The sequence below is a fragment of the Triticum urartu genome, chromosome 3, assembly GCF_003073215.2.
Source record: "Triticum urartu cultivar G1812 chromosome 3, Tu2.1, whole genome shotgun sequence".
Classification (NCBI taxonomy): Eukaryota; Viridiplantae; Streptophyta; class Magnoliopsida; order Poales; family Poaceae; genus Triticum; species Triticum urartu.
In genome coordinates, this window is record NC_053024.1 from 354,504,611 (window position 1) to 354,576,480 (window position 71,870).

Below are 71,870 nucleotides of genomic sequence, written 5' to 3' on the forward strand. Positions count from 1 at the left end.
GCGAAAGGTCAAACGTGAATCATATAGTAGATATGATCAACATTGAGATGTTCACCATAGAAAACTACTCCATCTCACGTGATGATCGGACATGGTTTAGTTGATATGGATCACGTGATCATTTAGATGACTCGAGGGATGTCTATCTAAGTGGGAGTTCTTTAGTACTACGATTAACTGAACTTAAATTTATCATGAACTTAGTCCTTATAGTTTTTTCATATCTATGTTGTAGATCAATGGCCCGTGCTACCGTTTCCTTGAATTTTAATGCGACCCTAGAGAAAGCTAAGTTGAAAGATGATGGTATCAACTACACGGATTGGGTCCGTAATTTGAGGATTATCCTCATTGTTGCACAGAAGAATTATGTCCTTGATGCACCGCTAGGTGCAAGGCCTACTGCAGGAGCAACTCCGGACGTTATGAACGTCTGGCAAGCTAAATCTGATGACTACTCGATAGTTCAGTGTGCCATGCTTTACGGCTTAGAATTGGGACTTCAAAGACGTTTTGAACATCATGGAGCATATGAGATGTTCCAGGAGTTGAAGTTAATATTTCAAGCAAATGCCCAAGTTGAGAGATAAGAAGTCTCCAACAAGTTCTATAGCTGCAAGATGGAGGAGAACAGTTCTGTCAGTGAACACATACTCAGAATGTATGGGTACCATAACCACTTGACTCAGCTGGGAGTTAATCTTCCAGATGATAGTGTCATTGACAGAGTTCTTCAATCACTGCCACCAATATATAAAGGCTTCATGATGAACTATAATATGCAAGGGATGGGGAAGACTATTCCCGAGCTCTTCGCAATGCTCAAAGCTGCGGAGGTAGAAATCAAGAAGGAGCATAAAGTGTTGACGGTTAACAAGACCACTAGTTTCAAGAAAAAGGGCAAAGGAAAGAAGGGGAACTTCAAGACGAATAGCAAGCAAGTTGCTGCTCCCGGGAAGAAGCCCAAGTCTGGACCTAAGCCTGAAACTGAGTGCTTCTACTACAAAGGGACTGGTCACTGGAAGCGGAACTACCCCAAGTATTTGGCGGATAAGAAGGATGGCAAAGTGAAAGGTATATTTGATATACATGTTATTGATGTGTACCTTACTAATGCTCGTAGTAGCGCCTGGGTATTTGATACTGGTTCTGCTGCTCATATTTGCAACTCAAAAAAGGGGCTACGGATTAAACGAAGATTGGCTAAGGATGAGGTGACGATGTGCGTCGAAAATGGTTCCAAGGTCGATGTGATCGCTGTTGGCACGCTACCTCTACATCTACCTCCGGGGTTAGTTTTAGACCTGAATAATTGTTATTTGGTGCTAGCGTTGAGCATGAACATTATATCTGGATCTTGTTTGATGCGAGACGGTTATTCATTTAAATCAGAGAATAATGGTTATTCTATTTATATGGGTAATATCTTTTATGGTCATGCACCCTTGATGAATGGTCTATTTTTGTTGAATCTCGATCGTTGTGATACACATATTCATAATATTGATGCCAAAAGATGCAAAGTTAATAATGACAGTGCAACTTATTTGTGGCACTACCATTTAGGTCACATTGGTGTAAAGCGCATAAAGAAACTCCATGCCGATGGGCTTTTGGAATCACTTGATTATGAATCACTTGATGCTTGCGAACCATGCCTCATGGGCAAGATGACTAAGACTCCGTTCTCCGGAACAATGGAGCGAGCCACTGACTTATTGGAAATAATACATACTGATGTATGCGGTCCGATGAGTGTTGAGGCTCGCGGCGGGTATCGTTATTTTCTGACCTTCACAGATGATTTGAGAAGATATTGGTATATCTACTTGATTAAACATAAGTCTGAAACATTTGAAAAGTTCAAAGAACTTCAGAATGAAGTGGAAAATCATCGTAATAAGAAAATAAAGTTTCTACGATCTGATCGCGGAGGCAAATATTTGAGTTACGAGTTTGGTCTTCATTTTAAACAATGTGGAATAGTTTCGCAACTCACGCCACCTAGAACACCACAGCGTAATGATGTGTCTGAACGTCGTAACCATACTTTATTTGATATGGTGCGATCTGTGATGTCTCTTACCGATTTACCACTATCGTTTTGGGGTTATGCATTAGAGACAGCCGCATTCACGTTAAATAGGGCACCATCTAAATCCATTGGGACGACATTGTATGAAATGTGGTTTGACAAGAAACCTAAGTTGCCGTTTCTTAAAGTTTGGGGTTGCGATGCTTATGTGAAAAAGCTTCAGCCTGATAAGCTCGAACCCAAATCAGAGAAGTGCGTCCTCATAGGATACCCAAAAGAAACTGTTGGGTACACCTTCTATCACAGATCTGAAAGCAAGATATCTGTTGCTAAGAATGGATCCTTTCTAGAGAAGGAGTTTCTCGCGAAAGAAGTGAGTGGGAGGAAAGTAGAACTTGATGAGGTAGTTGTACCTTCTCTCGAATTAGAAAGTAGTTTATCACAGAAATCAGTTCCAGTGATGCCTACACCAATTAGTGAGGAAGCTAATGTTGATGATCATGAAACTTCATATCAAGTTACTACCGAACCTCGTAGGTCAAGCAGAATACATTCCGCACTAGAGTGGTACGGTAATCTTGTTCTGGAAGTCATGTTACTAGACCATGATGAACCTACGAACTATGAGGAAGCGATGATGAGCCCAGATTCCGCGAAATGGCTCTAGGCCATGAAATCTGAGATGAGATACATGTATGAGAACAAAGTATGGACTTTGGTTGACTTGCCTGATGATCGGCAAGCCATAGAGAATAAATGGATCTTCAAGAAGAAGACTGACGTTGATGGTAATGTTACTGTCTACAAAGCTCGGCTTGTTGCGAAAGGTTTTCGACAAGTTCAAGGGGTTGACTACGATGAGACCTTCTCACCTGTAGCAATGCTTAAGTCCGTCTGAATCATGTTAGCAATTGCCACATTTTATGATTATGAAATTTGGCAAATGGATATCAAAACTGCATTCCTTAATAGATTTCTTAAAAAAGAGTTGTATATGATGCAACCAGAAGGTTTTGTCGATCCTAAAGGTGCTAACAAAGTGTGCAAGCTCCAGCGATCCATTTATGGACTGGTGCAAGCATCTCGGAGTTGGAATATACGCTTTGATAGTGTGATCAAAGCATATGGTTTTATACAGACTTTTGGAGAAGCCTGTATTTACAAGAAAGTGAGTGAGATCTCTGTAGCATTTCTAATATTATATGTGGGTGACATTGTTGATTGGAAATAATACAGAATTTCTGGATAGCATAAAAGGATACTTGAATAAGAATTTACCAATGACAGACCTGGGTGAAGCTGCTTATATATTGGGCATCAAGATCTATAGAGATAGATCAAGATGCTTAATTGGACTTTCGCAAAGCACATACCTTGATAAAGTTTTGAAGAAGTTCAAAATGGGTCAGTCAAAGAAAGGGTTCTTGCCTGTGTTATAAGGAGTGAAGTTGAGTCAGACTCCATGCCCGACCACTACAGAAGATAGAGAGAAAATTGAAAGTCATTCCCTATGCCTCAGCCATAGGTTCTATCATGTATGCAATATTGTGTACCAGACCTGATGTGTCCCTTGCTATAAGTTTAGCATGGAGGTACCAAAGTAATCCAGGAGTGGATCACTGGACAACGGTCAAGAACATCCCGAAATACCTGAAAAGGACTAAGGATATGTTTCTCGTTTATGGAGGTGACAAAGAGCTTGTCGTAAATGGGTACGTCGATGCTAGCTTTGACACTGACCCGGATGGCTCTAAGTCGCAAACCGGATATGTATTTATATTGAATGGTGGAGCTGTCAGTTGGTGCAGTTCCAAACTAAGCATCGTGGCGGGATATACGTGTGAAGCGGAGTACATAGCTGCTTCGAAAGCAGCAAATGAAGGAGTCTGGATGAAGGAGTTCATATCCGATCTAGGTGTAATACCTAGTGCATCGGGTCCAATGAAAATCTTTTGTGACAATACTGGAGCAATTACCTTAGCGAAGGAATCTAGATTTCACAAGAGAACCAAACACACCAAGAGACGCTTCAACTCCATCTGCGATCAAGTCAAGGAGGGAGACATAGAGATTTGCAAAATACATATGGATCTGAATGTGGCAGACCCGTTGACTAAGCCTCTTCCACGAGCAAAACATGATCAGCACCAAGACTCCATGGGTGTTAGAATCATTACAATGTAATCTAGGTTATTGACTAGTGCAAGTGGGAGACTAAAGGAAATATGCCCTAGAGGCAATAATAAAGTTGTTATTTATATTTCCTTATATCATGATAAATGTTTATTATTCATGCTAGAATCGTATTAACCGGAAACTTGATACACGTGTGAATACATAGACAAAACAGAGTGTCCCTAGTATGCCTCTACTTGACTAGCTCGTTAATCAAAGATGGTTAAATTTCCTGACCATAGACATGTGTTGTCATTTGATGAACGAGATCACATCATTAGGAGAATGATGTGATGGACAAGACCCATCTGTTAGCTTAGCATAATGATCGATAAGTCTTATTGCTATTATTTTCTTCATGACTTATACATATTCCTTTGACTATGTGATTATGCAACTCCCGAATACCGGAGGAACACCTTGTGTGATATCAAACATCACAACGTAATTGGGTGATTATAAAGATGCTCTACAGGTTTCTCTGAAGGTGTTTGTTGGGTTGGCATAGATCAAGATTAGGATTTGTCACTCCGAGTATCAGAGAGGTACCTCTGGGCCCTCTCGGTAATGCACATCACGATAAGCCTTGCAAGAAATGTGACTAATAAGTTAATTGCAGGATGATGCATTACAGAACGAGTAAAGAGACTTCCCGGTAACGAGATTGAACTAGGTATGAAGATACCGACGATCGAGTCTCGAGCAAGTAACATACCGATGACAAAGGGAATGACGTATGTTGTCATTGCGTTTGACCGATAAAGATCTTCGTAGAATATGTAGGAACCAATATGAGCATCCAGGTTCCGCTGTTGGTTATTGACTGAAGATGTGTCTCGGTCATGTCTACATAGTCTCGAACCCGTAGGGTCCGCACGCTTAACGTTCGATGATGATTTGTATTATGAGTTATGTGTTTTGGTGACAGAAGATTATTCGGAGTCCCGGATGAGATCACGGACATAACGAGGAGTCTCAAAATGGTCGAGAGGTAAATATTGATACATTGGACGATGGTATTCGGACACCGGAATGGTTTTGGAATGTTTCGGGTATTTTTTGGAGTGCCGGGAGGTTACCGGAACCCCCCGAGGAAGTAATGGGCCTACATGGGCCATAGGGGAGAGAGAGGGGAGCCCACAAGGGGTGCCCCCCCATGGGAGTCCGAATTGGGCAAGGGGGAGGGGGCGCGGCCCCCTTTCCTTCTCCCTCTCCTTCCCTTTCCCCCCTCCGAAAGAAAGGAAGGGAGGGGGGGCGACTAGGATTAGGAGTCCTAGTCGGTTTCCCCCCACTTGGGCGCGCCCCTAGGGCCGGCCTCCTCCCCTCCTCCTTTATATACGGGGGCAGGGGGAACCCCAAAGCATAACAATTGTTTCTTAGCCGTATGCGGTGCCCCTTCCACAGTTTACTCCTCCGGTCATATTGTCGTAGTTCTTAGGCAAAGCCCTGCGTAGAACACATCACCATCACCGTCACCACGCCGTCATGCTAACGAAACTCTCCCTCGACACTTTGCTGGATCAAGAGTTCGAGGGACGTCCTCGAGCTGAATGTGTGCTGAACTCGGAGGTGCCGTGCGTTCGGTACTTGATCGGTTGGATCGCGAAGACGTTCGACTACATTAACCACGTTAATCTAACGCTTCCGCTTTCGGTCTACGAGGGTACGTGGACACACTCTCCCCTCTTGTTGCTATGCATCTCCTAGATAGATCTTGTGTGATCGTAGGATTTTTTTGAAATTGCATGCAACGTTCCCCAACAGTTTTCGTCCTTGTTTCTCTGGTAGTGTCATATGGTGTTATTTTACTACAAACTCTAGGGCTGTTTGTGACACTTATAGGAATAGCTCAATGGATTGATCGGAAAGAATAACTTTGAGGTGGTTTCGTACCCTACAAGCAATTTCATCTTATGTTCTTCACGATAGGAACTTTGGAGTGACTTTTGTCGCACGTTGAAGGGATTGCCATATGATTTAATTATGTTATCATTGTTGAGAGAACTTGCACTAGTGAAAGTATGAACCCTAGGCCTTATTTTCAAGCATTGCAATGTCGTTTTCGCTCACTTTTGTTACTAGTTACCTCGCTGTTTTTATATTTTCAGATTACAAAAACCTATATCTACCATCCATATTGCACTTGTATCATCATCTCTTCACCGAGCTAGTGCACCTATACAATTTACCATTGTATTGGGCGTGTTGGGGACACAAGAGACTCTTTGTTATTTGGTTGCAGGGTTGTTTGAGAGAGACCATCTTCATCCTACGCCTCACACGGATTGATAAACCTTAGGTCATCCACTTGAGGGAAATTTGCTACTGTCCTACAAAACTCTACGCTCGGAGGCCCAACACGAGTCTACAAGTAGAAGGTTGCATAGTAGACATCAACTACCACTATTGAAGCAGAGTGGCTTGGTGAGCTTTTGATGGACTTACCTATGGTTGAAAAACCAATACCCCCTATCCCGATGAACTGTGATAATTGAACTGTGATCGTCAAGATAAATAGTTCTAAGGCCAATATGAAGTCCTCAAGGCATGTGAAGAGGAGACCAAAATCAGTCAGAAAATTCAGAAACTCCGGATTTATTATGTTGGATTATATCCAAACGTCGGAAAACTTGGCAGATCCCTTCACAAAGGGTCTATCATGTAATGTGATAGATAATGCATCGATAGAGATGGGTTTGCGACCCACCGCATGAGTTGTCCATAGTGATAACCCACTCTATGTGATCGGAGATCCCGTGAAGTAGAAGTGAGAGACAAGCTATTGGTCAGCTGAGAGGAGAGTATCCCTATTTTTACTATCCCACTCCGTGAAGATGCAATACTCTCCTAATCTGCATGGCAGGTTGATATTTATCTTAATGTGTTCCAAGTGGCTTATTTGGGTAAGCAGAGATGTTGTCCTGCAGATCATCTCCTGAGGAACACACCTATATGAATTTGACTGTTAACGTCGCAGTCTGTGAGAATTGGGTATTCTCTAATAAATTCATGAAAGGCCTTGGAGTATGACGTACACGCTCCACCCGCGGGGAAGCCTTGCGGTAGCCCAGTATCAGTCAAGAATTTGTGTGAAATTAGTCTCGCAGAAAACTTGTAGTTTAAGGCTTAGTCCACTATTCAAGTTGTGATATAGTGTAGCATAAAACTCTAAGTGAAAGTTCAACTTCCAAGTCTTCACTATGCACCGGTATATAAACAATGTTTTGGAACTAAATGATGAGATGTGCCAATGAGACTTTGTGGCGGATTGTTGGAATTTGCTAGTGGTCCTTTGGCCCAAAGCCCAACTAAAATTCTGAAATTCTCTTGTCCCATTCATGCACACATGTGAGTGGTGTGAGTGAGACTAAAGTTTAGTCTCACCTCGGAAGTTGAGTGAGACTTGCACCTCTTTATAAAGTGAGTGATGACCCACAATTATAGAGGATCTATCGTAGTCCTTTCATAAGTAAGAGTGTCGAACCCAACGAGGAGCAGAAGGAAACGACAAGCGGTTTTCAGCAAGGTATTCTCTGTAAACACTGAAATTATTGATAACAAATAGTTTTGTGATAAGATAATTCGTAATGGGTAACAAGTAACAAAAGTAACTAAGGTGCAGCAAGGTGGCCCAATCCTTTTTGTAGCAAAGAACAAGCCTGGACGAACTCTTATATAATGCAAAGCGCTCCCGAGGACACATGTGAATTACTGTCAAGCTAGTTTTCATCATGCTCATATGATTCACATTTGTTACTTTGATAATTTGATATGTGGGTGGACTGGTGCTTGGGTGTTGTCCTTCTTTGAACAAGCCTCCCACTTATGATTAACCCCTCTCACAAGCATCCGCAACTATGAAAGAAGAATTAAGATAAATCTAACCATATCATAAAATATATGGATCCAAATCAGCCCCTTACGAAGCAACACATAAACTAGGGTTTAAACTTCTGTCCCTCTAGCAATCCATCATCGACTTATTACTTCCCAACGCCTTTCCCTAGACCCAAATAATGGTGAAGTGTCATGTAGTAGACATTCACATAACATCACTAGAGAAGAGACAACATACATCTCATTGAAATATCGAACAAATACCAAATTCACATGATTACTTGTAACAAGCCTTCTCTTATGTTCTCAGGAACAAACGTAACTATTAACAAAGCATATTCATGTTCATAAATCAGAGAAGTATTAATTATCATTAAGGATCTGAATATATGATCTTCCACCGAACAAACCAACTAACATCAACTACAAGGAGTAATCAACACTACTAGCAACCCACAGGTACCAATTTGAGGTTTTGAGACGAAGATCAGATACAAGAGATGGACTAGGGTTTGGAGTGGAGATGATGTTTGTGAAGATGTTGACGGAGATTGACCCCCTCTCGATGAGAGGATCGTTGGTGATGATGATGGCTTCAATTTCCCCCTTCCGGAGGGAAGTTTCTCCGACAAAACAGCTCCGCCGGAGCCCTAGGTTGGTTCTGCCCAGGTTCCGCCTCGGGACGGCGGCGCTTCGTCCTGAAAATTTCCATATGATTTTTTTCAAGTCAAAACACATCATATAGCAGAAGATGGACACCAGAGGCCTGCCAGGAGGCCCACAAGGCAAGGGGCGCTCCCAGGGGATGGCTGGTGGGTCCTTTCTGATGCTTTCTTCGTCCAATATTTTTTATATATTCCAAAATAATTCTCTGTGAAGTTTCATGACTTTTAAGATTGTGCAGAATAGTTCTCTAATATTTGCTCATTTTTCAGCCCAGAATTCTAGCTGCCGACATTCTCCCTCTTCATGTAAACCTTGTAAGACATAAGTATTGTGCTATAATGTGTAACAACAACCCATAATACAATAAATATCGATATAAAAGCATAATGCAAAATGGACGTATCAGCGAGCTATTCTACCACTTGTATGAGCATGAGAAGAGGAGACCTACATGCGTGCTCCTCCTCCTCGCTCGCCACGCCTCGTCACGACGCGCCGCAGGTTGCGGGTTTGAGCCAAGCCGAGGACAGAGCTATGCATGTTGTCTATATTTTTGCTACTTGGAAAAATTAATGAGTCATTAATTAATAATTAACGGACACGTTAATTACTGAACCGTTTCTGATTCTTTCGGATCGTGACTCGGACATGGGGTTTACTCCCACGACTTACTCGACCCGTATTATATAGTCAGACAGACCTCTACTCTAGCCGCCGCCGCATCGTATGGTTTCACACCATCGTTCCAGATCATTGCGCCGCCACACAAGTCTTCTCCATCCCTTCTTTCGGCATGCATCACAAGAAGGGACAACAGGCCTTCGGAATCCCGTCTCTCATGATCCTGTACGGGAGAGGGGCGATCAGGTTTTTGGGGAGCGCATCCGCGCGACATCTGGCAGCGACGACTTCGTCAACGACTTCTTCCCCGACCTCGGCGACCTTTTCCTCAACGACATGGGCGACAATATCAACGCCGGCGGTTCTGCCCCCGCTGCACCGTATGTGATCTTGTCCTCTTTGTTCGAGATCGTGCTAGAATTCTTAGTTCTAGTCTATGCCCTAGATATGATATGTTCTTCTACTATGCTAGTCCGCACGATTAGTTTAATCTCTGTCTTCGTCGTCATGATTTATTTACTGTTTACTCAAATTAAATCTCGTAATGATTTGCTCATATATTCAACATAACCCGTACTTTTTCTTTTGAGGAACATGGTCGGAGAAACGCGACAGACACATTCTATCTCAGATACGAGTTGGATATCTGCGTTATGTCCGAGCATCTGGGATGGGTTTGAGCAGGACAAGCCATCCGTCCGGTTGCAGATGCTCTAACCACCGGGCAAAAGTCACACTCTTGAGCCGATGGTCAACGCTAGGATGGAGCACGGGAAGCGCACACACACCCGGGTCCAGGTACCACAAATAGGCAAATAAAAACAGAGAAGAGGAAAAAGAAAATAAACCCACCTAGTAAGATCCCCTCGCCACCCTTCCCTAATCGTCCTAAAATCCTGATCTCTCTCCCCGCGCGCAAGATTCGGTTCGCGAGATGCTGCCGGCATCGGACTAGTTGGACCGAAAGGAGAGGAGCGGCCGCGGCTGCCGTCTCGAGATGGCGTGGCGAACAGGTGGGTGCGCCGGCCGCTGTCTGCTACCGCTGCTCCTCCTGACAGGTGCGGCTCCTCTTCCCCCCTGCCGATCCGAGCCCTTTTGAAATGCGGATTAGCATAAAATTTGATATTGCCACTTCATACGGCGTCTATTGGCCAATCGGGAGAATGGCAAAAGAAGAAACAGTAAAATTCCACTGCAAGATGGATTCGTTCATATTTATGCCACTCGTCTCTTCTTGGGGTCTTGTTATACTTATTGCTTATATACGATAGCTCCTATTTGTAAAGGACAACAAAGTTATGTTCTGGGATCAATCGGTGCCCACACTTTTGGTTTGAAGACTTAGTTGTTGGAATTTGTCATGATAATTTAATCTAGAAACATAAGGCTTGCTTAGGGCATCTGCAATGGTACATGCTTGTGGAGGCGCTAATAGAGAAAATAAATACATTTTATAACATAAAAAATGCCTAAGCGCCTGAGGTTACAACGGCAGGTGCTAATTCTGCGGGCTAAATTAAAATAGCCGGGAGCTTCGCATGGGAAGAGAATCAATCAAGCGCTCGCTGCCAGGTCTTGCGCCGACGCTACGTCCGACGATGGGATTCAGGGCGTAAACTGCCAATTAGCCAGGTTTCTAATCCTGGCGCCGGTGCTAAGCGCCGGGCGTTGGAGATGCCCTTATGGATTGCTAGGTAGCTGAGTGGTTGGTATGCTTTGTTTTGGTTTGAAAACACACCTATTTCTGGATGTTTGGATACAATAACTACTTGAAACCTTTTTGAGCTTTAACATGGATTTTTTGATCTAACCCTTCAATGTGTACCTTTTTTTGCAGCTTCCTTACTTGACTGGAGCTTGATTTCTCTTGTTAATATGGTTATCTTCTTTGCTATCCGCTTTGTTGCTCCAAGGAGAGGTATGCCAGCTTTTTTTTCTACGTTAGCTAAGTATTGTCAATATATCTCTTTGGAGCTAAACTACACTTTGTTTGGATCCATATACTGTTTGAAGAACTAATCTACAGCACCACAACATAAAAGTTAATAATCCTTTTCTTATAACTGCGAACTCTTGTCAATCAAGTTACTATAGACATGTGTGGTTACGAACTTAATATTCATTTCTTAACTTTACATTAGTGTCTTCCTATGCTATTTAATTTGCTGTGGATAGTTTGTATTGTGGTATCTAGGTGTTTCTATAAAAATGCATTTGCAAAGCGTAAGAACAAATTCATTTTTTTCTTATTGACATGAGACTAGTATTTCTCGTACCAAATAAATTCTCTTTCTTATGGCTAGTAATGCGGTGTACCCTGTCCTCGATTTATTCTTTGAAAACTTCAACTTTACACGCCAAAATCTGTTTTCTCCGATCAATTATAAAACCAGACAACACACTAACTATTAGGCGTCCGACGAGGTACTCCGGCGGCAGGGAAGGAGATGTGGCTGCAGGGAAGAGCTGTAGCGCCGGGGAACGAGATGCCGCTGTGGAGGAGGAGCTGCAGCGCCGACCATTGTCGCCATCGATGTGTGTGTTGAAGGGAACATGCTAGAGAAAGAGATAGAGGAGAGCAGATGGACAGTTTAGATTAGAGCAGATAGACGACTTAGACCGGGTTGGCATGCTAGGGTTCCATAATTTGCTGTACCGGATTAGCTATGTCGCGGAAAGAGAGGAGTATGACACACACTGTATTCCTAGACCCCGAATCCTCCACTGTCGCTCCTCCTCCGGTGTGACCTCCTAGCCTTGCTGCTCACCTTTTTCGGGTGACCTCTCACCATTCTGCTCCTCCTCCTCTTGGTTCTATGTCGTCCAACCTCTCACAGCCCTGCTAGCAACTCTTTGTATCAGAATGCCTAAGCGTGCATAGGCAAGCTAGGTGATAGGCAGTGGCAAAACACAATGTGGATTATAGCACTAAAAGACAGTGGCCTGTCCATCAGTTCCACATGCTTCCTCTTCTATCTTGCCATTTTGTTACCTTCCTATCTTCATGGCTGCCATTACCAGAGACTTACCACTGAGCCCTTTACCCATGAAGGATATTTTCACCACAGCCCTCCTACGCTACGAGGACAAATTTGCCGCGTTACTACCCCGCCCTCAAAGGCAGTGGCAAATGTCTTGAGGAGCAACTTAGTTGCATTGCATAGCGCATGTGGCAAATATATAGTGCAGTAGACTTGGGGTACAAGGAAGGAAATCTAGACTAATAGGACTACGTAAACAGACCTAGACCCATACTAATACTCCTTAACACCCCCCCTCAAATGCAAAGTGTATGCAATAGAATAGTGGTTGCAAAAGTATAACACTACAAACAAAAATAATGAAACTCCAAAATCCGCGTCTTGATAGTGTCGTTTTAGCAAGGAATCTTCAAAAACCCGTTGAGTCAATCCAAAGAGGGATAACGAGAAGATGGCTCATCAGAGGAAGACAACACATCAGGAGTGTTAAGCTTCATGCACTAGCCAACACAACCAAAATTCTGAACTGATGGAAAGGGCCATGCAATTCACATATACACTTCAACACCCCCTCTCACATGTGACGCTGGAAGTCAACACGTGAATAGACTTAGGTATGGCTCAAGAGGCCTATATGTGGACATAGAAGGGGACAACCGTAATTTTTAGATAAACTGCAAATGCCAAGACTTGGAACTCAAGACCTTGGGCTTTGATACCATGCTAAGCTTCATGCACTAGCCAACACAACCAAAAGTCCGAACCGATGGAAAGGGCTAGGCGATCCACATATACACCTCAACAAGGAGAATATACAAGATTTGATGGGTTGTCAAAGGAAGATGCACATCAAGAGAATGAAGCGCAAAAGTTTATAGCCCAAGAAACCGGCGGCAAAAGAAGCTCGGAGGCATGGAAATGGGCGTAGACATCAGGCTTATAGAAGACAACAAGGACGGTAAGGCCAACAAAAGTTATGCTGACCAGGATCAGAAAAGAAAAGAAGGCTGGCAAATAACGATTTGACGGAAAATAGAAAACAGATGCAAGACAATGATGCAGGAGCAGTTGTGCCTGTAGGGGAGGCGGCGGAAGAGGCCATGCAGGTGAGATGTTGGCGAGGAGCACCGAAGAACATCAACTAGCGGACGAGCACCCAACACTGATGGAAGGTATACGTGTGAGACAGAGTCGGAGAAACGACCACCGTCAAGAATCACCGACCACCGAGGGAGAGAAACGATGCCCGTCGGCAAGGACATTGTAATTGCTCTTTTTTTAAAGATTGTATTTTGGAATGACTTACACTTGGTCAAAAGAACAGGCAAGGCTAGTGGCCTGTCGACAAGCGTGGAAGAAGCCCACACAGGGAGGTGCTAAGCAGGCCAAGGCATTGCGGGAGTAGGCGACGACTGTGGCGGTAAGGGTGGCCAGTGGAGCTCCGAGACTGGATGGGGAGGCGGCGAAGAGGGTGGATCGCAGTGGCTTGGTGGGAGATGGCAGTGGTGCAAGGGGCGGTAGAGTAACGCGGTCGATACAGGCAGCCCAATCCAAGAGGGAACTCATGGTGCAAGCGTTGGTGGTGTCCTTGAGAAGGCAGGCATGCTAGACGTGTGCGTCGAGCTTAGGGGTGTGCACGATGCCACTTGGAAGCTGTAGTAGCACTAGATGGGGAGGAGTCGGGCAGATCAGCCTGAGGCTATCGTCGGTGGTTGGGACTAAAGGGAGATACTGTGGCGATGTCACGTGTCTGAGTGGCAGTGAGCTCTCGTTTAGGGGTGGTATGAACAACAGTGAGGGAGTGCGCTGTCTCTTAGAGCTGCCTACGCGTGATGCAGTAGACCAACTAGCCTCCGAGACGTGGAGCAGCTGGCTGGGGAAACTTGGTGCCGGGCGGAGCAGCACAAGCGTGCGATGCAGCGAGGAAGTGTTAGAGGTGGTCAGAGATCTCGATGGCGGCGATGTCGCTCGATCTGAGGGGAGCAGGCTTCAACAAAGGCCGGTGAGAGGCGCGTCAATCTAGGAGGTCCGGAGTAGGCAAGAAGATGGCCCAACGTTGGCCCGATCTAGACGGAGTAGGCCCCATGGAGAAGCTAATGGCTGGTACATGCCGACCTCGATCTCTTGGTTGTGCACGATGGAGTCGGGAAGCTGGATCGCCTAGCGGCTCCTGTGATCTGGACGTGGCTTCGATCTGAAGCAGAGGAGGCTCGATTGATGGATGAAAATGAGCCGGGTGAGGAAATCGGGTTGGCGGTGGATGGGTGGCGCATTCAGGAAATGTTCGATGAGAATGACGATGTACAATGGAAGAAGAGTGATGAGATCGATTGAGAGAGGTGGAGACTGGATTTTTTCCAATTAGAGCGTGCGTTGCGGCATGCCGAAAACCCTAAACCTGGGCTCATGGTACCATGTTAGAGGAGGAACCTAGTTGTATTGCATAGCCTGTGGGTCAAATATATAGCACAGTAGACTTGGGGTACAAGGAAGGAAACCTAGACTAATACGACTACTTAAAAGAGACCTAGACCTATACTAATACTCCTTTACCAAGATGAACCTGTGGCACTAGCGCCCAAGCTCAGGCTTGGGGCTCCATCATGAGGCTGCTTCTCAGTGCAAAGCGATGGGTACTCGATTCAGTGCAGGCAAGGTGTTGGCAGCTGCAGGGGTTTGGGACTTTGTCATTACTGATGGTAATTGACTGGTGGTGTTGTGACAGGGAGAGGGAACATGACCCATTGTGTCTCATCTCCATCTACAGGTCGTGGTCTTCATCAACCTTGCCTTCTCTGGGCCATCATGGAGGTCAATCTGTCTGGGCATCTTCATCAAGTGTCACTAACCATTGTTTGCCTTTGCAACTATAAGAGCTCCATGGTGACTTTTGTTGGGCCTGCTACTACTTGGGCTGTTGCTACTTTGTGCCTCTTGTGTGTGGCTATTGCTGGTGGTCTGCTTGTGTTTTGCTTCTGCGATGGTCTTGTTGTGGCAGAGAATTTGGTGAGCTATGCCTGCTGTTTTTGTGAAGGCCGAGGAGCTGATGCATGCTTCACGTCTTTTCTATCTAGAATCGTCCCTTCTGTTGCATCCACTAAGGTCCGTTGCTATACCATGTTCATGTATGGCGCAAGTCCACAACCTTTTTGTCCATCAACCTTTGCTTCTGGTCCTTTTCCCTGATCGTGGGACCTCTTTTGGCATGGTTTGATTGTAGAAGATGTCATGACTCTCCTTGACACCTTTTCTAGATTAATGCTATCAAAACTCAGATTTCGGATATTTATGTGACATATGCTTTCCATTGGGGAGGGGGCGGGGTGTATTAAGGTACTATTAGTTCCTAGTCTCCGGTAAATTGACCTGTGGTCATAATCTCCTTGTGTTTGTACTATATTTTTGCCCCCTTGGGCTACATTGTATAGAGGCTGCGTCAATTAATTTGGATCGGAGGGAGTACTGAATTCAAAGATGATACGTAGTCTGGTTGCAACTTTCACATGAGAAACTGTTTTCTTTGTGTATTATCTATATAATCTACATCTACATTATTTATTTCTGCACATCTTGGATAACTAATGTTCTATCCTTATCTGGAAGGATTTCACAATTGGAGGCTGTACCTATTATACTGGTGTACAGTTATTTACTCAGCAGTTGTCATTTTGGCTCAAGTTACGTTTCATATAATATGGGGAATTGAGGGAAAGGGATGGATTGTGGCTCATTCCTGGTGGGCGAAGCTGGTTGGTTTTGCAAGGTATTTAAATGACTCCGTTATTTGCATTGACTTTTGTTGTGTTCATGTTCATGTATCTGCTCATATCCATGAGTACAACTGTCTCTATATGCCTCCTATGCAGGCAATATCTGGATTGCACTTAATCATGATAGTTGATGCAGGGACCAGCCTTGGGAATCACCATCTGTTATCTATTTTCTTATCATACAGCTATCTGCTGCTGTCCTTTCTTTGGTTGAAGTCTTTGGAAGCAGGATCCATCAAGATTCATGTTGGCTCAACTTCTCCTTTGACATTGAGCAAATAGGTCAGCATGTGGTGCACTGTGCATCGAGTCAGACTAACCTAAATAAATGATAGTTATATTCCTGGACTGTGTAATAGGAGATTTCAAACTGTTTTGTGAAATACATTCATTCATATACTAGGAAATGATGTTACTTCGTTTGCTATTAAAATATGTTTTTCTTGCAATGTTTTAGTCCATATATGCCTGTTTAGAAAGGATGCAGCCGAGCTGTTTATCTTACCATAGGTCTGTACTGAAGAACTGTACAAACTTAAGTTCAATACTTACCATTGTCTACTGCCTAATGGATATATGCATTTTCTGTGTGCAGGTTATCATTTTCGGGTTGCGTGCTGTTTGTTGCTGCCTGCTGTCCAATTAATTGTCAGTATCAGTCACCCTTCTTGGATTTCGTTGCCATTCTTTGTATTTAGCTGCATCGGTCTTGTGGATTGGTCCTTAACGAGTAACTTTCTTGGTCTTTTCCGGTAAGCTCCATCTTTGCTTTTTCTTCTTTGCTGTGAACAATTAGTCTATTATATTGAGATTGCACATTTGTTGATAATTGTTAAATTGTGTTTGCAATGCATTCTGAAGGTGGTGGAGGTTACTTGAGATATATTCAGTCTTCAGCATTCTTCTTCTTTATATTTACCAACTGCGTGTCAAGTTTCCCTATGTTGTGGTAGCATTTGCTGACTTTATTGGTCTATTCAAAGTTTCTTCAAAATCAGAATGGCCTGAGCTGTCCTCCGGTATTTCTCTTCTGGTGTATTACTTCATGGTAAGCAGCTAAGAATCTCAAATATAATATAGTGGGCACACACTGTGTGAGGATATTTTGAATCATATGGTAAAACCATGATATTGGCAGTGATACTGATCATCCTTTGTTTTTTCTTTGCTCGTTCTTGATGCTTCAAGCTTACTTGCTTAGTATCTGTCGTGTATAGAATTCCAGAGAATGAAATTGTACCAAATTCTTGGAGAGGCTGTAAAATGGCAAACTCATGCCATTGTTGCCACTTCATTCAATTCGTGCTTTATTAAAAAAATATGTATGTACAACCAATTTGAAAAACATTTCTTCTCGTCGACTTATTTATTCTAACATCCAGTAGTCTAAATAGTAAAAGGAATAGATAACTGTGAAGTAAGAGCATCTCCAACAGGCGCACAAAAACTGCTCCACGCGCTAAAATTTGGGTTTTTTGGGCGTCGGACAGCTCCAGCCGAAGCTGTAAAATAGTGCACGCGCAAAAAAGGATTGGGCACGCGCTAAAAAGCGCTATCAGAAGCTGCAAATTTGGGGCGCCGGATTGCGCGCGCTTCACAATTTGCACTGCGTGTTTTTTTGGGCGCGCGTTTTCGGGCATCTGCTAAATCAATGTTGGGTCTGGCGCCCTAAAAGTGCTACAGTGGTGCGCTAAAACTATTTTAGCGCGCGAAACTTTTATGCAGCTGTTGGAGATGCTCTAAGAGGGCTAGTGATTTACATACGGGGACATAGCTTCAAGCAATAACGGGAATGCCATCTTCTTTAAATTATTCTAGCACATGTTTAATTTGATTAGAGATGAAGTGTTGTTGCTTGTCAACATGCATTTGTAAGATGGTTGAAACAAGTTTATGAATACTGTACCAGCAAATTGAAGTGGTAACTTCACAGGCTACAAGTAAGGTAGAGCTTAGCCAATGTAGGATCAACCACAACAGTGTAGCAACTAAACTAGTTGGATTATGTAGTGCCTAGTGTTACCCATAATGTGGTATGTGTTCCATCCAGTACAAGTGGTGGTGTTTGTTTGTTTGGATGGACATAATGGATATACACCATGTAAGGTCCTATTTGGATCAAAGGGAAGAAAAAATAGGATTGGGACAAAATGGAGGAATAGGAAAGGAAACAAGGTGTAAAACATAGGGATAGAAATACACCATTTGAACACCGCTGGTGGTGTTTGGAATGCAGGAAAAATAGCCCAGGAAATCTACAGAAGTAGGTCTCACTGGATAATTTTTCTATGTCACATTGTTTGAGTTCAGGTCTAGACATGCCCCAGCATGCATGCATGCTACCTATTTTGAACTCTATGTGGGTCCCAAAGTGCATGGTTGATCAGCCTTTGGAAGTGCGGGGCTAAGAAACTTTCCAAAGGATTGGTACAAGGCTATTCCTGCCTTCCGCATACCATAACTTGTTACAGTTCCTCAGGAATGAACTTTCTTTACTTTTGCTATGCTTTTCCTCCGTCCCGAACAGGGCCTAAATTAGAATGAGCCATGGGTTTTAAGGTGGTAAGGTGAGGTGAGGTGAGGCACCCTTGCCCCTTTTCACCTTTTAAGCGCTTAATGCGCAAGGTGAGGGAATGCCATGCAACTTAAAGATGTCGTCAGTGAAGGCTGCAACAAGAGATATAACAGTGATGGAGTGCTTTAGAGGAATGTAATGACTGTACTTAGTGAATTGTCCATAACAACCAAAATGAGATCTTTATTGTTTGCGAATGGCAGTCCTTCCACAAAGTCCATGTTGACATGGGTCTAGACAGATTTAGGTATAGGGAGTGCTTGGAGGAGGCTTGTGTATTGTGTGTGGTCAGGCTTGTTTGTTTGGCACCTAGTGCATTGCTGAATGAAGGTTTGCACATCTTGTTTCATGCCAGACCAGTGGAAGAGGAGTTTGAGTCTGATAAGTTGCTCCTTGACCTGAGCGGCCTCCTAATTCACTGCTATACGGTGCAGTAATTATATCTTTCCTGAGAGTAGGGCTGTGACCAACCTCTACTTTATTTTTGTACCTGATAGTTCCCTGGTGCAGAGTGTTGAAGTGTATATGTGGATTGCCTAGCCCTTTCCATAAGTTCAGACTTTTGGTTGCGTTGGCTAGTCCACGAAGCTTAACATGGTATCAGAGCCTAAGGTCTTGAGTTCAAGTCTTGGCTTTCGCAATTTGTCCAAAAATTGCTGTTGCCCCCTTTGTGTCCACGTATAGGCCTCTTGAGCCATACCTCTGAGTCTATTCACGTGTTGACTTCCCGCGTCACACGTGAGAGGGGGCTGTTGAAGTGTATATGTGGATTGCCTAGCCCTTTCCATTAGTTCAGACTTCTGGTTGTCAGTTGTTTGGTCAGCATCACTCTCTCTCCGCCTTCTCTTCTTATCCCCGCGCGCAAATCCCCACTTGATCTCTTTTTCATGTTTTCCGCTCGATGCTCTTGTGATGACTTCCCTGGCCTAGGGCGACGCCCTATGGCTACGGCTAACTGACGCTCCAAATCCCTCAAAGCTCCAAGGTGGATGCCTTCAGCTGCAGCCTGAGCGCCTAAGCGATGCCTTAAAAACCATGGAATGAACAAAGGAAAGTGAAGTGACATATGATAGAATATACTACCTCTGTAAATAAAACGTCTTACATTTGTTTACAGAGGGAGTAACATTAGAAATAACTTTGCGTTAGTCCTCTTAATTAAGAATCAGTTACAGTCTACCAGCGCTTAATGAAGAATCAGTTACACTCTACCATCACTTTTCAGGGCCTTTGGCTTTTCACATGTCAGTAGTCAAAAGATCTTTGCCTTCTAATGCTCTTTTTCTCTCATTGTAGCTGTCATCATTCAAGCGAGACATACAAGAAATGGATAGTCTAATGTCTCTAGAAAACGACAGCTTAACAGAGGACCTTCTCCCTTCTAGGAATGCATTTTTGGTTCGTCAATCTCGGTATGGAATTTTTTTGTACATTAAAAAATCATTGAATTATCCACTTTTTATTTCCTGAACTGCGGAACATGCTCGCTATTTTATATTTTGTAATTAGGGAAATTAGCTCAGTAACACCACAGATGATGAAATTAGAGAAACAACACCATAAAGGAGCTCAGTTACTAAATGACACTGCGATCAGAGTTTATTATGGAAAATGACACTGCATAAAGCAAGTACTCTTTTGTAAGTTTCCCAAAAATAAAATAAATACACTTGCCATTTCTTCCCTGACCAACTCCTGTCGCCTCTACTAGCAGCCACTGCTGCTCATTCAGCCAGCATTGCCACTGCTTCGTCTAATTTGTGTCCCTGCAGTCTTCTTCCTCACCACCGTCATAGCTTCTCCAAGATCTCTGAAAGACTAGGAGGACATAAACTTTATTTCAGCTATAACGACGTTATTTTCTGCATTAAACAGTTATTGTGATGATATCTGGTAGTTGAGCCCATCTGCTCCAATATTTCTTTAATTTCATCTGTTTGTGGTGTGCCTGTACTTTTGGTTCCTCTGTTTTGCTTACAGGCTCTACTGCTTGATCTGTCTCCCCTTTAAAGTGATCTTCTCAGATTTGCTCGTTGTGGTTGCTCTGCTGGAACAGAAGTGTGCAGATTGTTCACATAAGATGCTGAGTACCAATAATATATTACAAACTATCGGTTTCGGGTTAAGATATCTGCTTACTAAACTGAAAACCCATGTTATGTAAATCTGCCCAGAAAAAAGTTTCCACTCATTCTGGCAGGTTTGTCGAGCTCGTGAAACAAGTTTTTGGAGCCTCCTGTATTTGAAGTACAATGCGAGAGAAACTGAGAATTGATGGCGAACAAGATCAAGAAAAGCAAGATTAATCAAGTTGGGTTAGACACTAACAATTCCATGCTTATGTGCCCTTCAGTCCTAAACTCTCTTCTCCTACCCTGATTTGCCTTTCTTTTCGAGGAGGTTGAACCCCCTGGCCTCTGCATTATTGTGATGCACACATCTATCTTTGCTGAAGTAGATGCAAGGCAACGAGACTAAAGTCATGAACAAGCAGAACATAACAAAGATAACTATGTCATAACCGTTACAAGGTATGAATCTAACACCTATGATTTAGTCAACTTTGTCCACAACAACACCTTCAAGAAGGGATAAATGCCCCAGAAAAAACACCCCCGCGTCGCCCTCCACTAGCGACATGGGGGGTGACTCCCCTAGAGCGTTGTCGGGCCTCCCCCCCTACTCGTCTCGTCGCCGTTGGAGGCCCTCCGCCGGCGAAACTCGGGCAGGCTCCAGTGAGGGTGGCGGCGGGGCCTCTCCTTGGGTGCCCTCTGTTCTTCTCCTTCCCTCCTCGCTGGGTGTGGCGGCTGCACGCGCCCGATCTGCGAGGTCTGGCGGCGGGGAGCAGCCGTGGTCCACGGTGGGCTGCTGGCTGCGACCGGTGTCGTCATGGTGGCCCAGACACGTGGTGGGGTGGACGCGGTCGGACGGGGCTGGCGGCTAGATCTGAGCGCCGTGCGCGGCAGCGGGGATGGCTGGTGGTGCCGTGGTGGCTGCGTCCTGGCGGCGCGTCTGCTGTTGCTTTGGCGGCAGGGCTGGCGGGCGGAGGTGCGGTCGATGGTTGCTTGCTCTGTCGGACCTAGGCTGGGTCTTGGTGAGCGGCGCGGGTTAGGGCAACGGCCCGGCGTGGTGGCTTCTCTTGTCATGGGCTACGGCGGCGCAGGGAGGTATGGTGGCCTCCCTGCTGCTTGGTGTCTACACGGCAACTCGGCGGTTCCGGCTGCTACGACGGTTAGCTTCTCCGTCGGCGTCGGTTCGTTTGCAGGTGGACTGTTTCAGCCTTCAATCCCTCTCCTCGGCGCCGTGCGCTACTTTCGTCGAAGGGCTGGTCCTCTCCCAGCTGCGGTCCATCGCCCGTCTCACGCATGGTGTTGCAGGACTGAGCTCGTCCCGCGCCCGGCTGCAGGACCGAGTTTGTCTCGCGCGCGGCAGCAGGACTGAGTTTGTCTTGCGCGCGGCAGCAGGACTGAGTTTGTCTCGCGCGTGGCAGCAGGACCATGCTCGTCTCGCGAGCGGCTGCAAGACCGAGCTCATCTCGCGCCCGGCTGAAGGATCGTGCTCGTCCCGTGCCTGGCTGCAGGGTCGTGCTCGTCTCGTGCTCGGTGTGGCCGGACGGGTCGATGGGAGCCAATTTCGGCCGGCCTATTGGGTCTCGGCGTTGGGGGTCGTCTAGGGGTGCGAAAGGCGGGGCCTTTCCGCTCGTCTCTTTGGTTGGGGTAGCGGTGGGTCTCGAGTGTGGTGGTGTCTAGGTCTTGGATGCCGGGGCGGCGGCCTTGGTGGTGGTAGCGCGGTGCTCTTGGGCAGAGCCCGTGGCTCGGTGCTGCCCGGTGGTCATGGCCGTGTGGGTGGCTTGGCAGCCGGGGTGTGGCATTCGGTGACGGTGAGTGTTGGCCGAGGTGAAAACCTGATCTATCTTCGGACAAACCGGCGGCGGTGAAGCTCGCTCCCTTCTTGAAGGCGTTTTCGCGGCTCTCATTGCTCGGCGTGGTGCTCTAGGGGAAACTCTGATCCTTGGATCGGGCGGTGGCGGCACTTAGGTGTCGTAACTTCCTGAAGGTGCCGCCTTGGAGCCCTCGGTTCGTCATATGCGGCTTCTTCTCTTCACGGTGGCGTGTTCATGGTTGGAGTCCTCGGGTGCTCGTGTAGTGCTAGGGGTGGTGTTGCTGCGCCTCAGCGCCTATGTTCCTGCCTTGGGTATGTGCATGTGTTGTAGTGGTGTGCGTTTGTGCCAGGTGGTTGTTGATAATGGCTTTATGTATAAAGCGGGGCTAAAGCCTTTTTTGGTAAATTCTTTTTGGATCATAACCAAATAAAAACTTCTCGAGTTATCAGAATCCATAGTCAAATTCAGTCCTTGGTTATTCAAGTTAGATGAAATAGTAATAGTTTGGCTCTCCCTCGTGCTGTTGTTGACAAGGATTTTCATTCGGGTTCTTGAGACCAACCAATGAAGGCCAGCACATCAGCAAGGAGACAACGCTAACGACGCAAGTTCGTCGCTGTTGAGCCCGACCAATAAAGGCCAGAACAAGAGTTTTCACCCCGGACATGAAGTGCTGCTCCAGTCACCATCTTGATGACATATCTTTGAATAGTTGTGCCAGCCAATACTCCATATCAGGCCTGAGTGGTGCTAGCAGATGGATGGAATGTCTTCCCACCTTAAGACTGTCACCCGACACAGATCCGTCCGCTGTCACTCCACACTAACGTAAACCAACCTGCAACATCCACCACAACCTTGAAGCCGTTTCCCCTGCGTCCTCCATGTGAACTTTGCAAGGTCTCGACGTCCTCCGTGGGAAGCACGTGCAGGGTCTGGCTGGTGGTGAAGAAGAGAGGCGAACGTCGCCGTCCCTGAAGCAGACATCGCCAGTGCGACCCTGCCCCATCAGCGCCGGACACCGCCATTGGCATTGGGAGCCTCCCTGTGCACAGGCCACTGCCTGTGTGCCGAAAGATAAGCGCCCGCCCTCGGCTGATCAACGACGTAGATGCCGACGATGAGCAGCGTGTTCGCGGTGCCACGCGAGTACATGCCATGCTCAGAAATGCTGCGTGAGAACCCAAGGAATGCGAGGCTTGCATCAAACTTAGTGTTCCACGCCCTTGGGGCTTGCCGGAGACCATACAGGGCCTTGTGTAGCCTGTACACGCCCTGCTCACGGTTCTTGGCAACGAACCCTGGAGGCTGGGAGACGTACACCTCCTCGTTAAGGTCGCCGTTGAGAAACACCGACTTGACGTCCATGTGGTGTACCTCCCACCCGTGGTGAGCACCCGCGGCAAGGATGAGCCGCACGGACTCCAGCCTTGCCACTGGAGCAAAGACTTCCTCGAAGTCCACTCCTACACGCTGCACATAGCCCTTTGCGACGAGGCGTGCCTTGTGCTTGACAATGGCGCCGTGCTCGTCCTTCACCTTGAACACCCACTTAAGCCCGATGGCTCGATGCCCAACAGGTAAAGTGGTGAGTGTCCAAGTGGCGTTGTCGTTGATCGACGCCAGCTCGTCGCGCGGCGCCAGCAATCCTCTTGCTCGGCCTCCGCGAACGTGGTTGGCTCCTCGCCGGCCATCAGATGCAGGACGTCGTCGTCATCAATGTCTTCGTCCTTGGGCTGTTGCGGTGTTGCCGCAGCCTCGCCGAGGAGATCCCCCATGCGCCGAAACATGTGGGGGGCGCCAACGCCATCGTCGGCGTCGAACAACCCCAACCTTGCTGTTGGCTGGGTTGCAAACAGCCTCCCGGGAACCACCTTGCTTGACGACAGGGTGTCTGGGGATGCTGTGCCTGGGGACGGTGTTCTTGGGGTTGCAGTTCCCGGATCCACACCTGCCGGGCTTCCCGGGGTCTTGCTTCCCGGGGTTGTAGAGTACATCGGGTACTCCACGGTGAAGGAGCTGCTTGCTGGGGACTCCCCCGACGCCTCCCAAGTCCATCGCGTGTCTTCGTCAAAGATGACGTCACACGAGACATGCACATGCTTCGCGACAGGGTCGTACATCTTGTACGCCTTGGAGCCCATCTCGTAGCCCATGAACACCATCGGGGTGCTCCTGTCGTCGAGCTTCTTCAGCTGAGGGCGCGTCCTCTTGACGTGCCCGACGCAACCAAAGGTGCGGAGGAAGCGTATGTCGAGCTTCCTCCCATACCACGCCTCGTAAGGCGTCTTGTCGTCGACACTCCTTGTGAAAGAGCGGTTGAGGATGAAAACGGCCGTGAGCACGGCCTCCCCCCAGTACGTGCTCGGCACCTGCTTTGCCTTGAGTATGCAGCGTGCCATCCCGAGCACTGTTTTGTTTCTCTACTTGACGACGCCGTTCTGCTGTGGCGAGTAGGGGCCATCAGGTGACGTTGTACCCCTTTGTCGTCGTAGTGCTTGTAGAACGTGGCCGACGTGAACTCGCCGCCACGGTCCGTGCGTAGCACGGGTAGCTTGTGGCCGCACTCGACCTCTGTTACCGCTTGTTGCTTGACGATGGCTTGCCCCGCCTCGTCGTTGGAGGCGAGGAGCAGCACCCACATGAACCTGCTATAGTCGTTGACGAGAAGCGGGATGTAGCGACGCCCTCCTGGCATTGCTGGGATGATTGGGCTGCAGAGGTCCCCGTGAACAAGCTCCAGGGGTTTCTGTGCCCGATAGCGCGCCTTCTCAGGAAAGGGCAGGCGCCGCTGTTTCCCGGCAAGACACGCGTCGCACAGCTCGTCGGCGTGCTCGATGTGAGGTACCCTGCGAACGAGGTTGCCTCGCGCCATATTTCGCAACCCGTCGAAGTGATGGTGTCCTAGCCGGGCATGCCAACGCCACGCGTCGGAGACATGGCCCACGGCAAGACACACAGGATGCACGGATTGAAAGAAGAGCTTGTAGAGGCGGTTTGGCCAGCGGGTTACCTCGATGAGCAGCCTCTTCTGCTGGTCGCGCACGGTGAGAACACCGCGGCGGATGCCTATGTCGAACCAGCCCTCGTCGAGCTGTCCGATACTCACGATGCTGCTCTTGAGCGCCGGGATGAAGTAGACGTTCGTGAACGCCCTGTGATCACCCCCTTTGTCGGCGAAGATGACGGCCATGCGCCCGTGGATCTGCGCCACGGAACCGTCCGCGAACCGCACCTTCCCGGTGATCGAGCGGTCTAGCTCCGCGAACGCGTAGACCGAACCAGTCATGTGGTTCATGGCGCCGGTGTCGAGGAACCAACCCTCACTTTGCTTGTCTCCTACAAGCGTGGTTGTGGTCACAGCTCTCTCCTCGTTGAGGAAGACGTAGCCACACGCACATGCCGTTGTCGGGGAGCCATCTCCCGTCAACAAGGTGGACTCCGAACACTTCGATGTCGGGGTGTGGCTGAGCTGAGTCTCCGTGCGCTCCTGCACGGAGTCGATGGTCGCAAGCATCATGGTCGGAGCATGGTCCGCCATATGCGTCCTTGCCGCGCCAACTTGCCTGACCTCGTCGGGTCCCGAGGTCTTCGGGGACGCCGTCGTCGTGGTGTGGTTCCCCCACACCCGGGCTTTCACCGCCTCCCAGTCGACAGGCCCCGAAAACGTCGTTGTCGGGGTGTGGGCTGTCACTGAAGGGATGGAACCCGTGGACGGGCTCCGTGCCTCCTGCACGGAATGGGTGGTTGTCAGGGCCGTGGTCGCGGGAGACGCTGAGCTCTCCTGCACGGGCTCGACTCTTGCCAACATCATTGCTGGCCCACCGTCCACGTCAGCCTGGACGAGGTTTGCCGTTGCCGCGGCTGCCTCATCGGCTTTCCTCGTGTGGCAATCCCGGATCCAGTGACGCGGCATGTTGCAGTAGCGGCACTTGTTCCGGTCGCCATTGCCGCCAAGTCGCCCAGGTCCACCTTGTTGCTGGGCTGGCCCCGTCTACGACCGCGGTTGGCGCCGCCGCTCTGGGCGTGGCCTCTGCCTCTGCCACGCGCTCTGCCTCCCGTGGCGGTCCCTCCCCTACTGCCAGAGGAGCCATCACGGCTTCGCTGCTGAAGGCGTGCGTCCCACTGCTCCCAGGTGAGCAGTAGTTCGCCGCCGACGCGGTTGTTGGCTTCCTCTCTGCGCTCCTCGACGACCTTGAGCCGCCCTACCAACTCCTCGATCGTCATGGTGTAGAGATCCACCAAGCTCTCGATGGACCAGGCCAGTTGCTTGTACTGCCTGGGGACGACGCGGAGAAACTTGAGAATCACCATCTTGTTGTCGATGGGATCGCCGAGCGTTGCGAGCTCGGTGACAAGACCTTGCAACCGCAAGGCGAAGTCGTCGACTTGTTCACCGGCCTTGAACCGGATCTCCTCATACTGGAGGCGCAAGGTCTGGGTCTTCGACTCCCGTACGCGCTCCACGCCGATGCGCAGAGTCTTTGATGGTGTCCCATGATTCTTTGGCCGTCTTCTTGGCGCCAAAGGTGAGCACCATCTCCTGTCGGACGGAGCGCAAAATCGCCTCCATCGCCAACCGGTCTTGCTCATACTTGACATTGCTGGTTTCCACGGCTTTCCACATATGCCGCGCCTCCATGATGACTTTCATCAGGAGCGACCAAGGGGGGTAGTTGGTCCGCGTGAGGAGAGGGAAGGAGGTACTGGACATGCCCACGTCTCGCATGGAGCGTGGCGCACCCAGCTCGCCTCCCGGCCTGCCTCGCAGCGCGAGCGCGTCCGCATCCGCCGCACGGGCCTCCTCAGCCGAGCTCTGCTCAGCGGTCTTGGAGCCGTCGCCGGCGACGCCTTCTTTCGGCCTATGCTTCGGCATAACCTAAGGCTCTGATGCCAATTGTTAGCCCAACTACAGTCTAGCTAGCTCTCCCGTTGGGATCGAACTACAGACTAGTTAGTACCAGACTAAAGAGCAGAATATCTGGACGAGGATCACTAGCACGAACACTACCAAGCACACACACTCACGTACTAGTGAGGAGACACGGTGGTACTACTAGTGGAAGCTGAATGATTTTGCTTCTGAACTGGCTTGATTACAAGTGAAGGAGCCGGGTCCTTTTATAGGCCGGGCTGGACGTGCACACAGCACACACACACTGAAATTCGTACGTACTTGCATGTCACTTACGGGACTACTACCACGACCATGCAAAGCACCTTCCTAGCAACTACTACGTACTTGCTTGCACAGCTAAAGTCTACTTCTAGTCAAGTTCCTCAACATTAAGGAAAACTACAGGAAATAACTAGGAAACTACCTAGTCCTTGCACGCCAAGGAAGCTGTTGGTGCTGCATGCATGCAACCGAAGACCATGGTTGACTCGACACGGACTTGACTCTCTGCCATCCAGAAGAAGCGCTCTATGACGATAACTCGAGGGCGAGTTCCAAACAACCAGGGGAGAATGATGAGGAACAATAGATGAGAGAAAAAGAAGAAGAGAGAAAAACACATGCCAGATCTGTTTGGGTACTTCTAGATACTTCCACTCTAGTGTAGTATTTCTTTTCTTTTCTTTTCTATCCTACCTATTGTTTTCTAGTCTTTTAGTTGTGAGTAGCTATGAGTAGAATGGTGAAACTTAAATAATGTTTTCTAGAGTATCCCAGCTATAAGTAGAAGTATGTGAAGGCTTCCCAAAGCCCTATAAATAGAGGTCCTCACCTCTACTTTGAACCCAGACTATGTACCCACTACCTATAATAGAACTTGTTGTTCTTATCTAAGATCTTGGAGTAGATCTTGTGCTCTAGGAGTTCTGGATTGAACTCTTGCTGCCATATCAGCCTACATTCGCCTCTAAATCGATATCTAGCGCAGCATGTTGAAGTTGTTCCTTCAACACTTGTGCTGTAAACATTGTAGCAGCAAGGTGGAGTTGCTCCTCCACAACCTTTGTGCTGCTTCAGGTGATGCACTGTGCCCTCGCAGCGTCGTGTGTGCCGTCCTTCATGGTTGCGGATGAGTGAGTGGCTCGACGCGTGGCTCTCTCGCAGTGGGGTGCGCGCACTGGGCACGGATGCTTGCCTTGGCGTCCTCATGGCAGCATGAATGGGTAAATGATAGAATAAGGGGAACGACTATGGCTGGCACTGCCACCATGGCAGTCCTGGGAGAGGAGGGCTTAAAATCGTCTCCGTGATTTTCAGATTGGGCGTTTTTTTCATCCTGTTGCTACCTCTTCTGTTTCGTCCCTTTTCCTCTCCTACCTAGATAGTGCAATCCCATCTATTTGTACTGGTCATGTTTTACCTTATTGGCAGGTTAGCAAGCCGAATGCAATTAGTGCCAAATGCAGTGATGACAATGAAGAAATGTTAATCACCCAAAGGGGAAACTAATGCCCGTGTACTATGTCATACATGTCCAAGTCAGCAGCTTTTGTAGGTGCTAAAACTACTTTCATGTTGGCAGTATAAGTTTGTAACTTACACAATTTTCTCTTTGATTCATCAAACCTTTTAATTGTGCTTCCTTCATTTTTATGGTCAATATACTTAGCCATACACATTTCGAAATGTATTAAATGGTAGTATGTTCTTGCCAAGCTGAATAACTTTTGCGATAGTTCTTTCTAACCACCCCTATTTATCTAGATTTACCATTTTATACTGTATTTTCTTGCTAAAGAACCTTTTCTACTTCAGAACTGGCAGAAGGCATGCTAATGTATTACTAGGGGGTTCAGTTTTCAGAACATTCAGTATCAACTTCTTCACTTATGGCTTTCCGGTATTCTATTTTTTTCCTCGCTCAGTCCATGCTTTTCCTTTCGCATATTAATTGCAGTTCCCACTCTTATATTTGTTGGGGTATGCAATTCCTCACCCCTCACAAATGTGCAGAATAACATTGCCTGTGTTTCTACCAGGGCAAGAGCATGATTCATCCATTCGGCTATTAGCATGAGATAATATCCGTGCACGGTTGCCGCGGATAGTGGTCATGAGCTTTCTCACGCTAAGCACATGCACAGTGCAGCTGCCTGGAGATGACTTAGCAAAATAAACCTTTTTTTGTGCCATTAGTGTCGCATGGCTGGTTGATTAGGCACTGGTGCTTAGCAAGTGCTTATGCATATAACTAGCACCAAATAATAAATAAGAAAATCATGCAAGAACATACAAAGAAGCATTGAACTGATGAAAGCTTACATAAGTGATTGATGATGTGGCTGTATACTTTCTCTTAAGCATCCACATATACGCATCTAGCATTGTACATGCCCTTGGTTTCCGTTCATAAACTTCAAATAAATATTGTTCAACAAGCATGATTCAGTAAATCAACTATAGACTTAGTTGTGGCTTACTAACCACTCTGATACCAGTTGCATGAGACACGTGTAAATTTCTTTTGGGTGGTAGGTCATGCAGGATATGGGCTCAACTTTGCCTACTAAGGCCAAAACAGAATAATGAGCAGTTTATCAAATGATAGTACTCTTGGATGCAGTGATGGATATCCTTTCCAGTTATATTCTAACTTCTGTTTCTGAATTCAAGCAATTGTCTTTTGCTCATTGTGTCTGAGAGAAACCGAAAGAACATCTTATTCGAGATTACAATTGATGACTGTTGCAGGTTTTGCTTCTTGCCCTTTCCTTATGGAGTTTCAACTTCACTAGTATTTGCGCTTTTGGTCTCCTTGCATACGTTGGATACATTTTATATGCTTTCCCTTCCTTGTTCCAAATGCATCGGTTGAATGGGTCACTCCTAGTGTTTATCCTGTTTTGGGCAGTAAGCACATATGTCTTCAATGTGGCATTCACATTCTTCAACAAAAGATTTCAGAAGGTATCAGACTTAGCTATCCAAGTTCTATTGATTATTGAAGTTCGTGAAAATTTATTTTGGTCAATTTTGCAGGATACGATAATATGGGAGACTATTGGCCTATGGCATTATTCTATCCCTGGACTATTTCTACTCGCACAATTCTGCCTTGGTGTTTTTGTAGCACTTTGTAATCTTGTAAACAATTCTGTTTTTCATTACCTTACCTCTGAGGAGGGGCCATCGTCTAGTGATGATCACCTTATTGATGGTAAGTGAATTTGTCACTGTTAACATTTTCAGTTTACTTTTCCTTGCTGCCTGGTTTTCAATTGAGTAAAAAATATATTCTCTGTGAGATAATGCCTTAAATTGATGAAATGATTGGATATGCATGATGCATATTGTTGACATGGGCAATGATGAGCACTCGAAAGTAACTGCCACATCGCACTGAAAAAGAAACCGCGACATCAAACTATGTACATTTCTTCTATTTTTAGTAAATACTAAAGACTAAATGGAATCCTGGCTGATTTTCTGGACTAGCCAAAACTATACTGCTGGTTGAGCCCATGTCTCCTTGGTAAATAATTCTCCAGATGACTATTGGAGTACCCTCTCCCACAGTTAGAACTTTTGGTTGCGTTGGCTAGTGCATGAAGCTTAACATGGTATCAGGGCCTAAGGTCTTGAGTTCAAGTCCTGGCTTTCACAATTTATCCAAAAATTTCTGCTGCCCCCCTCCATGTCCACGTATAGGCCTCTTGAGCCATACCTCTTGAGTCTATTTTCATGTGTTGACTTCCCGCTAAACACATGAGAGGGGGTGTTGAGGTGTATATGTGTATTGCCTAGCCCTTTCCATCAGTTCGGACTTTTGATTGCGTTTGCTACTGCACGAAGCTTAACATGCTATCCATCTCCCATAGTTAGGACTTTTGGTTGCGTTGGCTAGCGCATGAAGCTTAACAAACACAAATACTGGTTAAAAGGAAATCGTCTAACCAAAATGAGGTGTCTAATATGGGAGCTACTTATGCTAAATTAATGCTGCTGACATATCATTGATTTATTGCTGTTGCGCCCCCTACGGTCTACATGCAAATGGCAGACATTTCAGCTGTGGCTATGTGCTATCTCGCAGCAGCGCCATGGCTGGGGAAGGAAAGGGAACCTCTTAGGATTGTTAGGAATTGAGGAGGGGAAGTGATAAAGTTTTGGACATGTAGGAAGAGAGGGTGTGCTTATTTGCAGTATTCGTAAGCATATATGGTGTTTTTGAGGGAAACAGCAGGACTCTGCTGCGTATTTTTTATTAATTTTGGGTAAAGGAATACAAAATAGGTGTGAACAAGAAAGGAAAAGAAAACTATACAAAAAGTTATACAGGAAGAGAACAAAAAAGCTATACAGGAAAGCATATATGGTGTTAGTTGTGTGATTAGATGTTTGCCCCTTGGTAACAGATTATGATATCTGGTATTGTTTGTAGCTTTACTAGCGAGCTGTTAACACTTGTATCTATGCTGTAGTTAATGACCAAGGGCCTGTTTGGTTGGTGGCTAACTTTGCCATAGTTTGCCACACTATTTTAGCCAAACTTGCATTAGCTTTGGTGCTCGAATTGTTAGCCGCACTTCAGCTTGCTCAAGTGAATCTTGCTACACTTTTGTGTGTATGACATGTGGGGCTTATTTCTCACAAAAAGAATCTTGCCTTAGGTGTGGCTAGAACCAAACACCCATCTAACTTGGTCAAACTTGCCTAACTTGAGGTATGGCAAGGTGTGGTTAGGAACCAAACAGCCCCTAAATATACTAAAACATAATAGTGTAAACGTTATGTATGGCAGATGAGTTCTCATATAGGTTTATATGTTATCGCAAATTGTTACACTGGAACCAGAGATCAATTCTCGAAGATGCTTGTTCGTATTTAAATCCAATTTGGAAACTTAACTGTTCACTGTCTGACAACCAGTGAAAACAATTAGGTACAAAAAGCTCCCTGCATGACTGTTCTGGCATGGTTCCCTTTTGCAGTTGCTGTTTTGTTAAACAAGTGTTGTCTGGAGGTGCATGGGCACATAGTAATGAGTAAATGACCATACTTGTGGTTGTTAGAAGGCTACAGATTTTTTTTTAAGTTCGTAAATGGTACATAGTGTTAATGTTTTTCATAATTTAATAACTTTATCATGTTTTTCACAATTTTATTCTTGATTTTTTGTTCGAAATAGATTACATCACAGTTCTGCTGTCTTATGTTTAATATTGCAATTAATTCTGATCTGTTCGAGGCCTATTTTTGCAGACAAGGAAGATGCAATGGTTTTGATTGTAGCAACGCTAGCATGGGGTCTACGCAAACTTTCACGTGCAATTACTTTAATGTTACTGTTTCTTCTTGTGATGAAACCTGGATTTATTCATGCTGTTTACAGTACGGTGCAATATCCTTCTCTGTGTTATCTTATTTAATTCCGAAGTTACTGTTATTTGTCCCATTGATTTCTGGATTTCAGTTTACCATCTTCTTCTCTAGTACCCGTTGCCCCACAGTCATTTGATGGATCTTATAAATCATTTTGTAGCATCTACATTTTATGTTTTTGCCTCAAGCTGAGCCATACCTAATGAGCATTACTCTTGTCTCAGTGTGCTTTTTCCTGGTGTTTCTGGTGAATCATTCAATCAATAAAAGACTACGCCAATTCTTAGTGTTATTTTGCGAGGTGCATTTTTCAATACTGTACATTCTTCAGCTTGATCTAGTCTCCAATGCTCTTGAGTGCAGTGGTCCACTTATGATGGAGGTATTCTCACAGTTAGGTGCGCACTCTGTTTCATGTCTTTGCTTTTCTGTAAAGTTAACCTTGTTTCTTTGTTAAATCAATGACAACCCAGTGCTGAAGGTGTATTCTTAGGTGTTCAGGTTCTGCATAGCAAGGCAATGGACATTGTTATGGATGCACCTTATCTCTATTGCATAGCTCATGGGGTGTATATATATCACGTAAGACTTGGGGTACAAGGAAAGGAAACATAGCCTGATAGGACTCCTACACCTAATACACCTATTACTAATACTCCTTAACACCCCCCCCCCCCCCCCCCGGTAGAACCAGGGGTCCTACCGGACCTGCTCCGAAGGTTGTAGGGGAAGGATGGAGCGGGACGGGGCGATGAGCGGGCGCGCCGGCGCCTGGGCGCCGTCGTGTCGGAGGGAGATGGCGGCGGCTAGGGTTAGAGGCGTCAGAGGGAGATGGCGGCGGCGGCTAGGGTTAGAGGCAGCTAGGGTTTCGGCTCCTCTGGGAGCCAGGCAATAGGGATAATAATATTCTTATTGCTTAATCTGGGCAACAGGGATAATAATATTCTTATTGCTTAATCTGAAAAAGAGTCTTACAGCATATATTTATAACCTAGATAACTTGCACGTGAATTAACCTAAGATAACTTGTGGGCTAAGATTGCCCGGCGAGCCTTCTACGGCCATAAGCCAGGCCGGTCATAACATCTATCCCTGCCTGCGCAAACAGCTCGTCCTCGAGCTGAAAGTCTGGATAGTGTTGGCGGAACTCATCACGCTGCTCCCAAGTGGCCTCGTCCTCCGAAAGTCCAGCCCACTGAATCAGCACGTACCACACCCCGCGACGGAGCTGAGCCTTCAAGACCTTCTCCGGCCCCGGAAGGATGCGTCCATCGAAGGTCGGAGGGAGCGCTGGAGGGGCCGCAGGTGGCTCCCCACGGTAAGGCTTCAGCAGCCCCACATGGAAGACGTCGTGGATGCGGGCTCCGGCAGGAAGCTGAAGGCGGTAGGCCACCTTCCCGATGCGCTCCAAAACAGCAAAGGGCCCCGCGTAACGAGGGCCCAGCTTGCGCTTCGCGCGTGGGTCCAGTGGCTGCGTAGAGCGGTGAAGAAGACGCAGCCACACCCAATCACCCACCGCGTACTCCATCTCGCGATGGTGGCCGTCGTAGTAGTGTTTGGCCAGCTGTTGGGCTTGAAGAAGACGTTGCCGAACTTCGGCCAACATGTCGTCACGACGCCACAGAAGCTCACCGGCCACCTCCGTCCGAGCTGTTGTAGGATCCACCGGAAGGATGGGCGGTGGCGGCCGGCCATAGACCACCTCAAAAGGAGTGGCGCGCAGGGCGGGGTGGTAGGAGGTGTTGTAGCAGTACTCCGCCCAGGAGAGCCAATCGACCCAAGCGCGAGGACGATCGCCTGTGACACAACGCAAATACATGGCAATCACCTTGTTGACGACCTCGGACTGGCCGTCCGTTTGAGGATGGAATGCTGTGCTCAGGCGGAGTTTCACGCCCGCCAACCGGAAGAGATCGCGCCAAACATGACCGGTGAACACCGGGTCCCGATCACTAACGATCGAAGAGGGAAACCCGTCGAGACGAATGATCCTGTCGAAGAAGGCGCGGGCCACTGAGGCAGCAGTGTGACCGAGCGCGATGAAGTGAGCATACTTGGAGAAGCGGTCGACCACCGTGAGAATGACCGATTTGCCGCCCACCTTGGGAAGGCCCTCGATGAAGTCCATGGAGATATCCGCCCAGACCTGAGACGGCACCTCCAAGGGCTGGAGCAGACCAGCCGGCCGTAGTGTCTCCGTCTTGTTGCGCTGGCATGTCTCACAAGACCGAACCCAGTCATGGACCAGGGCCCGATCCCCAGGGATGTAGAAGTCGGCGCGGAGACGATGGAGAGTTTTCTGCACACCCTCATGGCCCGCCGAGTGGGCGAGCAGTAGCACCTGGTGACGGAGATCATCATGCGCCGGCACGAATACCCGGTGCCCATGGAGGAGCAGGCCGTCGGTGAAGCGCCACGGCTCCTCCAATTCGCCCACCGCCAGCTGCTGCTGAAGGAGGAGGGCGTCAGCCGCAGTTGCCATAGCCCGGCGAATGTCGGTGAAGATGCCGAAGGTCGGCCCCGAGCGGATGCACAGGACAGCCCCCGCGGAGTCGACAGTGGCGGGGTCGGGGTCGGCGTCACGGCGCGACAAGGCGTCGGCCACGGCATTAAGGCGACCCGGGCGATACTCGACGGAGAAGTCGAAGCCAAAGAGCTTGCTGATCCATTGGTGCTGCGGCACGGTCGAGAGCCTCTGGTCCGGCAAGAACTTGAGACTGTAGTGGTCCGTGCGGATCCGGAAGGACCGGCCCCATAGATAGGGCCGCCAGTGGTGCACCGCCTGCACCAAGCCAATGAGCTCCCGCTCGTACGCCGCAAGCTTAAGATGGCGCGGAGCGAAAGGCCGGCTGAAGAAGGCGAGAGGGCCATCGCCCTGATGAAGCACGGCGCCGAACCCGGCGCCCGAGGCGTCACAGTCCACCACGAATTTGAGGTCAAAGTCCGGCATCTGAAGAACGGGCCCCGTCGTGAGGGCCCCCTTGAGGGCCTCGAATGCCGCCGTCGCCTCGTCGTCCCATGCGAAGGCGTCGCGGCGCAGCAAACGTGTGAGAGGCGCTGCGATGAGGCCGAACTCCCGGATAAACTTCCGGTAGTGGCCCGCGAGGCCGAGAAAACCGCGAAGAGCCCGCGGTGAGTGCGGCGTGGGCCAGGCTGCGACGGCCGCCACCTTGTCGGCATCCATAGCAACCTCGTCAGCCGAAATGACGTGGCCAAGGTAGGTGACCGAAGGCATCCCGAACGAGCACTTCGAGTGCTTAAGATGATGCGCCCGAAGCTCGTTGAAGACGATGGCGACGTGCTGGAGGTGCTCCGCCCACGAGGCGCTGTAGATAAGAATGTCATCAAAGAAAACGAGCACAAACCGACGTAAGTAGGGACGGAGGACGTCGTTCATCAGGGCCTGGAAGGTTGCCGGCGCATTGGCGAGGCCAAAGGGCATCACCAAGAACTTGAAGTGGCCGTGGTGAGTCCGGAACGCCGTCTTGGCGATGTTGTCCGGGTGCATGCGCACCTGGTGGTACCCCGACCGGAGATCGAGCTTGGTGAAGAAGCGCGCCCCATGGAGCTCGTCCAGTAGCTCATCGACCACCGGAATAGGAAACTTATCCTTGAGTGTGAGCGCATTAAGGGTGCCGTAGTCGATGCAGAAACGCCACGTGCCGTCCGACTTGCGGACGAGGAGGACCGGCGCGGTGAAGGGCGACTTGGAGATCCGAATGATGCCCGCGGCGAGCATGAGTGCACACTGCCGCTCCAACTCGTCCTTCTGCAGCTGTGGATAGCGGTAAGGATGAACCGCCACCGGTGCGGAGCCCGACAGGAGATGAATACGGTGATCATACACCCGGGCCGGTGGCAGGCCCTGTGGCTCGTCCAAGAGGTCGCTGTGCTGCTGCAGAAGGTGATCCAGTAGGGGATGCTCGACCTCAGAGGTGGCCGCAGCCAGCTGGAGCTGCGGCGGCGCCGGAGCGGCGCCCCCAATGCCGTCCCACCGGATGCGGCGGCCCAGTCGCCAGAAGGTCATCGTCAGAGCGTCAAAGTCCCAAAGGATGGGACCGAGGGTCCGAAGGAAGTCGACGCCAAGGATGAAGTCGAAGCAGCCCAAGTCGATGCCCGCGCATGTGATAGAGAAGTGTTCGTCGTCGATGGTGATGGGGACGTCCCGGGCGAGTCCATGACACCGGAGACGATCGCCGTTGGTCACCGTGACGCGAAGTTGCTCTCCGCCCGTTGGCTGAAGCGCTAACCGACACATGGTAGCCTCGGGCAGGAAGTTATGGGTGGAGCCTGTATCCACCAAGGCCACCAAGCGCTCGCTGTGGATCATCACCGGCAAGAGCATGGTCCGCTCGTCGCGGATGCCGGCGAGCGCGTGGAGAGAAACCACGAGGGTCGTCGCCGGGGCAGCCGCGGGTGCGCCTTCAGCCATCGGGGGGGGGGGGGGGGGGGGGGTAGTGCATCGGCCCCGTCGGCCAGGGCGTCCTCGGTGAAGTCGACCGTCTCCAAGTAGAAGAGGCGCGGGCAGACATGGCTCGGCGTATAGGGCTCATCATAGTTAAAGCAGAGGCCCTGGCGCCGTCGCTCCATCTACTCCGCCGGAGAGAGACGACGGAAAGGTCGCGTCATGGCCGGGGTAGTAGTCGCCGGTGCGGCCGGAGGTGGCCGGCACGGCGCAGGTAACGGTCGGGCGGCCTGCCGGCCTCCTCGGGCCGGGGTGGCCGGCTGCATGGCCTGGGCGCGAGCCTCGAAGGCGCGGGCGTAGTACATGGCCGTCTGGAGATCCTGAGGGCCGCGAAGCTCCACGTCCACGCGAATGTGATCCGGAAGGCCACTGACAAAGAGGTCGGCTCGCTGCTGCGCCGTCACGCCTGATGTATGGCATGCCAGGGCCTGGAAGCGGTTGGCGAAGTCCTGCACCGTAGAGGTGAAGGGCAGGCGGCCGAGCTCCGCCAGGCGGCTCCCGTGAACCGGAGGCCCAAAGTGAAGGAGGCAGAGCTCGCGGAAGCGCTCCCAAGGGGGCATGGCACCCTCATCCTGCTCGAGAGCGTAATACCACGTCTGTGCCGCGCCGCGGAGGTGGTAAGAGGCAAGCCAGGTACGCTCCGATGCGAGGGTGCGCTGCCCGCGAAAGAACTGGTCGCACTGGTTGAGCCAGTTGAGGGGGTCCTCCGTGCCGTCATATGTGGCGAAGTCGATCTTGGCGAACCGTGGCGGTGCCTGGGTCGGAACGCCGTGTCGAGCTGACTCGGAGGTGTGGAGCAGCGAGGCGGGTGGCGCCTGGTCGGAGTACTCCGGGTAGGGCCCCGCGGAGCCGGACGGCCCGCCGAACTGCAGAGACGGGGTCGGCTGCTCCGGAGCCGTGGTGTAGACCGGCAAGGGCGAAGACCCAGCTGCCCACGCTGGTAGTGGCGACGGGGAGGGCGGGAACCGGACCTGATGGATCGGGAGGCCGGTCGGTGAGGGTGCCCCTGAGCTGGGCAGGGGCGGCGCCGGTGGTGGCAGCGGCATCGGCGGGGGCTGGACCAGGGCGGTGGGTGCCGGGGTCGGCAGCTGCTGTAGGTGCCAGAGGGGCGCCGTCGATGGTGGCGGCGGCAGGTGCCACAGGCCCGCTGGAGTTCCTTGCTTGGAACGGCAACATCGGGGGGCCGCCGCCTGCGGGTGCGCCCGGGAACGGCCACGGCGCTGGGTGGCCGTAGGCGGCGATCGGCGCAGCCGCCGGGGGGCCGTACGCGCCTGCCATGTACTGATGGTGCTGGTTCATGTGGAGCCCTTGGACGGCCGTCATGAGCTGCTGCAGTGTGCTGGTCATCTGTTCCGGCGTGAAGACGGCGGCTGGTGGCGGCGCGGAGGTGACTGGGGTTGGCGGCGTGGGGAGGCCCGCGGTGGTGGCCTAGTCTGACAGCACGGGAGCCCGGCGGAGGTCATCGGGACGGGGGCCATCGGCGCGGTGGTGCCGCCGGGCAGCGTCGGCGTGGATGATGATGATGATGACACGATCGCAACTGAGTCTCTGGATACCAAATTGGTAGAACCAGGGGTCCTACCGGACCTGCTCCGGAGGTTGTAGGGGAAGGATGGAGCGGGACGGGGCGATGATCGGGCGCGCCGGCGGCTGCACGCCGTCGCGTTGGAGGGAGATGGCGGCGGCGGCTAGGGTTAGAGGCGGCTAGGGTTCCGGCTCCTCTGGGAGCCGGGCAATAGGGATAATAATATTCTTATTGCTTAATCTGAAAAAGAGTCTTACAACATATATTTATAACCTAAATAACTTGCACGCGAATTAACCTAAGATAACTTGTGGGCTAAGATTGCCCGGTGAGCCTTCTACGGCCATAAGCCAGGCTGGTCATAACACCCCCCCCCCTTCAAATGCAAAGCGTATGCCATAGCATTGCATTTGAAGAAGTGTAACACTAGGGAAAAAAAGATAATCGAAAGTCCGTGTCTTGAGAATGTCGTCCTAGCATGAGAGTCTTCAAAACCTGCCGAGTAAAGCCAAAGGATATAACGAGAAGATGACGCATCAGAGGAACGTCGCATCAGTAGAAGATACAAGAGAAGATGGATTGTCAAAAGAAGATGGCACATCGAGAGAATGAAGCATTGCACACAAAATCATAGCGCGAGAAAACTCGCAGCAAAAGAAGCTTGGTGACAAGATAATGGGTGTAGATTAACAATGCAAAAAGAGGCCACGAAAATCCTATAGAAAGGACAAGGACCAGAAAAAGGCTGACGGATAAAGGTATGGTGACTCGCATGACATGAGAAAAAGAGAAACGGACTTGGTGGACGCAGCGGAAATATAGAGCTAGAATCTAGGAAGTATACACGAACGAAGATGCAAGAGCCTTCGTGCATACAGAAGAGCCTGTGGCCTGTGGAAAAAGTCGTGCATGTGAGATGCCAACGAGAAGCAGCGGAAAAGAGCAACTAGCAGACGAGCACCAAACACAATAGACGGTGCATGTACGAGACGGGAGAGCCTGGCGGGATGGTGACTTGGGTGGCCTGCTGCTCGGGCGAGGGGGTCGGGGGGTTGCGATGCGATTTGGGAGGGTAGCCCGATTCCAGCGGGGAGGCAACAAATGCTTGGTCGATCCAATCGGGGAAGGGGTCGGGCCATCAGATATGAGAATGGAGAGGAAGCACACGGAGATCAATCACGGTGCACGAGTTGCGTGTGCACGGAGAGGGAAAAAACCATAGGCTCTAATACCATGTTAGGGAAATAGCAACTTGTATTCCTATGAGGCCGCACGCCAGTATATATCCACATGCAAAATACTCTTAACAATTTTAACGAGTTTTGAACAGTGGATGCACAGATTGACATATCTAATAGTTCTCTTGAATTAAATTGTGAAGCACAGCATACTTTTTATACTACAGTAACAGCACTCCTTTCTCGTATGTTTGACAGGCCTCTCAAGTAATGCTAAAACAAAAGACTTAGTGGAGATTGGCTCAATTATATGCTTCTGTGCTGTGCATAGCCATGGTTTCAAAATGCTTTTTGCTCTCTCTGCTGTTCTTCGGCATACACCGTGTCCACCTGTTGGGTTCAGTATCCTAAAGGCTGGTTTGAATAAGTCAGTACTCTTGTCAGTTTATAGCTCACAAAATTCACGAGAAGGTCAAGTTTGCCACAACTTACATGGTACGTTCTTGCATCATGGACATCTATATTAATTATTTCTTGTTTGGCACAGCCTTTACTTGTTAAATGAACTACAAGATAAATTATGTCATGCTTAACGTTACTAGGTTTTATACTTCTCAGATGCGTTCATGGTGGCAAGAGCTCTTTGTCGCTGACAAATAAGAAAAATGTTTTAGGTGCAGGGCTAATGTTTGTGCCGAAAAGAGTGCATGGGGAGAGGACCAATGCAGGATTAGTTCGCTTCCTTGATCTTTTGTAAACTGTTTCACAGTGTGCCTTTTTCGTAAAGGGATACTACAAATTTATATTTAATTGTTTAGTAGAAAATTTGAACCTTGAGTACTTGGATGACTCCAGATGTCCACTCTATTGTTTGACATGAGTTATTGACTGAATATATGTTTACTATGCCAACCCTCTATTTTGTATTTTGCAGAAAAAAAGATTGCGTCATATCTCAGTAAAATCGGCCAGAAATTTCTCTCTATGTATCGCTCATACGGAACTTATGTGGCTTTCCTCACAATTCTGTTGACTCTATACTTGGTGACTCCCAATTATATATCATTTGGTTACCTTTGGTTCCTTCTACTTTGGATAATCGGAAGGCAGCTTGTCGAGAAGACGAAGAGACGACTTTGGTTTCCATTAAAAGTATATGCTGCTGTGGTGTTTATCTTCACCTATAGCCTGAGTATTTCTCCACTCTTTGCGCGCTTGGTTTCAAAGTTTGTTAAACTATATCCTGATCTTGGATTTGATCCTGAAGCCTCTTTGTTGGTAAATGTTTGGCAATCATTGTCTATTCTAGTAGTGATGCAACTTTACAGTTATGAAAGAAGGCAGAACAGTGACAAGAACTTCAGTGTTTCTGATGCTTCTGTATCTGGGCTTCTAGGGTTCCTTAGAAGGTTGCTAATTTGGCACAGTGAGAAGATACTATCAGTTAGTGTGTTCTATGCTTGCCTATCATCAATCAGTCTATCTGGCCTAGTTTATCTGTTAGGTCTCATTGTCTTTTCCACCTTACCGAAAGTTTCTCGAATTCCTTCGAAGGTCTACCTAGTCTACACTGGTTTACTTGCTGTATCTGAATACCTCTTCCAAATGATATGCAAACCTGCTCAAATGTGTCCTGGTCAGCGCTTGTATGGATTTGCTGCATTTCTTGGTTTGAAACATTACGATTCTGGGCTTTGGGGTGTTGAATATGGGCTTAGAGGAAAAGTTCTGGTGATTGTGGCTTGCACCATTCAATATAATGTGTTCCACTGGCTGGACTTAATGCCAGCATCTCTAGTACATGAGGGTAAATGGGAAGAGCCTTGTCAGCTGTTTATCTCTTCCGATCAATCTGCTAGTCTTTTGAACAACAGGGAGGAGATACATTCCTCAAATAGGTTTGCCTTGTTGTTTTCTAAAGTCCAAGGTCTTGTGGGTAGCAGCTTATCTTCATCCCTTAGTTCAGGCAACACCTATCAGACCTCAGAAGCTGTCCAGAATGTGACCAAAGGTCTGGACGAGGACAAAAGGTACTCATTTGCAAAGATGTGGGGAATGTCAAAAGAAAGCCACAAGTGGGATAAGCAAAGGATCGTCTCTCTGAAAAGAGAAAGATTTGACACCCAGAAGTCGACATTTAAGAGCTACATAATATTCTGGATGGAGAATCTTTTTAAATTGCGAGGTCTGGAAATTAACATGATTGTGTTACTATTGGCAAGCTTTACATTGTTAAATGTTGTATCAATGTTTTATATCATGTGCCTCGTGGCATGTATTCTTATGAACAGAGATCTAATCCAGAAACTGTGGCCCCTTTTCGTGTCTCTCTTTGCTACTGTCTTAGTACTCGAGTATTTTGCCCTTTGGAAAGATGGAATGCTCTGGTTACAGGGTGTCAATGATATTGAAATGCGTTGCCACGGATGCTGGAAAAATTCGCAGATTTTCTTTGATTATTGCTCGAAATGCTGGCTAGGCATGTCCTTCCTGTCATATCTTGAACTTATGCAATCCAATGTTATATTACTATTCAGCTTAAAACAGATAATTTATGAAATGTATGTACATTTATTTGATGCAGGGTTAATAGCTGATGATCCTCGAATGTTGGTTAGCTACTATGTTGTGTTCATTTTTTCGTCATTCAAGCTACGCTCTGACCACTTCTCTGGTTTCTCGGACTCGGATACATACCGTCAGATGCGATCCCAAAGGAAAAATGCGTTTGTTTGGAGGGACCTCTCATTGGAAACAAAAAGCTTCTGGACCTTTCTTGATTATGTGCGGCTTTATGCTTACTGCCATTTATTAGATATAGTTTTGGCACTAATTGCTATTACTGGTACTCTGGAGTATGATTTTTTACACCTCGGTTATCTCGGGTTTGCTCTGGTTTTCTTCCGAATGAGACTTGAAATACTGAAGAAGAAGAATAAGATTTTCAAGTATCTACGGATGTATAATTTCGCTGTTATAGTTTTGTCACTTGCATATCAATCTCCTTATGTTGGGCAGTTTAGCTCTGGCAAGTGTGATCAAATAGATTACCTCTATGAAATTATTGGATTCTACAAGTATGATTATGGTTTTAAGATAACATCACGGTCAGCTTTTGTTGAGATAGTGATCTTCTTATTGGTGGCAGTGCAATCATACATCTTTAGTTCTGGTGAGTTTGATTATGTATCAAGATACCTTGAAGCAGAGCAAATCGGTGCAATGGTCCGTGAACAGGAGAAGAAGGCTTTAAAGAAAACCGAACAGCTGCAGCATCTTCGCAGGTCTGAGGAGCAAAAACGTCAACGCAACATGCAAGTAGAAAGGATGAAATCTGAGATGTACAATTTACAAAGTCAACTAAATACAATGAATTCCTTCACCCCAATCAATAATGCTTCCTGCAATGAAGGCTTACGGCGCAGGAGGACTACTAGGTTGTACAGTGATATTGATGCTCCATTGCTAGATAATGAGATTGGTTCACCAGCTGCAGCATCTCAGTCATTTGAATTCTCTGTAGCAGATACAAAGAGAAACATACCAGATTTATTGTTCCCAAGCTCGTCTGATGCTCCGCGGTCACCAATCAGGGGGAGGAGTGAAGAATTTATGCTGGCTGATAATGCTAAAAATTCTGTGGGCTCAACATCTGAGATTATTGAGCTTGATGAGTGTGATATCAAATTGCATCCTAACTTACTAAAAGAGGAGAAGGAAAGAAGACAACCCAAGGAAAACCCACTTAAATCTGCTGTGCAGTTAATTGGTGATGGTGTTTCCCAAGTTCAGTCATTTGGAAACCAGGCAGTTACAAACATTGTGAGCTTCTTGAACATTGATCCAGAAGAATCACTCTCCAATGAGCATCCCACAGAAGGTAGCTTTTATGATGTAGTAGAAAACCAGAGGGGAACACAAGATGGCCAGTTTCTGAGGACACATTCAGATAGCTTGGGAACTGCAGCAGAATCCTCAGCAAGTATGCCAGTTGGTGTTATCTTTCGGTATATATGGTATCAGATGCGAAGTAATTATGATTATGTTTGCTATTGCTGTTTTATCCTGGTATTTCTGTGGAATTTTAGTTTGCTCTCCATGGTCTACCTTGGAGCGCTTTTCTTATATGCTCTTTGTGTAAACTATGGGCCAAGTTACTTGTTTTGGGTCATTGTTCTGATCTACACTGAGCTCAACATTCTATCACAGTATATATATCAGATTATTATCCAACACTGTGGTTTGAATATACATTTGCCTCTTCTCCAGAGATTAGGTTTCCCTGATGATAAAATAAAAGCATCCTTTGTTGTCAGCATATTGCCTTTGTTTTTGGTATATATATCTACTCTCCTGCAGAGCTCAATCACAGCCAAAGATGGTGAATGGGTCCCTGTAACAGAATTCAGTTTCCTTAGTGCAAGAAATAACATTGAAGAGAAATTTTGTATACCATACAACTGGAAAGATAGGGTAAAAAGTTTGCACATGCCTTTAATGAATCTTATAAGGATGTTTGGGAGGGGCTTATCTAGATATTGGCTATCACTAACACAGGGTGCAGAATCTCCTCCCTTTTTTGTGCAAGTTACAATGGAAGTAAAACATTGGCCAGAAGATGGAATCCAACCAGAGAGGATAGAGTCAGCAATAAATAAGGTACTTGTGACAGCCCATGAAGAAAGATGTCAATCTAATTCGCCTTCATCATGCCATTCTTCTAGTCGAGTTCGGATTCAAAGTATTGAACGGAGCAAAGAAAATCCTAGTATGGCTCTTGCTGTGCTAGAAGTTGTTTATGCTGCTCCTACAGAATGCCAGTCAGCAGGATGGTTCAAATCACTTACTCCAGCAGCTGATGTAGAAAGGGAAATTCATGACTCACAAAAGGCAGGCCTTTTTGAAGAAATAAATTTCCCCTACCCAGTTGTCTCTGTAATTGGCGGCGGTAAAAGAGAGATTGATCTTTATGCATATTATTTTGGTGCTGACATGGCAGTTTTCTTTCTTGTTCTCATGTTCTATCAATCTATCCTAAAAAACAAGAGTGAATTCTTGGAAGTTTATCAGCTGGAAGAACAATTCCCTAAAGAGTTTGTTTTCATCCTAATGGTGAGAGCTCATCTTTCAGTTTACATGGTTATTATTGCACTTGAACGCTGTTGTACTTCTCTTTGCTTAGGTTTCTAATGCATGCTATTTTAATTTTGCAGATTCTCTTTTTCTTGATTGTAGTTGACCGCATTATATACTTGTGGTCATTTGCAACCGGAAAAGTTGTTTTCTATATTTTCAATCTTGTGCTCTTCACATACTCGGTCACTGAGTATGCCTGGGGAATGGAGCTAGCCCACAGGGATGTTGGAGGATTTGTTTTACGTGCCATCTACCTTACAAAATCAATTTCCCTTGCACTGCAGGCTTTGCAGATCAGATATGGTATCCCCAACAAAAGTAACTTGTATAGACAGTTTCTGACTAGCAAAGTAACACAAGTAAACTACTTGGGTTTCCGGCTATACCGAGCTTTACCGTTCTTGTATGAGCTTCGATGTGTTCTTGATTGGTCTTGCACGACTACATCATTAACAATGTATGATTGGCTTAAGGTACATATCAGTAGATCTGTTTTTGCAAGCATGTGGGTAATTCTGCCATAAATTTATTAGCATATAGGCGCCGAAGACTGGGCACTATAGTCTATGATGATTGATACTAATTTTTGTTTTTTTGGACCACCTGATCAGTTGGTACAACAATTAGGTTAAACACCAGTATGTTTTTACTTTGGTTAACCCATATAATCCTGTATGATGATTCTACTTTTGCCGTGCTGTGACTTTAGCATTTCATTTTTAGATATTGATTTTCGAACACTGCCGAGAGTAGTTGGATATGTGTGATATTGGTGATCTGTGTTGAATGGTTTAGTCTACTTCATCACAATTGTTTCTGTTTTGGTTGTTGTAGGCTTCTGAAGTCTGAACTTGTACTTGGAACCCTGCTTGGCAATTAGTTAGCCTATTCGTAGCCTCAGAATACATAATTAGTCCAAAAGTTCCTTGCTCACCTGATTCCGCTTATTTAAGGCTTCAGTTGGAGTCGGGCTTTGTCTTACTCAAATAAATATGGATATTAGCAGTTTCTCCTACATTTGTTTTTGTTCATGCGCTGTACGATAAAGTAAAAACAGCTTTTCTAGGAATCAGTTAGGTACAACGTTTGGTGGTACTAGTTATGCAGCATAATGTACCTTTTCACCATATTTCTTGTATTTAGCTTTTACACTAATGTGTTAATTGCTGTAATAGAGCAAATTTTGGCATCTGATATTTTTGTTCCTCTGCACAGTTGGAGGACATATATGCGAGCTTGTTCCTTGTGAAATGCGACACAATTTTAAATAGGGCAAATCATCAACACGGGGAAAAGCAAACAAAAATGACAAAATTCTGTGGTGGGATATGCTTATTCTTCGTACTTATCTGTGTTATTTGGGCTCCAATGTTGGTACGTGAGTGCAATACCTTTCTAGAATAGTCACACTAATGTTATTCCAACCTCTTTGCACATGCAAAAATGCTGTGCGATTTTGGGTTTCACTCCCGCGAAAGAATTACTGCTTTTTCAAATGTGGATTGCGTGCTCAGGGGTGCGCGTCCACATGCTGTTAGGTTGAGACTAACTTTCAAAATTCATGGATATAGTGTCTGCTAGAAAATGTGAGACTGCACAATTTCATCCAAAATATCTCCATCTGTGGTTGTGCAGGAAAGAAGAGATAGTAAACACTACAAACTGCAATATTATTCATTTAGCTGTTTCTTGTGAGTACATTGTACCTAGCTTTGCTTGAAGCTTGTAAATACTTCTTTTTGAGTAAAATGCATCAAAGATCCAAAAAATATTGTTTGTGTGTCAGCTAGGTCCTATAAGTATAAAAATGCACATCTGGGTCCTAAAAGTGGATAAGTGGTTCACCGAGGTCCTATACAGCCCTGATTAGCTTTGACCTGCACGTGTGGCGGATTGACCACCACCATGTGGACAATATTTTTCACAAACCCCCCTAAAAGGTGGTGTCTTCTATTTTCGTGACCCATCTTTCTCTCTTCTAATTTTGTAGACCTGGTGCACGCGGCACGCCTTGCCTCGCTTGCCACCGTTCCTCCTGTAGGACAAAGTAGTGCTGGAACCCATCTCAAGTGTACATTAGCCCCGGTGTCTGACGAGGAGCCGTCACCCTTCATCTTGCGGATGTCAGCGAGGATGCCCACCACCGTTGGGAAGTGACCACTGCTGCCCTCCATCCTGGGAAGGGCACGATGCCGCCTCGTCGATCATGTCATCGGCGACGCGCATGCAGAACGGCATGCGCCACCGGCCACCCCACGGCCACCGCTGCACCACCATGCTTCGGCAATCCCGCCACCACACTCTGCAACCCCAGACACACATCACCTCACTTCAAAAACCCCGGATCCGTGCCATGGTCGTCGCCACGACTTCGACAGCGGAGATGAGTGGCAGAGTGGTGGCGGCGGAGAGGTGCAATCGCGCACGTGCTGGGCGGAGAGGAGATTGGCAGCTTCCCACCCATGCTGTCGCCCTCGCTCCCTGCTGCTTCATGGTGTCACTATCTCCACTAGAGCCACTACCATCGTCGAACTGTTGCCTCAGCGACGCCCTGGTCCAATTCCTTCTGGTAGGAGTAGCGCGACAACACGAGGAAGAGGATCCCTGATCAATTCTTTGTTCCGAGCTTTCCTCCGCCGAAATTTCTGCGTGTTCTACAACACCAGCCGCCTCCTTCTGTTGTTCATTGAGCAGCTGCTGGTGATCCTTCATTTCCACCACCAGATTCACCCACTCTGCCTCGTCTTCGCCTGCATGGGCCATGGTGTACCTTCCACCGCAACTGAAGCATCCCCAATTGCTTGCTTTGTTGGCAATAACTACGGTTCAAACGACGGTGGTGGTACAGCAGCACAGCGGTGATAGCGCTCGTGACTCCTTACCATCGTCGTTCGTGACCATGCCCTCCATCAAGAGTCTTGGCCGTTAGCGAGGTTGGCGCCCTGGAGCAGGGCAACAACTTAAAACTCCGTATCCGCCAGCTGAGGTGATGACAGAATGGTGGCAGCGGTGCACCCGGTGCTTCGCTGGGTACAAATCCATGGAATCGATCGTAGCTGGGGCCGCGATGGCAGAGGATGGGCCACGAAATTAGAATAGAGAATGTCTAGAGGCTGCATCACAAAGTACGTAGCATCGGTCAACACGTCACGCAGACAGGCAAGAGTTGGATAGGACCTGCGATGAATCACTTATCCACTTTTAGGATCCAGCTGACACACGCGGAATACTTTTAGGACCTCAATACATAGAAACACAAGCTTTGCGTTTTCTCGATTTGTTTTCGAGAAAACATAAAAACTTGCGTGTCGATGCATTGGTAGATAGAGAAAGAGTTCAGTACAAGCCCAGATGACCAACACCCCAAGTATGACGCTATGCGAGGCAACTAGGCAGTAGTTACCCCTGGAGGATCGTGTCAAGACCCACCGCACCTTGCCCTCTCCAACGACTGAGCCTTGGACTTGATCGTGTCGAGCAGAATGTCAGTGTTGGGTTTTGTGTTGTCGAATATGGCGGCGTTTCGATGCAAAATGGAGGCAGCAAATCTGGCAATTTTCAACTCCGGGCACCATGCACATGATATCCAGGGGCAATTTGCGTCAAGCAAGATAGGAAAACAAGGTGCTTCCTCTCCATTTTTGTTCCTGCATAGTCCCTGTTTTAACAGGAACGAGAAACCACGAAGAACAGGGCGTTGGCATCTATATTGATCAAAGGATGGAAGGTCTCAACCAAGAATTGAATTGCTCGGATCGAGCATGTACTACTCCAAGCGAAAATTGGAAGTTCCTCACCACTAAAAAGAAAGCAGGCCATGGCGGCTGTGGCTTCACTCCACTGGTTCACAGATCCACCAGGCCCTGGGCATGATCACCAAGGAGGCACCCTTGCGCTTCGCGGCCGAGGTGAACCGGGTGGTCTGCTGCCACCAATCAACAAAGTCGTAGTAGTGGATCGGACCAAGATAGAACTTCACGTCACAGGGTTCCCAAGAAAGGGCAACTGATGAGGAGGTGGCTCATGGTCTCCTCTGATTGGCAAAACAGACACCGCAGGTGGTGTTGCAGACCTCGTCTTGTGAGCGTCTTGGCAGTCTAGCAGCAGCTTTGGCAAGCAAGCAAAATGGAAAACCTGACCCTTGGGGCAGCCCAGGAGCGTCAGCTCAACCACCAAGATCTTGAGACAACAAATTTGGCGGAGTACTGGGGGTGTCCAACGCCAAACCAACACATCTGGCTCTGTCGTGAGGTGCACCCCGCGGGCCATCACCCAGAGCTGGATGTACTGCCAGAGGGCAAGTGGGCTGCCCGCCCTCCCCCCCCCCCCCCCCCCCCTCCCAATGTCAGTGATCTAGCGTTGGTCCACAAGCGGCTCCTGCACCGTGCGGGACGAGCAGTGGTTCCTTCTCGGGGATGGTTGCTTGCTGGTTACTGATGCTCGGAAAAAAAATCACTGCTCTACCTCTTTTTTCTTAGTGCAGGCCAGAAATGTTCATATTTTTCAGATGAAAATTTGCAGGTTCACATGTTATTCCATGAACATGTATATTTTTCTTTCACAATTCAGAACTTGAGGGTGCCTCAACACGATAGCATGTGTGGGTGCACCCCTGAGCATATCTACCGTTCTACCCTTTCTCAGCATCTGATGTTTGCACATTGCATGTCTGGTAGAAAGATGCATGTGTTTGGACCATGAGAATGCTGGTAACCTTTTATTCAGGGTGCCTACCCAGTCCTTCTAGTTAGCGTGCTTATCTATTATACATAGACTCAGCTGATTCTTTTCCAGTTACAAGTTACCACCATACTTGTGGATCCTCCCCTTGGTTGTATACTCATATTTACTTTTCTGTAGCCCTATAGTTCTTGGCAGAGCAACTGACACCTGCTTGCATTAGCAGCGTACGTGATACTGTGTACTGCTTGTGCGTTACTGTAGTATGTGGGTCTTATTCCATGGGTTGAGTATAATTTACTTACTTGGAGATAAGTGATTTATGTCGGATTGCATCTTATCTTTAGTTGTTTAGTCTGGTTTATCCATATATTGGATCTGCCAAGAGACAGTTCTAAATGAGGCACTGTTGTAATTTTCATTAACCATATGGTCTCATCATTTCATCGGTCCATTCTTTGCTGTAGTTACCCCACTATGAACTAAGGTTCACAACAGCTTTGCCATATGTAAATGTAAAGGAATAAATATTGTGGATATCTTGATTATGCTTTCCCCTATTGATCCTCTCCTCTTCTCTTTGTGGAAATGGTTTAATTAACCTCAGCCAGTTAAATATTTGTTCACGTGTCTGCACGAACTCTTACAAGCTCATTGGTGTTCTAAAGCTAATTTCCATATACAAATTTATATTTCAGATTTACAGCAGTGGCAATCCCACAAATATTGCTAATCCAATTATTGATGTAAGTGTTAAGATTGACATAAAGGCTCTTGGTGGAAGGCTAACATTTTTCCAAACAACTGCTTGTGAAAAGATACCTTGGAAGTATTTGAAGGCCTATAATGATGTTGATCCTCTAGATTACTTAGGGGCTTACAATGTTGAGGACATTCAGCTAATCTGTTGCCAACCTGATGCATCCACAATGTGGTTGGTACCTCCTCCAGTCCAAAGTAGATTCGTTCGATCCCTTGAAGAGACAGAAATGATTTTTGGAAAGATGGAACTTATTTTAAATTGGGATTTTCTCAGAGCTAGACCAAAAGGTAAGGAGTTAGTGAAATATGAATCACCCGTCGAGCAGTGCCCGAGTGTAGAGAATGTTAAGCAAGTGCTCAATGGATCTGCACACAGCTTGAGGATAACTGATGCTTACCCTAGGTACTTCCGGGTTACTGGATCAGGTGAAGTGCGGCGACTAGAGTCATCGGTACGCAACTGAATGCAGCCTTTTGTTTTCTTGTTACTTTTCCCGAAAAGAAGCTAAATAATTTTATCTGTTCATAAGTGTAGATAGATTCAGTAAGCGGTGAACTGCTCTTGAATAATGGCACTCCTCCTTGGTGGTCATTCTACGATACAAACCCATCAGATCTGGCAGGTTGTCAAGGGCAGAATGGTCCTATGGCAATCGTCGTGTCTGAGGAGACACCTCGTATGTATCTATCCATGTTTCTAAAATTACTTATTTGTTCTTGCTACACTTGTTCATACTGAAAAGCATTAGTGTTTATGAATATATTTTCAAGATCAGTGTTATTAGTAAAGTAAAGTTGATTTTATCTGTTATTGCTTTTCTGCTAACATTTATATATGTACTTTTACTGATCAGAGGGCATTATTGGTGAAACACTCAGCAAATTAAGCATATGGAGTTTGTACATTACTTTTGTGTTAGCTGTTGCAAGATTTATTAGACTGCAATGCTCAGACTTGAGAATGAGGATACCATATGAGAATCTCCCATCTTGCGACAGGTATGCTAATTATTTTATGATAAACTTTCATCTTGCGTATTCTGTAACCAACCATAGGAGGAGGCTGAGAGTTGCACCAACTAATATGAATATTGGGTGTTTATTTGCTTGCACATTGCTGATGTGACGTACTGATGTCTTCAAAATTTAATATTCACAGCTCAAATAATTTATTTCTTATGGAAAGAATTTGTGACTATCGATCGGTAAGTTTCAAAGGCCACCAAGGAGAGAGTTACGGTTGAAACTTAAGGGGATAAGTATCCCTAGTTATCCTTAGCAGTTTAAACCTCTTAGAGATATTCTTGATCCTCAGGTTTCTTATTTCCTAATGTTTGTTAGTTCGGCTTAGCCTCCAAGTTTTTAAGCTGGCTAAATAATGCCTAGCAGCATCAATCAATAGACAAGCAGAAAATTATCCCAGTTATCTCTATTTCTTCCCCGTTCTTGTTGTGCGGCAGCCTACCACGTTCATAACATCTTGGCTACAACTGATGATGTCGAGAAGATCAACATCATGCTCATCACCCTCATGAAGCGCTTAGATGGCAGCAAGCAGAGATTCAGTGGGCAGAACAAAAAACTCAACTTCATCTCTGCCGATCTGTGTGACACCAGCCAGCACGTCCATGCCCATAATCTGGCTGTCGCCAAGCTAGAGACTGGTGTGCAGCAAGAGTCCAGCACACATGCGGATGATAAGAAGGGGCATGGCGGGCTGTTTTCCTTGCCTATAACCATCCCTAAGGCGACGGACGCCCATTCGCCGCGCTTCTTCAAAATGGAATTCCCTAGGGGAAGTTGACCCACTTGCCTGGTTGAACTGCCGCGACCAATTCTTTGATACCCAGCGCAGGGCCTGCACGGAGAAGGTGGGCATTGCCTCCTTCCACCTGACGGGCAATGTGCAACTTTAGGCATCGCCACCTTACACCTGACGGGCGATGCACAACTGTGGTACAAGTAGTACAAGGCGAACATGGACCTCCCACATGGCACTGCCTCACTGAATTGATTATTCAGTTTGGGCCACGGTCGTGCAGCGATGCTCTAGGAGAACTCATCTCCTTCAAGCGCACAAGCTCGGTGTGAGATTACAACAAGTTCACCGCGCTCTTATGCTGCATGCATGACTTCGAGAGGACCAGGTGGTTTCCATCTACACCACTAACCTACAGGAACCATTGCAGATCGATGTGGAGATGTGGCGGCCAGGCAGCCTATTGGATGCCATGAGCTTGGCTCGCTCATGTGAACGGCATGCCAATTGGGCACCACTAGCTGGTTCGTGGTGGCATCAGAGGGCTGAGGAGCCCTCACGATGGCAGAACCACCAGGGTGCGGGGCTGTTCCAGCGGCACCACTGGAGCACGCACTATTATGCCGGCTGAGATGGACGTGCATTGCCAACAAGGCGTCTGCTACAACTGCGAGGAGCAATTTGCTCCTGGCCATTGCTGGAAGAAGCCCTTTCTCCTAGTGGTTGATCCGTTTGTGGGCGTCAATGAGCAAGATCTTAATATCGAAGATAGGGAGGTGATGGAAATATCACTGGCAGCCATAGCAGGCGTTCAGCCACGCATGGGACAGACCTTGCGCCTCCCTGCCGATATTAATGGAAAATCATGCCCTCGCCAACAACATTTTCCTGGACTGCTATGCCCTGCCTCTTGATGGCTTTGACGTAGGGTTCCAATGGCCAAGTACGCTAGGACCGATCACATGGGACTTCACCAACAACACCACGTCCTTTGTGAGGGAGGGCCATTGGCAAGCAAGTGACATGGCATGGCCTGCCACCAGCAGCCTGCTTGGCTCGTACAGCAACTTGCACGACGTTGGTCGTGCTCAACGATGTCATCATTGAGCCCCATGGCATGCAACCTAAGCATGAGCGCACCCACCGCATCCGCCTCCTACCCGAGATACACGCCATCGCTCTACGCCCTTACGGTGTGCGCAACTGCAAACGGTTGAGTCGGAACAACACTGTGTGACATGCTATGACAATTAGTCCTTGAATGGGCTATTGGTCTTCGTGGTGGCGATTTTTCATCGAGGCCGGTGTGAACTTGATTTGGATGGTCGCTTGGAAGAATGTGCACTTGAGCGGCATCTTGAAATGATGACTTGTTGTTATTGAACATGATTTGAATGTTTTCCATTTGTGCATCCATCTTGGCGTTGAAGTAGTCCTTGTTGCGAGCTTTGGCTTCTCCCATCTCAATGGCAAGGTTTTGAATGCGCTCATCCAATATGGCATTTGCATCGTACATAGCTCGTTGAAGTCTGAACTGTGTAGCCTTGGAGACGTAGTCGTGCGCGTTCGCTTGGTCGTCGTAGACCGGATGGGATGTACCTTCCCTAGACATTATGACACCCGAGTGAGGTTTGAGTATCAAATGGAAATGAACTATACCAAGTTACCTCTTTTCCGATGTCGGCGAGTATTAAATGACCTCTTAATTGTTAACTGGAATTGAGAAAGAATTGGTAGTGAACCGCATCCTTGGGGTCACACCTAAGACAAGGCTTATATGTGTAGTTTCGAGGGGTAAGTGGCAGGATAATAAGCAAGATGAAGTTCAAGATATGTAGAAGTTGGAAGCAAACCAAAATGAACTAAAATGTTATGCAAGTGCTCACAAGTGCAAAGATAGAGGCAAATGAAAGTCTCACATGAAAAGATTATGGGGCTTGTGCAACTAAGAAAATGAGCATACAAAATTGTCCTAACAAAGACTAGGCTCTGTGTTATACGAACTTGAGGAGAGATGCTAAGCTTGGTTGCAGGGTATGTCAAGATTCGAGAACTTGACACCAACCTAGAATAACAAGCGTAAGGTTTTCATATCCACTATATCCTTGGTACAACTATCTTCTGCTCAAGATTGATCTTGCTTATAAGCTTTTGCGACTCTTGCTTTTTCCTCTTTCTCTTTTCTTTTGAACTTTTCCTTCATATTCACCACTTCCCTTTTGAGCCTTGACCGAATATGCAAGACAAGTATCACAAGATGATGCACAGAGTAACTATGCACACTATATGATTCAAAAATAATTACTACGGTGCGCAAGTTCGCGAGGCTCGACAACACTCGGGTAATTAGTGTCAATAGGGTTAAAGTGTCGCAAAGACGGAATGGCTCACAAAGGGTAATGGCAAGGAAGGCAAAACTAGTTTGATGGAATGTATACGTCGTCAATACTTTTACCTCAAGAAAAGCAGTGATGGTCGGCCTTGCTCCCCATGTCGGTGTAAAGAAGGATGGGATGATCATCGTCGGTGGCGAACTTGGAGGGTTGATGTAGTCGATGGAGCTTTACACGTGGCCTTGGAGCATTGACGAAGATGTCGTGCGTCTGGGAGTGAAGTTGGCGAAGATGCCATAGATGAACTGCGGGGGCCGGGGTTGGAGGCTCGGGGGTGGGGGGGGGGAGGGGTCAAGGGCCCGGAGGTTTGGGGTTGGTGGATCTCAAACATGAAATCGATGTAAAAAAGAAAGATTTCGGCTATGGGGGCACAATTTGAGGTTGAATCACTTGCAAAACACATGATCCGTTGATTATATCCAATCAAAACTCACTAGAAACATCTAGTTGCTCAAAATCGGGTATGGCTATTTTTGGTGGGGTTTTCAAAATTCGGAAGCACAAATCCAAAATTAGGCTAGAAATACGAGGGGAGGGCTCCAAATCGTGGCAACCTTTCTCATGGTACCAAATGATATGGGCAAACCGCTAGGGTGGCCCAATCTTCATGAATTGGAGGTGGATGTGAGGGGAAACTCAAGAACACAAGTGGAAACGGAAGAACAAAGACAATATTCACACCCAAGATCCTTTCTCATAACCAAAGTCAATAAAAGAGGAATAATGGGATAGTTCAAACTTCAAACACCACAAAACGAAAGAGAAACAAAGGGATAGTTCATCTCCCAAGAGATGTCTTGAAATCCAAGAGGATTCTTCTTGAATGTCGGTCTTGGTTACTCTAATGGAGTCTTCTCCTTCAAGGAGGCCTTGGTTTCTTAGGGAGAAGGGTAGATTGAGCAAAGCTATGTCAATTTTTAGTTCTATGCTTGAAAATGAGAGAGGTACGTAATATATAGGTCCTAGGGTAATGAGTGGGTAAATGGGGGGGGGGGGGGGGAAAAGGAGGGGGGGGGGGGGGGGGGGGGGGCAAAGGAATTACCCCTAATGCTTGCAGGCATGGCCGGAGGCCCGGGGGTGACCGGAGGGAGCACTGATGTCTCCAAAGACCGCAAGGGGGGGGGGGGCTCCGGGGGTCCATTGGGCCGAGGTTCCAGGGTGTCCAATTGATTGGTGGAGTCGTTGTAATTGTTGGCAGTAGTGGACTTGAGCATGGGAAGCTTCTTGTGCCCGTGGACTTGAGGGGCTTGCCGAGGTTGCACTTAGACGATGAGTTCGGTTGTAACCCTTGTCGGTGTACTCTCTTGATGTAAAGGTACTTGGCTTGTGGGAGTTGTGGGTGGACTTGCTATGGCCACCATAGTTGTCATTGCTTCTATCGGTCACTCGGATAGAGTGTGGGCGATTAAGTTTTTAAGGTTTCGCCACAAGTTCTTGCTCCATTCTCCTTATACATAATGGCACTAGTGCAAGATGTAAGTAGCTAAAAGGAAATGAACCATACCAAAGTTACCCCTTTCCGGTGGAGTTGAAAGATCCAAAAGACCTCTCAATGGACAATTGGAAATGAGAGATATGCTGGCAAAGAATCTTATCTGCACACATACACACTCATAAGGAAGCTATATGTGCAGCTTGGTAAGGTTAGTGGAAACAAAATCAAGCAAGAAGTAGATCAAGATATTGAAAATATTGGTAAATATCCACAAAACTCAAAGAAATGCAAGTTGACCACAAATATAAGAATGAACAAAGGGAACTCACGTGCAAAGATGACGAGGCTTCTGCAACCAAAGGAATGAGCATACAATATTGACCTATTGAAGACTAGGCTCGTGTTGCTCAAACACAATGAGAGATGCTAGCTAGATTGCACGATACGAAAAAGATTCACAAAGTTGGCACCACTCTAACGACTTTCAAGTGTGACGTTTCCGTATAAAAGTAGTGAGTGGCTCACAAAGGCAATGGCAAGGTGGAAGTAAAGCTTGTGACGGAGTGGATACCTCGACGCCATCTTTTACCCTTGATGAAGTCGAAATGATATGCCTTGCTTATGGTATCAAAAAGGATGAAGCGGTCATTGTCGAAGTAGTCGTGGTGGTAGATGTAGGCTTACCCAATGATCACTTACAAGATGTCTGGATGACAAAATGAGCTTGATGGTTGGTGGAGAGGTTCCGTGTCGATAAAGTTCTTCCAAAATGGTCTGATTTTTGTGGAATATAGGATAAGTTATCTGCAACAGATGCTCTAACCTCCTGATCTTTTGGTCGACTTATTTTGGCTCCATCTGAAACGAGGGAAAAATGGATCATTTTTGTGGGATTGGAAGCTCATAAGTGAAAATTTCCGGATCTAATTGATGCTACAATTACCTCAAGGCATTTTGTTTGCATAACCTGAATAGTAGAATTGTACTAATGAGGTATGCCTGTCTTTTATAGGTTGCTCGACATCTGTGAAGGCATTTATGCTGCGCGGGCAGAGGGCGAGTTAGAAGTGGAAGAAGTTTTATATTGGACATTGGTAAATGTTTACAGGTCACCACACATGCTGCTCGAGTACACCAAGCCAGACTAGGCCTCCGATTCTGCAAAAGGAGCAACTTTGCAAATACTAATCCCAGTATTTTACAAGAGGCTTAGCTGATAGGTCTTTAACTGATCCATGAGGAGCCACATCACTCGAGGCCCTCTGTATTTTCGGCTTTCAGGCTGCTTAGAACAATACCATGTAAATAGACCTCGTAGTTCTCGCTAAATACAGTACGTTTTTTCTGATAGCATGTACATTTGATAATGTATACGTCAAAGTTTGATAGTTGAAGTTATCCCAGTAACTAATCTGTAGTAAAAAGTTGTTGAGAAAGATGCAATTCATTCAATCAAGGTCAGCCCACCCGGCAGAATGGGTTCAATTCCGGTTATCTTATGATCCTTACACACAGACTCAGGTATGTCCATTTCTTTTTGTCAGAATGCTTTGTTCTCTGCTGATACAACTTTTATTCTTTTTTTTTTTCGGGTGATACAACTTATATTCTCACTAGCTTGTCTTGCTCAGCGGCGGACTAACTCGTCAGCTTCCTGCTCAACGACGGAGATATGAAAAGTAGTAGCAAATTTCTGGAAAGTTCTTAGGTTTCTTGGAGGATATCAGCAATCGATCGATCGAAACAGACAGCGTCCCACAATTTGACAACATCCAGCACATTCTTGTCGACCGGAAATCCCTTACGCTGAATAACAAACTGAGGGCCGCCGCGAAGAGCCTGCAACGGTGGAGTGACAAGTGGATTGGCACATCAAGCTACAAATTTCCATTGCTCTGGAGGTAATTCTTGGGCTGGACATTGCTTCTGACTCTCAATCGATGTCTCATGAGGAATTTGAGCTGCGTAGGCTGTTAAAATGAAAGCTATTGGGCCTATGCTCTGTAGAGCGGACGATCGCGTGGCAGCTATAGTTGGGAGAAGGGGACGCTAACACGGCGATTTTTCCGTCAAACATGTCTGCCGTCGCTAGAGAAGGATATCATTACGACCCTGTGCAACAATGAGGAGATATACATGGGGTAGTAACAAATGACAGACGTGGTGGATGAGTATATTACTGTTCAAAGAGCCCATGGGTTGTAATGGGAGAAGAAAAATAACACACCCCTAATCCAATAATCATGATTCTAGACCCTAATAGGTTCATGTCTTGTATTTCAACATGGCATCCATATGTGTTGCCACTTATTCTCCTTCTCATCCTCGCTGACGGTGGCTTCGGTGCTCACACAATTACAATGCGTTTGAACGTGGTCTTAAGGCGTCTATCTCTCGGCATAAGATGAGAAATATGCTTTCTTTTCCCCCTTCGAAATTTTCCCAACGCGTGCATGGGTGGTTATAGACGGTTTCTTTCGTGTCCAATTTGGTTTTGCTGAGGTACTTATCTTAAATCTGGATCTACACTGATAAGGAAGAAAGACGAATTGTGCACTATTAATTAAGGTTGTACCCTAGATAACATTTTAAAAATGGTTGATAGATAAAATAACATAATAATCAGATTCTATACATTTTTAATCAAATTCCATATAATATGATAAAATTAGAGTTACGTTTTAAAAGATGACTATTTTAAGAAACATATGATATGGATTGCGGGTTGATTAAACTAAATATCAGGGTGTTTTCCATAAACAACAAAGTTTTTCAGTAATCACTTGAAACTGGACCGCAAGTTGATTTGAGAAAATGTAGGGGCCTTTTTTGCAAAAAGCAAAATGTTTTCTTTGGAGTTACTTAAAACAACATTGCAGGTAAATTACCCAATTTGTGTGTGTGTGTGTGGGGGGGGGGGGGGGGGGGGGGGGGGGGGGGAGGTTGTGAAACAAAATTGTTTAGTGTCGTGGGTTAATTACTAAAAACTACTGGGGGTTTTCTATAAAATTATCAACGGACAGGCATAAACACTAATCCCTTTTATCTGTATAGGTATAGTTGTGAAAATCTTTGGATCCGCGCCATCCTTACAAGGCTAGAACTTTCCTGTCCGGAGCTTCCGTTCTCTTTGGAGGACGAAAATTATCTAATCCATGCTGGCAGATAAAGTTTAGGCAAGATGGGTTCACTCACCGCTTTTATGCATCCTGCTGAAACATCATTAAGGTTGATTTCATGAAGGCCCTGCAGTCCTTCTACCGTGGAGATATGCGGAGGCGTTGGTGTTGTTGCTTCCAAAGGAGGGAGCTGTGGATTTGCGAGATTATAGACCGGTCAGTGTTGTTCATAGAGCTATCAAGATTTATGATAAAATTCTGTCTTCTCGTCTTGTGGAGGATCTACCAACTATAGTGGGGAAGCATGAGAGTGCATTTTTGCGAGGCGATCTCTTCATGATAATTTAATGCTTGTACGATTGCACGACGTGTCTCTTGCATGCGCTCAAGGATCCGAGGTTATACTAAAACCGGACATCTCAAACGCTTTCGACTCGGTTCAGGCCCAGTTCTTTTCACGGTGGATTCTGCAGAATCAAGATTCTAGAAATTTCTCACAGAATCTGCCGCCTAGTTCTTTTCTAAGATTATAGTTTGAGATTGTGGATTCAGTTATGTGGCAAAATGTCCATACTGCCCTTAGACGGAAAATGTTTGATGAATTGTTAACACTTTAGCTTTAGCTGCACTGACTTTCTCCATCTAAAACATACAACCATTAGCGCATCTATTCATCAGCACATACCAAAATTACCAAGCACCAAGTAGCAGTACCAAATTGGCAATTACCAAATTGAAATTGTCAAGCGACAGATACAAATTTAAACATACATCAATGCATTAGCAATACCATTTATTCATCAATACATGCATCTATCCATCCATCTATTCACCTAGATGTTAACAGAGAAACAGGGAAGAATACAGAGGTAGAAGAGAGACGAGACAGAGAAGAAGAGTTCCCATCGGGCGTCTAGGTAGGGCGGCCAGAGGCGGCGGGCTGCCCGTCCAGCTTGGTCGCGAGGAGCGAGGCTGACGGAGCTCCCGTCCGGCGGCGTCGTGAGGAGGGGCGCCGGCGGAGTTCCCGTCTGGCGGCGGCGAGGCGGGCCGTCGTGAGGAGAGGGGCCGCCCCTAGGCGAGAACCGGCGTGTAGGCTGGGCGGCCAGGGGGTGGCCGGTGGCGGACTGGTGGAGCTCCCGTCCGGCGGTGGCGGGCGGAGCGTCGGCTAGCGCTCGTGGGGATCGAGGGTTTGCTGGGCCGTTCGGTCGTGCGAAAGGGGCAGTTTGGCTGTAAATTATCCCTCCAATAGGGGTACTCTCATATCCGAAACGTTTTCTTTGGTGGGACTTACCAGAATCCTGGGATTCTGTGAAAATCTATGTTTTTCGAGGATTTTGAATTGCACTAGGATTCTGCAGAATCCGCTCGAGATTTTGGAAGGCAAATCGAGTTCTTTTCGCTCAGGATTTTCCAGGACGAGATTCTACACAATATGTTCAAAAGAACTGGGCCTCAGTAGCGTTTCTAATAGATGAGGAGGATGGAATTCAGTTCTAGGTGACTGTTAGAAGGGAGAGAGAGATATGTGAAATAATTCTTGTATTGCTTGAGCCTCGTGGACATATATATATATATAGAGAGAGAGAGAGAGAGAAATATACTAGCAAAAGGGCCCGTGCGTTGCAACGGGAGTAAAGAATACCACATGCTTTTAATTTACAAAAAATGGTCTATAATCTGAGTATTTGTAGCTATGGCCCAAACAAAGATGGTCTTTGCATACAAAAGCACAAGTTCAAGATTCCACCTTTCTTCTATTTAAACACGGTTTACATGTAGATTTAATACATACAAAGAAACGGGGAAGTGATCTTCAATTTTGTCTCCAATCCTGATTTTGTTGAGATGTTCATCCACAATCCGAATCAGTAATGATATAAAAGAAAGATGGATAGTAGATAGTACTTTTTAAATGGTTAACAGGTAAAATAACATCATATTCAGATTCTATATATTTTTCTAATCAAATTCCGTATATAGCATGTTAAATTTGTAGTTACGGTTTAGAAAATATGAGTGTTTTAAAAAACATTTGATATGTACTGCGAGTTTAATATCAGAAACATTAACGTTTTTTCTGTAAAATAGTATGACGGATTAAAAATACATATTTCTTTTATTAGTAGGTATAGATAATCTTTTTGGAGTACAAGACAAACCAGAATATTTCCTAGTCTATCCTATGTTTCCAATCTAAACATTATACTCAACATCCCCCGTAGTCACAACGGTAGCGTCGCAGACGGTGAGGCTGGAGAAGCATCCGAAGGCAAGCCGACGGACACCCCCCACAGTCGTAACGGTCGATGCATCGGGGAAGTCGTGGCTGGAGTGGAAACCGACGAAGCTGCTCAAGCAAAGCGGTAGCCCCTTGTGCCGTTTGTCTAGATAGCCGAGAACGTAGAGTGGTGTAGCCGTGGTCGAGATAGCCGTGCGAGGGACGCCGTGGTCGATGTCGAGTCGGGGTGGCCGATGTCGAGGTAGTCGCCGTGCACCGGAAAAAAGAGCGGCGGCGGCTAGGTCAGAAGCGCGGTGACGGTGCTCGAAGTAGGTGAGGAAGAACCCGACAATATGACGAAGACCGGCGCGAACGGTGGCGTTTTCGTGCCTAAGGAGGCGGCGCGACGCATATCACATAGAAGTCGACTCGTGGAGAAGGCGGAGTAGACCGTGCGCCGTGACGCTATGACCTGAAGGGGCGATGCAGCGGCAGCATGCTGGTCGGGGCGACGGCGGGGAAGACCTCATGGCGGTTGCAGGGACCGCGTGTCACGCTCGCTACAACCCGACTGGGCGACACAGTGACAACGCGAGGGTCGGTGCAGCTTTGAGGACAGCCTGAAGCGGACGACCTCGGGGCGGCGGCGGACCGCGGGCCGCGGCACTACGGCTCGAAGGGACGACGCAGCGGCAGCGCGCGAGTCGATGCAGCCACAGAAAGAACCATGGGGCAACCACAGGGACCGCGTGTCACGCTCGCTACGGTCGAATGGGGTGACACAACGGCAGCGCGAGGGTCACTGCAGCCACGGGGACGCCCTGGAGCGAACGATCTTGGGCGACAGTAGACTGCGGGCCGCGACACTACGGTATGAAGGGACGACACAGCGGCAGCACGCGGATCGATGCAGTCGCGGGAAAAACTATGGGACAGCTACGCTGCTGTCCGAAGGGACGACACAACTGCAGTCCGTTACTGGATCGGTAGAGAGGCGTGTAAGCTTGATAACAATCTTCACCAAAACTTGCAATGACGCGCATATGATTGATCAGACCGAACAGGCGACAAGGACAGAGTAGATCGCGTGCTCGCGACTGATAAAGCCAATTGTTCGCGTGGTCAGACCAGCTGCTCTGTCGTGGATGGACGTGCCGGCGCCGTACGTCGCGTGGGCGAACGTGACAAGCGTGTGCAACGGGCGCACGTGTAGCCACATCCGTCCAGGATGCTACATACGTGAGCACTGATCAGCCATGCAACGCGTGAGTGGACCAAGCCATTCGTCCAGGCAGTCCCGCGGTCAACTCTGTCCGGGCATGGCGCATGAGTGGCCGCGTGCAGCGACGCTACGAGGAGAGGGGTCCAGTGCGGGAGCACCGTAGCGGCCGCCCGTACCAGCGCGCTCGCGAGACATGCGTGAACCTGACTGCCCAAGTAAACATCTTCCAGGAGATGACAAAGATGTTGATGAAGCAGACGCGCGTTGTTGATGACGAACGGTGACGGGCGATGCAAACCGATCTATAGATTGGAAAACTAATTTGATTAGTATCAGATTGATTGTATCCTTGTTGTACAAGGTTTATCAGATTAAATAGAAATGCAGCTCAGGGGGCAATTCACGGCAGATTACAATTGCTATTTAATATCTTCATCATAATTACATGAAATATGACTGATACTATTCTATTTATCCCTAATCTCTAATAATAAAGCACGGATTGACTCCGTGGGTTCATCATCACAATACGCTTTCTTTTCATGACATAATACGCTTTTACGATTTGTATAGACAAAATCGTAATATAAATGAGGTGGTACTAATTTGAGCCCGCACTTTGTTTTTACCAAAAAAAACCTCTATTAAACCAAAACTACCAAACGAATCCTCCGCCTCCTCCCCTGCTCTCGCCATCGCCCGCAGAGCTCCACCCAATCCCTCGCTCGCTCGGTGAGATCCAAGGCGGGCGCGTCGGCTGGGAGCGGACCCACGCGGGAGGAGGAGTTCGGCGAGCATGAGCTGGAGGTGGCAGCCATTCTCGCGGACCTGTCGTCCATCGTGCGGGCCAGCAGCAGGAGCAGGCGCGGCCGGAGATCCCCTCGTGGAGCCGGCGCCGGCCGAGGAAGGCCCTAGCGGCTCCGCCGGCGAAGAAGCCCGCGGCCGATAGCCCGGACACCCCGCTCGCCTTCCTCGACGACGACGAGGCGGCGGCAGCGCAGGACAAGGTGAGCCGCCGGGCGCGAGATCTGCATCCGCCCGCCTCACTCCGCCAATTCGGCCTGCTTCGATTACAATTTCTTGCTGCTCGTTGACGTGTTCCTCCTCTCCCTCTGCCTCCGCTCAGTCGGCGCAGGAGCAGCGCGGCGATTTTGACGAGTAGGAGATGGAGCGCGTCACAAGCACCTTGGCTGCACCCTGAGGTTATCCATCAGGCAAACTGTCATCGCACTGTCGTTCACGATGTTGCTCCCAAGCCTCCCGACGAGATTGTGCGAGTTGCAACTTACATGACGCAGATTCTTTTGCTATACTTCGGAAGCTGGCAATAGCAGCGGCAACTTACTGCATCAATAATTTGTGCCTGTAGGACTCTTTCACAAATCATGTCAACAAGACTAGCAATTTGAAGAGGCTGCTGCACATGATATGAAGATATTGGCATATACAGTCCCAAACATAAGTTTCAAAATAGCAGGTCCGTTGTAGCAGTGAATTTTCCTAATGTACTGTAACCTCATTTGCATCTACCTAACCTTTCATCTTCAATTTTTGTATGCATCTGGGCCCAAGTAGTTAAATAGTACATTAGTGTAGACAAAGAAGAGTTGAGCTTCCAGTACGCCATTATAACCACCTTTCCTAACTAGCTCTCTCTGGTTGGTTGAAGGTGTGGAGTTTAGCCCTGTTCCGCTGTATGGAAAGCCATGACCTCCACACAGATGATGCAAGAGGAAAGAAGCTAGACTCACAACTTTGGTTTTCAGGCATCTTCACCAACAAATATTACCCTGGTACTGACAGGTTGTTAGTATTATATAAGTATACTTGTTCAGCCTTTCCATGTCCTGGTCTGAATATCTAAACAAGGAAGCAGGCTCAGTTGCTCACCAACCTACTATTGCTGCCAACAAGTAGCCAGAAGCCCATAGAAGACATTTGCATTGATCACAGAAAAATGAAGTATTGAATTTGTAGGACATTGTCATCCTAATCTGGTTCCCACATATTCAAGATGTGGAGATTAGATCTTTGCTCCAACAAAGCCATGACCTTCAATTTTGTTGTTAATTTAACAGCTGTTTTGATTGTGCCGATCGATCGGCTTATAAGAGCCAATTTGGTTTCTTGTGAACTAGAGCATCCTATTTTTCATGATTATATTATAAGAGCTTCATATTTTTCATGATTATATTAAGAACTCACAGATCTCCTTCACAGCCACACCTAACCTGCACATCATCTAGATTCAAGAGAGCCCTACTACTGCATCCACCCTAAAATCACCAACAAATATTACCCTGGTACTGACAGGTTGTTAGTATTATATAAGTATACTTGTTCGGCCTTTCCATGTGCTGGTCTGAATATCTAAACAAGGAAGCAGGCTCAGTTGCTCACCAACCTACTATTGCTGCCAACAAGTAGCCAGAAGCCCGTAGAAGACATTTGCATTGATCACAGAAAAATGAAGTATTGAATTTGTAGGACATTGTCATCCTAATCTGGTTCCCACATATTCAAGATGTGGAGATTAGATCTTTGCTCCAACAAAGCCATGACCTTCAATTTTGTTGTTAATTTAACAACTGTTTTGATTGTGCCGATCGATCGACTTATAAGAGCCAATTTGGTTTCTTGTGAACTAGAGCATCCTATTTTTCATGATTATATTAAGAGCTTTCTATTTTTCATGATTATATTAAGAACTCACAGATCTCCTTCACAGCCACACCTAACCTGCACATCATCTAGATTCAAGAGAGCCCTACTACTGCACCCACCCTAAAATCAATGTAAAAACAAGGGAAGTTCTAACCCGATATCTCCGTCTCCCGTGAACAAATTTTAAGCCCGATTGATGGCAAGTGCATTGCATGTGTAAGTAATCTGGGTTGAACGTACTTGAGGTCTTCCATCACTTTTATTACTTGAATAGAAATTGTGCACATTGCACGAACTACCCATTAATGGGCAGCTGATATATATGATGCTTGGTTCATAATAACTACTTCAGGTTATCCCTTCTGCTATATTTTTCGTACTCCCTACTTTTGTGAGATCTGAACTGGTAGAGAAAACAGACCGGGATATTCGGTTCCTACCTAGAGATGCAGTGAGGACTTACTATATTGATTAGTCATTTGAAGAGTTAACTAGAAAGCATTTAGTATGTCTTCAGTTATGTTGTCGTGGGCTGTGCACACGATTCACAGACAAAAAAATAGCACCGTGCATTGTTTTTTTACATGCATGCAGCATGTGCAACAAATTTGCTACTATGGACTAAAAACAATCACCAACTAGCTGAATCAACGGACACTCTATGGGAAGGAGAACAAGCATACTAAATAACGCGAAGCAGAGTAATTCCAAGATATTTTGAGAATTCATTGCAGTGGACTGTGTTGTGATTCGATTTTTCTTAACCTTGATAATATTGTCTTGGATTTGAAATGATGGTATACATTTATTCTTCTTCTTTTGTATAGTTGTGAAGACCAAACTTAGAAAATTGTACCGGTTGTGATTTCAATCGAGTTTGAGGCTTCTGTCAAATATAATTATGTTCCCTGCTGATTATAATTTTGTTCACGTAGATGCATGAAGTTTCTTGTTCGTTTTATTTGGAAATAATCTCGATTTATTCTACCGTCTTGATCGTAAAGCGACATTTTTCTCCTGACACTGTTCGCTGGTCACTGTGGTGAACCGAACAGCAAATCAAGGACTTTAGAGCCTGGCCGCAGACCTCACGGAGCACCAACGATAGCCTCAAGGTGATTCAGCAGAGCAAGGTGATGAGTACTCAGCTGGCTGGTCAATATCAATGATCTTATCGGCCGGCAAAGCGGAGACGGACGACCACGGTCCCGACCTTGCCAGCAGGCGGTGAGTCTTCTCCCTCTAAAACCTGATCGTGGATGCCCGACTAAGTCCGCTGAAACCTTTTTCACTTTGTCGCCGTGGATAGGAGACAATAAATGGGATCAAGGGAAGTTGGTCGGGCTCCAGTGGCACATGCTTACCACTGCTGACTCTTGCCGGGAAAGGTATGTTGGTTTGATTCTTTCAAGATCCCAAACTAAAACAAGTCACCTATGAAATTTGAATGATGCAAAGGTTTGTTGTCTCTTCCCAAGAAATTGTGTGCAGAGAAGCTGCCTTGATTTTACATGCTGAACCTATTTTTGCATAATCAAACACTGACGATAAGAGAGATGAATGTGCAGTATGCTAAATTTGGGTATCCAATTGCAAAAGAATTGGATTATTATTTACATTAGAAGCCAGGTTATCACTATGTATTTTAAATTGATCGCTCATGGACCGCTCAATTGGCCATAAACACAACATAATTCGATCCCTCCCTTCAAATTGGCAACTAAAGGGAAGGTGAGTTAAAATGTCTCAGCCCCTGTGACCTGGCTGGTTATGTTTATATTACATCCAATATTATGTGTACTCATTTGATCTAAGGTTATTTTTAATAACTTGTTTTTTTTGTCACGAACAAATCGATGAACCGGCGGTCCAACCGGTGACAGACGCAACGGTTCAGTTGCCCGTTCGGTTTTAAAAAATATAGTCCGATGGCCATGGTGGAAGAACACGACATGAAGTGCTTTGTATCCCGAGAACGACGAGGAGACATGATCAGCCGGTGGCAGTGCTTCGCACTTCGAGCAGTAGGGATACTTGATCATAGGGAAAGGGAAGGGAGATGAGTTCGTGCTTGCATGATTTTTAGGGAAAGAGCGTGTGTATTGTACTTCTGTGTGCATGAAGTGTTTTGTTTGGGCCAAGCCCAAATAATGAAAATAAAACACTATCTCTAAAACTATTCAAATCCTTTTTCATTTATTATCTTCTGCAAATTCTAAATAAAATTTTGGTTTAGTTATTAAGCTTTTAAATTGTATACAACAATTACACCGTTTGTATATACCACTCAGAACACATCCATCACTTCTCTTCCACCCGGTGATAGTGATAAGTCGAAGGAGGTGCCATAGAAGGACATGACTGACTTTCTCAACTCAATACTACATGGTCCAAACACCAACAATTCTATTTTTTACCCGATGATAGTGATAAGTCGAAGGAGGTGACATCGAAGGACATGACTATGACTTTCTCAACTCTATACTACATGGTCCAAACATCGACAATTCTTTTTTTTACTGCAGACACCGAGCGTGTGTTTTTTTAAGAGAAAGGTTGTATCAAATTGGTTTTTATTTCAAAAAATGTGAACATTTTTAAATATGTTCATCATTTTTATATTCAATATTTCCTAAAAATGTACCAATTTTTTTAAAAATGTTGCATTTAAAAATATTTTCAAAAATTAAATAAATCAAAATTATTTTTAAATGTGTAACGAATGTGAATTGTAAAAAATCCCATTTAAAAATGATTAAAAAATTCAAAAATGTTACTTTTAAAATAAATAAATATTCATGTTCTCTCGGAAAGTAAAAAAATGATTGACAAATTATTCCATGCACAACTACTCTTTAATCAGATGAAGGATGTTAAGGTGGCTTCTTTAAATCCACACTTCATACTCCGAAAAAGAGAATTGAACATAAGAAATGTTGCGCAATCGCACACACAAAGCAAATTTTGCTATTTTTTTGACCCGTTGCAACGCACGGACGACAATGGTGGCAAGCAAGAGAAGTGGAATCATAGACTAGGACGAGCAAGGATTTATTTCTCCCGTTGCAACGCACGGGCCCCTTTGCTAGTGTACGTTAACAAAAAGAAGCGCCGATCAAGATGGCCGGCTGAGAGAGAAAACCCGAATAAGGATTGGGAAAAAGATTTTCTAGGACAGCCGATCAACACGATCGGCGAACGAACCTTAGGTACGGGCGGCACAGCCCTCGGTGACGATCATGGAGATCGACCGCCCGGGGGCTGTGCGGTGTGGAAGCGGCGATGGCTAGGGTTTGGATCGAGATTAGGCTGATACCATGTTAGAACGGAGAGAGATAGATGGAATAGTTCTTGTATTGTTTGAGCCTCATAGACATATATATAGGAGTACATGATCTTCTTGGAGTACAAGACAAGCCAGAATATTTCCTAGTCTATCCTATGTTTTCAATCTAAACATTATACTCAACAGTGACTTCACGAATACGTGGATTACTAGCCAATTCTTACACATGGATTACTCTTATAAAGGATGATGGAGTTGAAGGAAATATGCCCTGGAGGCAATAATAAAGTCATTATTTATTTCCTTAATTCATGATAAATGTTTATTATTCATGCTATAATTGTATTAACCGAAACATAATACTTGTGTGAATACATAGACAAACAGAGTGTCACTAGTATGCCTTTACTTGACTAGCTCGTTGATCAAAGATGGTTATGTTTCCTAGCCATTGACATGAGTTGTCATTTGATTAACAGGATCACATCATTAGGAGAATGATGTGATTGACTTGACCCATTCCGTTAGCTTAGCACTCGATCGTTTAGTATTCTGCTATTGCTTTCTTCATGACTTATACATGTTCCTATGACTATGAGATTATGCAACTCTCGTTTACCGGAGGAACACTTTATGTGCTACCAAACGTCACAACGTAACTGGGTGATTATAAATGTGCTCTACAGGTGTCTCCGAAGGTACTTGTTGGGTTGGCGTATTTCGAGATTAGGATTTGTCACTCCGATTGTTGGAGAGGTATCTCTGGGCCCACTCGGTAATACACATCACTATAAGCCTTGCAAGCATTGCAACTAATGAGTTAGTTGCGAGATGATGTATTATGGAACGAGTAAAGAGACTTGCCGGTAACGAGATTGAACTAGGTATTGAGATACCGACGATCGAACCTCGGGCAAATAACATACCGATGACAAAGGGAACAACGTATGTTGTTATGCGGTCTGACCGATAAAGATCTTCGTAGAATATGTAGGAGCCAATATGGGCATCCAGGTCCCGCTATTGGTTATTGACTAGAGAGGTGTCTCGGTCATGTCTACATAGTTCTCGAACCCGTAGGGTCCGCACGCTTAACGTTCGTTGACAATATAGTACTATGAGTTATGTATGTTGGTGACCGAATGTTGCTCGGAGTTTCGGATAAGATCACGGACATGACGAGGAACTCCGGAATGGTTCGGAGATAAAGATTGATATATGGGATAATAGTGTTTGGACTCCGGAAGGGTTCCGGAATTCACCGGAAGGGGTTTCGATGTTTCCCGAAATGTTTGGGTACGAGAACACTTTATTTGGGCCAAAGGGGAAAGCACACAAGGTTTTTGGAAAGCGCAAAAGGAAGTTTTGCGGAGTCCAAGGGCCAGACGCCAGGGTCCCTGGCGTCTGGGTCCAGACGCCGGGAACCCTGGCATCTGGCCTTGGAGTCCGAGAAGGACTCTTGCCTTTCGGGTGAAACCGACTTTGTGAAGGCTTTTACTCCAAGTTTCGACCCCAAGGCTCAACATATAAATAGAGGGGTAGGGCTAGCACCCAAGACAGATCAAGAAACACCAAGCCGTGTGCCGGCTACCCCGTCCCATCTAGTTTATCCTCCGTCATAGTTTTCGTAGTGCTTAGGCGAAGCCCTACGAAGATTGTTCTTCACCAACACCGTCACCACGCCATCGTGCTGCCGGAACTCATCTACTACTTCGTCCCTCTTGCTGGATTGAGAAGGCGAGGACATCACCGAGCCGAACGTGTGCAGAACTCGGAGGTGCCGTGCTTTCGGTACTTGGATCGGTCGGATCATGAAGACGTACGACTACATCAACCGCGTTGATATAACGCTTCCGCGAACGGTCTACGAGGGTACGTAGACAACACTCTCCCCTCTCGTTGCTATGCATCATCATGATCCTGTGTGTGCATAGGAAATTTTTGAAATTACCACGTTCTCCAACAGTGGCATCCGAGCCAGGTTTTATGCGTTGATGTAATATGCACGAGTAGAACACAAGTGAGTTGTGGGCGATATAAGACATACTGCTTACTAGCATGTCACACTTTGGTTCGGCGGTATTGTTGGATGAAGCGGCCCGGACCGACATTACGCGTACGCTTACGCGAGACTGGTTTTACCGCCGTGCTATGCACACAAGTGACTAGCGGGTGTCAGTTTCTCCAACTTTAGTTGAACCGAGTGTGGCTACGCCCGGTCCTTGAGAAGGTTAAAACAATACTAATTTGACAAACTATCATTGTGGTTTTGATGCGTAGGTAAGAACGGTTCTTGCTCAGCCTGTAGCAGCCATGTAAAACTTGCAACAACAAAGTAGAGGACGTCTAACTTGTTTTTGCAGGGCATGTTGTGATGTGATATGGTTAAGACGTGATGATATATAAGTTGTTGTATAAGATGATCATGTTTTGTTGAAGTTATCGGCAACTGGCAGAAGCCTTATGGTTGTCTCTTTATTGCATAAGATGTAAGCGCCAAATAATTGCTTTTTACTTTATCGCTATGCGATAGCAATAGTTGCAAGAGCAATAGTTGGTGAGACGACCATGTGACGACACATTGATATAGATCAAGATGATGGAGATCATGGTGTCATGCCAGTAACAATGGAAATCATGACAATGCTTTGGAGATGGAGATCAAAGACACAAGATGATGATGGCCATGTCATGCCACATATTTTGATTGCATGTGATGTTTATCTTTTATACATCTTATTTTGCTTAGTTCGACGGTAGCTTTATAAGATGATCTCTCACTAATTATCAAGGTACAAGTGTTCTCCCTGAGTATGCACCGTCGTGAAAGTTCTTCATGCTGAGACACCACGTGATGATCGGGTGTGATAGGCTCTACGTTCAAATACAATGGGTGCAAAACAGTTGCACACGCGGAATACTCAGGTTAAACTTGACGAGCCTAGCATATAACAGATATGGCCTCAGAACACTAAGACCTAAAGGTCGAGCGTGAATCATATAGTAGATATGATCAACATAATGATGTTCACCATTGAAACTACTCCATCTCACGTGATGATCGGACATGGTTTAGTTGATGTGGATCACGTGATCACTTAGAGGATTAGAGGGATGTCTATCTAAGTGGGAGTTCTTAAGTAATATGATTAATTGAACTTAAATTTATCATAAACTTAGTCCTGGTAGTATTAGCATATCTATGT

At 46.7% G+C, this 71,870-nt stretch overlaps 1 protein-coding gene and 1 long non-coding RNA gene across 10 annotated transcripts; both read left to right on the forward strand.

Moving 5' to 3' along the window:
- Positions 1–10,079: 10,079 nt before the first annotated feature.
- Positions 10,080–57,607, forward strand: LOC125543974 (piezo-type mechanosensitive ion channel homolog). Of its 6 annotated transcripts, XM_048707485.1 has the most exons (22): positions 10,081–10,392; positions 10,830–11,028; positions 11,172–11,252; positions 15,919–16,078; positions 16,222–16,367; positions 16,681–16,837; positions 16,947–17,133; positions 19,957–20,072; positions 29,256–29,340; positions 30,192–30,407; positions 30,480–30,657; positions 32,703–32,831; positions 33,047–33,220; positions 40,249–40,485; positions 40,925–42,469; positions 42,575–45,102; positions 45,204–45,599; positions 46,342–46,500; positions 50,505–51,020; positions 51,104–51,245; positions 51,423–51,567; positions 57,168–57,607. In XM_048707485.1, the coding sequence occupies exons 3-22, from the start codon at positions 11,210–11,212 to the stop codon at positions 57,301–57,303; spliced, it is 7,395 nt and encodes a 2,464-aa protein (XP_048563442.1). In that variant the 5' UTR covers positions 10,081–10,392; positions 10,830–11,028; positions 11,172–11,209; the 3' UTR covers positions 57,304–57,607. The 6 variants fall into 6 exon arrangements, with proteins under 6 accessions (XP_048563443.1, XP_048563442.1, XP_048563441.1 ...); XM_048707486.1 differs by lacking the exon at positions 10,830–11,028 and having other exon boundaries at positions 10,080–10,392; positions 40,925–42,175; XM_048707484.1 differs by lacking the exon at positions 10,830–11,028.
- A 5,738-nt stretch (positions 57,608–63,345) lies between these two features.
- Positions 63,346–67,563, forward strand: LOC125543975. 4 transcript variants are annotated; one of them, XR_007299181.1, is made up of 6 exons: positions 63,346–63,721; positions 63,841–63,985; positions 64,084–64,191; positions 64,384–64,517; positions 66,434–66,605; positions 66,688–67,563. It is a non-coding gene; the product is annotated as an uncharacterized LOC125543975 (long non-coding RNA). The 4 variants fall into 4 exon arrangements; XR_007299183.1 differs by having other exon boundaries at positions 63,347–63,721; positions 63,841–63,991; positions 64,384–64,507; XR_007299182.1 differs by having other exon boundaries at positions 63,347–63,721; positions 63,841–63,916; positions 64,384–64,507.
- The last annotated feature ends 4,307 nt before the right edge of the window (positions 67,564–71,870 follow it).

Bases quoted from the DNA above. Each gene is read 5' to 3' on its own strand.
- LOC125543974 (XM_048707484.1), top strand. From the start codon at position 10,332: ATGGCGTGGCGAACAGGTGGGTGCGCCGGCCGCTGTCTGCTACCGCTG. The intron at 40,486-40,924 runs GTACGTTCTTGC...TGTATTTTGCAG, and splicing joins AGTTTGCCACAACTTACATG to AAAAAAAGATTGCGTCATAT. The intron at 45,103-45,203 runs GTGAGAGCTCAT...TTAATTTTGCAG, and splicing joins AGTTTGTTTTCATCCTAATG to ATTCTCTTTTTCTTGATTGT.